We start from the raw sequence: 70,139 nt of genomic DNA, 5'->3' as shown, positions 1-70,139 counted from the left end.
TGGCTGACCATCAGCCCTGCCCTAAGAGGCCCCTGGGTCTCAGTGTCCCTTGGTAATTGCTGCAACACCTCTGAGAGAAAGCAGCCCTCGAGTCCCGCTCAAAGCCAGACAGTCCAGTTTCTCCCTATATGAGTCTGGGTCCCCAGAGTCTCGCCTGGAACTGGAGTTCAGAGCAGTTGGGAGCATGTGTCTCCCTGCAGATTGAGAAAGCCAGCTGTGTACTCAGTTGCCAGCGCTTTCTGCGAGTGCACCTCCGTACCTCTGCACTTTACTTCTGCACCTCCTCTGAATCTCAGTGTGCTTTTCTCTTCCCTTTTAGTTGTAGAATGTCCACTTAGCCAGCCTTCCTGTGTTTCTGAGTGATGTTTGTTTTGTTTTTTAGTTGTAGTTTTAAAGTGGTTGTGCGAGACAGCAATTTCAGGTGTTTACCTATGCCGCCATCTAGGTTTCTCCTCACCTAAGTGTTATTGATTGAATGTATATAAAATGATTTTTATATTGTTATTAATTCCCCCCACCCAGCCCCCCAAAAAATAGGAGTTTGTAAGAACAGTATAGAATTTAGCTTTGATTGCTTGATACAGGAAGCTGCCATGTGGTTTAATCCAGCATCTAGAAGGGTTCAGGAATCTGGAGAAGGAGATGCTGTAAATTAATTGAGAGTCCAGAGACAAAACATAATTTTGGAAGGCATTTTGGGGAGCCAGAGAAGACTTGGCTAAAGGAACCAAGTTCTCCTGTCTCTCTGGACCCCTTGCTTTTTATTGTCCTAAAGCAAGGTAGATATACATACCAAAGGGTAAGGTTTGGTATACAGAATCCATTGTCAGATTGGGGGTACCGCCTACATTCTGTTAAGGTGTTTGGCCAGCTGGAGGCAATAACATGTAGATGAAAATGTCCTCAGCTGTCTGGCAGCAAGCAATCATTCATGCATCCTTTTCAGGTTTGGGGAAATGCCTTTAGCCATTTCCAACAGGCAATAATATGTATTTTCCAGCCCTTGCTGTAGGCTCAAGGTCCACCAACCTTTTGATGAACTTCTTGCATTTATGACTTACTGGAATTAGCTTCCGGTACGAAGCCACTGAAGGGTTTTGAATGGAGAGGTGACATCATATGATGTCAACAGAACAAGGTTTTCAAAGAGTTAAAAACCACCAACCACCAATGGGGCTTTTTTCACATTAGATACAGTTATTTATTTATTTATTTATTTATTTATTTATACTTTATGGTCTAACACCACATTTCATTTCACTTGGACAATATCAAAGACCTGCAATCAGAGCAGCTAAATAGCCCCCAAGTGGGGCTACTATCCTGTCTGGGAATTTAAATCATGACAAAAGTGGACCTTCAGGCCGAAACTGGTTTGGCTCAGTGGATAGAGCGTTGGCCTACGGACTGAAAGGTCCCAGGTTCAATTCCGGTCAAGGGCATGTTTCTAACTCTCTATCCCTCTCTCTTCCTCTCTGTACAAAATAAAAACAAAACAAAACAAAAAACGACAACAAAAACTAACAAACAAAACTGGACCTTCAGCTCAGCCAGAGGAGGACAGTTTACTCAGTAATAGGTGCCAGCACAATCGGCTGTCTGTTCGTAAAAAAATAAAATTGGATCAGTACCTCATACCACAGGCAAAAGTGAATTACAGATGAATCAAAGGCTCAGCAAAAGTCTTAGAAGAAAACGCAGGAAACTGTACGTACAATCCAGGGATTGGGGGGAAATTTTAAGCCAAGAAGCCCCGAGGCCACCACAGTTCCTTTAGATCAGTGGCTCTCAATCTTTCCAATGCCGCGGCCCTTTCATACAGTTCCTCAGGCTGCGGTGACCCCCCAACCATAAAATTATTTTCGTTGCTACTTCATAACTGTAATTTTTATTGCTACTTCATTACTGTAATTTTGCTACTGTTAATGAATCGTAATGTGAATATCTGTGTTTTCTGGTGGTCTTAGGCTCTACAGCAGCGGTTCTCAACCTGTTGAGAACCACAAGTTGAGAACTGCTAACAGGGTCGCCTAAGACCATCGGAAAACACAGATATTTACATTATGATTCATAACAAAACTACAGCCACAAAAGTAATTTTATGGTTGGAGGTCACCACAACCTGAGGAACTGTCGGAGTCGCGGCATTAGAAAGGTTGAGAACCACTGCGTTAGGTGGATCCGTGTTAAAGCCGGGGGGACAATTACAGGAAGTTACCCTAAGCAGAGTGCGGGCTTCTCGGTATGTGCGAAGCTGGCAGGTGAACCGCGGGTCATGGCTGGGCGTGCGAACACTCCTTACAGATCCACAGCCAGGAGACACATGGCGACGAGGAGATAGGCCGGGGGTACAAAGAGAGTTCACAGAGAAGCAACAGCACATGCACCTACAGCAACTTCACTATGAAGCAGGGATGGCAAATTAAAGTCCCAGGGGGCTGACACTAAACCCACGAAAGTGAGAGAGAAAACCAAGCAGAAGGAACAGAACTTGATACTGGAACAGGAGCTCCGACGTTAAAGAGAGGGGAAGAGCCCTGACCCGTGTGGCTCAGTTGGCTGGAGTGTCATCCCACATACCAAGCGGTGGGGGGTTCAATTCCTGGCCAGGGCACATGCCCAGGGTGTGGGGTTCTGATCCCCAGGGTGTGTATGGGAGACAATCCACCAATGTTCCTCTCCCACATTGATGTTTCTTTCTCTCTCTCCCGAATAAATGAAAATATGGGTGAGGATTTTTTTTAAAAAGGGACTCCTGGGGAAAATGATGATCTGAGAAAGGCCCCGGGATAGCAGGCAGAGAGCAGTCAGGCCAAGCAGGAGCGCCTTCAGAGATTTTCTAAAGATTAAATTTGTAAACCACGTAATGCAACAGAACATCTTTTTTTTTTTTTTTTTAATATATTTTATTGATTTTTTACAGAGAGGAAGGGAGAGAGATAGAGAGCTTGAAACGTCGATGAGAGAAACATCGACCAGCTGCCTCTCGCACACTCCCCACCGGGGATGTGCCCGCAACCAATGTACATGCCCCTGACCGGAATCGAACCTGAGACCTTTCAGTCCGCAGACCAACTTCGGCTCAATAGAACATCTTGAAAAACAATATTTATATTTATTTTATTTTATTTGAAAAACAATTTAAACAGCTGTTGAGTTTGGGATTGAACATCCCTAGTAGGGGGTGTGCAGGAAGCAGCTGATTGATGTTTCTCTCTAATCGATGTTTCTAACTCTCTATCCCTCTCCCTTCCTCTCTGTAAAAAATCAATAAAATATATTTAAAAAATAAATAAATAAATAAAATCTGAGAACTGCCCTGGCCAGTTTCTCAGTGGTTAGAGCATCGACCTGTGGACTAAACGGTAATAAAAAGTTTGTTTCAGATCAAGGGCACATACTCATTTGCAGGCTGGGTCCAGTGTGTGCAGGAGGCAACCAATTGATTTGTCTCTCTCACATCAATGTTTCTCTCTGTCTCTCTCCCCTCCCTCCCTCTCTCTCTCTCTCTCAAATCATTAAAAGCATCTCCTTGGGTGAGATTGAACCTATATATACAAAAGCCTAAGCGACTGAACTGGATTGAATGGAATGACTGGTTGCTATGATGTACACTGACCACCAGGGTGCAGACGCGCAATGCAGGAGCTGCCCCCTGGTGGTCAGTGTGCTCTCACAGCGGGAGCACCACTCAGCTGAGACCCATCCTGTGGCCCACCAGCCGGCCAGCAACCACTTCCTCCCTCAGTAGTCCTGCAGGTCCAGTCTGCAGAGAATGGGCCAGGCACTGGCGGACCAGCGCCACCGGCCTTAGACTTCCCCTCCCTAGATCCCCGCAAGGAAGAAACAATTTAAAAGCAGCAGCCATGCCGAAACCGGTTTGGCTCAGTGGATAGAGCGTCGGCCTGCGGACTGAAAGGTCCTGGGTTCGATTCCGGTCAAGGGCATGGACCTTGGTTGCGGGCACATCCCCAGTAGGGGGTGTGCAAGAGGCAGCAGATCGATATTTCTCTCTCATCGATGTTTCTCTCCCTTCCTCTCTGTAAAAAATCAATAGAATATATTAAAAAAAAAAAAAAAAAAAAAAAAGCAGCAGTCAGGTGGCTCTGGACAACTGGTGTGAACACCAGCGGGACGGATCTGGATCCCCGGCCCGCAAGGGTGTCCCACCACCTGCCCGGAGGTCCTGCTCCCCCCTGACCCCTTTAGGGACCCCACCCATGCACGGATTCAGGGCCCAGGAAGGTGTGTGCACGGCAGCTGGCCATGACGTGTAGTGTAGAACGTGCTTCGCGGTGAGGGTCAGGGCCAGCTATGCTCGGAGCCTCCTAAAATGCAGCATTAGCCTGGCCGGTGTGGGTCAGCGGTTGAACATTGACCCGTCCCTGGTTCGATTCCTGGGCTGGGCACATGCCTGGGTTGCGGGCTCCATCCCCAGTACAGGAGGCAGCTGATCTCCTTGATGTTTCTATCTCTCCACCCCTCTCCCTTTCTCTCCCTGTAAAAGCGATAAAAACATTTGGAAAACACAACACGCAGCTTTGGCCCCACTCTGGACCTCCTGCCTCGGAACTCGGGGCTGGGGCCGGGACTCTGTGACCAGCCAGGGGATTCTCATTCGCGCTCAAGTGTGAGAAGCACCGAGCCGGCCCCCCTCTCCTTCCCCCGTCGGCTGGCTTTACGAAGAGCACAGCTGTCTTGTATTGTAGAATAATACCCCACGTTCGTTCTGCATTTGCCAGATTCTCTCCTCATGGTGTCACTTACCTGGTTTCTCCTCCTTCAGTGTTTAAAGAGCCCTCTATGCGGGTGATGTTAGTGAGCAGCCGGGTTAGGTGCCGCAGGGACCCACGTCTGGCCTCAGCCCGCGGAGCTAGACCTGGGCTCCAGGGTCCTCACGGGGGGCCTGGGGCGGACGGGGCCGGCACTGCGGTGGGTTAGGACAGGAACCCCTCTTTCCCCATGGCCGCCCCAGGAAGGAGCCCGCGCGGCACTCAGGTCACTGAAGGGAGGGCACTTCAGACTGTTGGTCTCAGGGGTGGAAGGGGAAGCAGAGAAACATGGGGCATCTTTTGAGACGGAAGGAGTGGGGGCTGGGGACCTCAGACGAAGAATGGCTGCAGGACGTCAGGCCCGAACCCCGCGGACAGCAGGACGGAGGTGCAGTCTGACCCTCGTGCTCCAGGGACCAGCCTCCCGCTGTTCTCTGCGATCCTAGGAGCCGGGATTGTTGTAAGGGTCATGTGTTTTAAAGAGCCAGAGCCAGATTGGCCTCCCAACTCTGTGAAGAACAGTGTGGCAACAGTTTTCAAGAACTATAAGCATGTTCCTGCCAATTGGCCTGCCTAGAAACTGTACTTCTGGGGATTTGTCCTAAGGAGCTACTCCAGCCCTGGCTGGTGTGTCTCAGGTGGTTGGAGCATCGTCCCTTATACCAAAAGGTCTTGGGTTCGATTCCCCTTCAGGGCACAAACCCAGGTTGAAGGCTTGATCCCAGCCCTGGTTGGGGCGTGTGTGGAAGGCAACCGATAGATGCTTCTCGCTTACATGGATGTTCTTCTCTCTCTCTCTTTTCCTTCCCTTCTCTAAAAACCAATGAAAATATCCTCAGGTAAGGATTAATTAAAAATTTAAAAAAAGAGCTACTCCAAAGAAAGGCAAGATTATGAAGAATTTTACTGCAGGGTCTTGTGTAATGGTGAAAAATTAGAAGTCACTCCGGTAACTAACAGTAAGACGGTGAAGTAAATTAGGGGGACATGTGCCCTGCCGGCGTGGCTCAGTGTTGAGCATTGACCCATGAACCAGGACATCATGGTTCGATTACTGCTCAGGGCACGTGCCTGGGTTGCAGGCTTGATCCCTAATAGGGGGCATGCAAGAGGCAGCTGATCAATGATTCTCTCTTATCATTGATGTTTCTATCTCTCTCCTCTACTTTCCTCTAATTAATAAACACACACACACACACACACACACACACACACACACACACATATTAGAGGCCCAGTGCATGAAATTCGTGCACCAGGGATCAGGCCTAAACCAGCAGTTGAACATCCCTCTCACAATCCTGGTTGATCACCTGCCTCCTAATTGATCACCTGCCTGTCTGCATGGCCACTCCCAACTGCCCCCGTCTGCTGGCCTAGTCCCTCCTCGCAGTCCTCCCCCCAACCCCCCCCCAACTGCATCTCCTCCCCACTGGCCTGGTTGCCTCTAACTGCCTTCCCCCCACCCCACCCCCGCTGGCCTGGTTGCCTCTTACTGCCAGCCTGGTCGCCCCACACAGCCTGCTTGTTCAGTCATTTGGTTGTCCCTCACTAACCCCCTGCTGGCCTGGTCATAGGCAGCCATTTTGTGAGAGCGTGAGGGTCAATTTGCATATCACATCTTTATTATATAGGATATATATATATATATATATATATATATTTAAATTAGGGGACGTGCACTCATAAGAACACTGTCAGGCCATTGAAATGATGATTGACTATGAGGCAGCCTCTACAGCCACGTAGAAAATGTTTACGAGACAACATTAAGTGGGGAAGGGGGGGGGGGAAGCAAGGTACAGAATGGCAAACGTGTGTCTGAGGTGGCAGAAAATTACTCCGAAGTACTTTAAGGCCAAAGGTCAATATATTATGAGGGCCCAGAATGTATAATGGAATCCAAATATAGGAAGCCAGGCCGCACGTGGGCAGGGATTTAGATCCAGAAAACTGGTGAGTACGCCACCCAGTTATGTTCACGACTGACTCTTGCCTTCCCTCTCTGCTTTTCTCTGGAGTCCTATGGCAGCAGAGACTCGTGGTTCCTTTTGTCTCGGGCACACAGCCTGGCTGCGGGGTGTGGTCATGTGACTGTTCTTGCCAGTGGAATGTGAATGGGGGCGTGTCCCACTCCGGGACTAAGAACGTTGAGAAAGTGGATTATGTTCTTCTCTCTGTACTTTCTGCCGGGCATCAGCTGGGACAGGTGAACAGGCCACGAGACCAGGGCCCCTGAGTAACCAGGCCAGCTTCAGGCGTGAGATAGTAATACACCTGTGATGTGAGGACATGGAGATTTGGGGTTTATCTGTTTATAGCAGCTGACACCAGTTTAACTAACACACTGATTTTTTCTGCTCCTCTAGGCTCATCCCTGAGCAGAGCTGTCCCACAGCTTCCAAGCTCACATATAAACCAGAGGCCGGATCGCCGGATTCGTGCAAGGGGCTCGGCCCTCGCAGCCCTGCTTCGTCCGGAAGGTCTTCCAGCTGTCCGGTCTAATTAGCATATGATGCTGTTATTATTATAGATTGTACACATATAAAATATATGTTAATTTGACATTTAAAAAATCCTCACCCAAGGAGATGCTTTTAATGATTTGAGAGAGAGAGAGAGAGGGAGGGAGGGGAGAGAGACAGAGAGAAACATTGATGTGAGAGAGACAAATCAATTGGTTGCCTCCTGCACACACTGGACCCAGCCTGCAAATGAGTATGTGCCCTTGACCTGAACCAAACTTTTTATTATCGTTTAGTCCAGGGGTCGATGCTCTAACCACTGAGAAACTGGCCAGGGTAGTCCTCAGATTTTTATTATTTATTTATTTTTTAAATATATTTTATTGATTTTTTACAGAGAGGAAGGGAGAGGGATAGAGAGTTAGAAACATCGATTAGAGAGAAACATCAATCAGCTACTTCCTGCACACCCCCTACTAAAGATGTGCCCTTGACCGTAATCAAACCCAGGACCTTTCAGTCCCCAGGCTGATGCTCTATCCACTGAGCCAAACCGGTTTCAGCAGTTCTCATATATTTTTTTTAAAAAAAATAAATATTTATTGTTCATATTATTACAAATGTTCCTCATCCCCCCCCCCCTCATTGTTCCCCTCCACCAGGTTCCCACCCCACCCTCTGCCCTTTCTCCACCCACCATTGTCCTCATCCATAGGTGCACGATTTATGTTCAGTCTCTTCCCACATCCCCCTCTCCCCTTTTCCCCAAGAATCGTCAGTCCACTCCCCTTCCATAACTCTGATTCTATTATATTCACCAGTTAATATTGTTCATCAGATTTTTTAATTCTCTTGGTTTTTAGATTTACTTGTTGATAGTTACGTATTTGTTGTTCATAGTTTTTATCTTTATTTACTTTCTCTTCCGAAAGAACCCCCTTCAGCAATTCATATAATTCTGGTTTGGCGGTGATGAAATCCTTTAGCTTTTTTTTTTTATTAGTGAAGCTCTTTATCTAGCTTTCGATTCAGAGTAATAGCTTTGCTGGATAGATTATTTTTGGCTGTAGGTTCTTGCTATTCATCACCTTGAATATTTCTTGCCATTCCCGTCTGGCCTGCATGGTTTCTGTTGAGAAATCAGCTGACAATCGTATGGGTGCTCCTTCATAGGTAACTACTTGCTTTTCTCTTGCTGCTTGTAAGATTCTTATTTGTCTTTTGCTCTTGGAATTTTAATTATGATGTGTCTTGGTGTGGTCCTCTTTGGATTCCTTTTGTTTGGGGTTCTGTGCGCTTCCTGGACTTGTAAGTCTAATTCTTTCACCAGGTGGGGGAAGTTTTCTGTCACTATTTCTTTCAGTATGTTTTCGATATCTTGCTCTTTATCATCTTCTGGGACCCCCATAATTCTGATGTTGGTTCGCTTGAAGTTGTCCCAGAGGTTTCTTACATTATCTTCAATTTTCTGGATTCTCTTGTCTTCTTGCTTCTGCGGAGGAGTGTCTTCTGGCTCTTTATGTTCCAAATCTTTGACTTGATTCTTGCGATCTTCCATTCTGTTTTTAGGACTCTGTATAATATTTTTTATTTGAGACAATGTATTCTTTATTTCTTGTTGATCCCTTATTAGTTCTTGTTGATCCCTTTTCATATCCTCATAGGTCTTATCGACCTTTTCTAGGAAATTCTTGAAAAACCTTATAAACTTGGTTTTGAATTCTATATCCAGTCTCTTCTTTTCCTCCATTTCTTTTGTTTGTGATCTATTTTCTTGTCTAGGCATTTTCACAGCTTTCCTGAGTTGGTAGGGTGGCTTTGTGTGCTAAGGTGTCCTATATGGTTCAGTGAGTCAGCCTCCCAGTTACCTGAGGTGGACAGTCTTGGTATAGCCCTTTGTGGGCTGTGTGTGCAGTCTTGTTGTTAAGCCTTGCTTGTTGTTGGTATCACTGGGAAGCGTTGATCACTAAGCCAATTGGCTATGAGGATCAGAATTGTCTCAGCTAGGAGGGTTTCTGTATTCTGCTTAAATGGGGCGGAGTCTGGGGGTGGCACAGACAAGTTTTGTTGAATCCCACACAATTGGTTGTAGACAAGCTTTAGATTCCTGTCTGCCCCTCCCTAGGAGAGTCCTATTGGCAGTGAACAAGAAAGCTAGCCACTGGAAGGGCTTCTGTGTCCTGCTTGGATGGGGCAGAGTCTCGGGGTGGTGCAGACAAGCTTTATTCAGCCCCTCCCTACGAGGGTCTGGTTTCTGAGTCCCGCAGTAATGGCCGCTGGCTTCTCACACCTCCGAGAGATCTCTGCCCACTGCCTGACAGTCTGGCCTCTCCCTGTCTGGGGCCGTCTATCAGAGCAATAGGGTGGTTCTGTTTTCCTCCGGAACAAGAAAGCCAGCCGCGCATTAGCTGTCCGCCCTCTCCGCGCGCAGGGAGTAAGCCAGTAGCGAACTCGGCCCGCCCTCTCTGCATTCCGCAAGCAAGTCTGCAGGGAACTCTGCGGCCGCCTTTTCGCGCGCACAGTTCTCCGCACCTTCACAGTTCCTGAGGTTCAGCGTACCTTCTCTCTCCTTCCCAGATGGTAGAGCCTCCTCTCAGCCAGCTGTCTGGTGCTTCAGGGTGATATTTCCCCTGTTTTCCAGTTCTAAATTCAAATTTGTTGTGGTAGGCTGCATTTGGGTGTCTACCTATGCCGCCATCTTGGTTTCTCCCTCAGTTCTCATATTTTTAATTTAAGCAGATACTGACTGGCGTCTCAGTCTCAACTCTAAATCTCTGAAAGAGAGGCTCTAACAGCCTGATGTGGGACAGCCTGGAAACACACCTAGCGTGGTCAGCTCTGCAGGAACAGGGCAGTGGGTCCCTCCCCCTGGCATCAACGTCTCTCTCTCTCCCCTCCCCTTCTCTAAGTTAATGAAATATTTTTTAAACATAAAAGAAAAAAGAATGCACTTGGCATAAAGCACAAATGGGCAACTCAGCTAGTCTGAGTGCCCCGCCTCCTGGGGGGTTCAATGTGGTTGTTTTTAATTTTAAAGATATTTTTATTGATTTCAGAGAGGAAGGGAAAGGAAGTGATAGAAACATCAATGATGAGAAAATAGTCGATCAGCTGCCTTCTGCACACCCCCTATTGGGGACTAAGCCCTCAACCCGTGCATGTGCCTTTAACCATAATCAAACCCAGGACCTTTCTGTCTGCAGGCTGACACTATCCATTGAGCCAAACCAGCTAGGGCTCAAATTTTTTTGGTATTTTTATTTTTTAACATGTTTTTTATTGGTTTTAAAGAGAGGAAGGGAGAGGGATAGAGAGTAGAAACATTGATGAAAGATGTCAATCGGCCCCTTCTGGGCATAAAGCCTGAAACCTGGGCATGTGCCCCGACCCGGAATTGAACCGGGGACCTCTTGGTTCATTGGCCGATGCTCAGCCACTGAACTACACTGGCTGGGCAAATGCATTTGTGAGAACATATCAACTCATGTAACTGCAAACCTGCTTAGATCTAATTTCAGTCATGGATAGTTGTGCTCAAATAATGTGATCAATATCCATCTTTCCTCAGCTCTTGGTCCTGGATCATTCACTCTGTAGGTTTCATGCTTGGCTGGAGTCTCCCCCAGAGGTGGCACAGATGGCTACCAGTAGGTCCTGGCTTACATCCCACAAGCTTAGCAGCTCTCCTGAAAAGAGAACACTTCCTTCCCAAACAGGTGTGGGAGCCGCCTAACCTTGGTCGTATGTCCACAGAGGAGCCAGTTTCCATGGCTCAGGCAGGGGTCCTCAAACTTTTTAAAGTGGGGGCCAGATCACGGTCCCTCAGAGAGCTGGAGGACCGGACTATATGAACTACTAATTCCTACTGTAACACCTTGGCTGCGCTCACTGCCCAAAAAACCTGGCGGTCAGGATCAGACTCCTCTGGGGGCTGCATGTGGCCCATGGGCCGTAGTTTGAAGACCCCTGGCTCAGAGGATGCAGGAGGCTGGCTGACCAGACCTGGGTCATGTGGTCACCCTTGTAGCCAAGAAGCAGAGCCAGCCCCACTTGAACCACGTGGATCAGAAACATGGAAGGGCCTGACTGAGCATCAACCTATGAACCAGGAGGTCACTGTTTGATTCCCCGTCAGGGCATGCCCGGGTTGTGGGCTCCATCCCCCGAGTGGTGTGGGAATCAGGCAGCCAATCAATGATTCTCTCTCATCATTGATGTGTGTGTGTGTGTGTGTGTGTGTATGTGTGTGTGTGTGTGTGTATATATATATATATATATATATATATATATATATATATAATTTTTAATTGATTTTTTTCTCAGAGAGGAAGGGAGAAGGATAGAGAGTTAGAAACATCAATGAGAGAGAAACATCGATCAGCTGCCTCCTGCACACTCCTTGCTGGGGATGTGCCCGCAACCAAGGTGCATGTCCTTGACTGGAATCGAACCTGGGACTCTTCAGTACACAGGCTGACGCTCTATCCACTGAGCCAAACCGGTTAGGGCAATAAAAGAATATTTTTTTTTAAAAAAAAATCATGGAAGGGAAACGTGGGTTGCTGTCACCCAGAGAGAGAGAGAGTTGGGGCTGAGCAGGCGAAGACAGATGGATGGCCTTATCTACATCTTATATCATTCTTGGCATCCTATGGTCCTTATCACAAGTGTAATTAAATAGCCCCAACCCTCCACTTTAGCAGCCACCCTCTGCTTTCCTCTAACACTGAGACAGAACGCCTGGAGGGCGCCCCCTGCAGTTCCTGAGGACCCCAGGCCCCTCCCTGAACTCCGGGTTCCCACTCGGGGCTCACTGTCTCCAGTCAGGCTGTGCCCAGACTTTTTCTTCTTCTTTTCCTTCTTCTTCGCGGGACTGAGGCAAATGGACAAATGAAGACTGTACCCATGTAAGGTATACAGACTGATATTTTGACATGCATGTGTATTGTGAAATGATCAGCACAACCAAGCTAATAAATATATCCATCTTTTTTGGGTGAGAATTCTTAAGACATACTCTGAGAAATTTCAAGTATGTGAATGGTACAGCCTCACTCGCCCTGGAGGCCACCCTCTCTGTCCCCAATGGAGCCCCTGCCTCCCCCACTGCCCCAAGGCTCAGTAACCAGGCCTGGGTGACAAACATTGTCATCCCCTCCGCTGCCAGTAAACACCTCTCAGTTACTCGCCTCACGCCCACATTTCCACCCGGAACCAGGCACTCGCTGGGCGGCTGGGGCTTTGCACGAGAGAGAGAGAGAGAGAGAGAGAGAGAGAGAGAGAGAGAGAGAGAGAGAGATGCCGTTTGGGGACTCTCTCTCTCAGCGATGTGTGAGTAGCAAGCATCGCCCCGTGTGACAGGCACACTGGGACCTTTGAGGCTTGGCTGCCGCCGGTGAGGAGCTGGGAAACTTGCTCATGTTTCTTGCGGGGAAAAGTAACCAAGAGCACAAGCCCTTTCCTTCTGAAGTTCCGTGTTATCGGCACCTTTCTGATGGACCGAGAGGGACACTGACTGCTCTCAGCGGGAAGCGTTCCTGGTCCAGGGGAGGTGACCCAGGCAAGATGGAAGGACTGAGGGGCTACGGGGTTGGTCTGGTTCTGACAGTGTGAGGTGAGGCTGGCAGCCCTTCAGACCAAGCCCCTTCCGCCTGGGAAGAGGATGGCTGTACCAGCCCAGAGGAGCGGTTTTTCGTTGAAACACTGGTGGCCGCAAGAACTTTTAAGACACGCAGTACCTGACTGCTTAGTCAGGGGCATTCCCCTCTTTTCCCTTAGAATGTCAAAATATCAAATGACGACAGCCAACACAATTGCCATCGGTGTGAACGAGTCAAAGTTACACCTATTTTTTTTGGTCAGATCAGCAAAATCCTAGTAATTCGTTTCTGTGCGCCATGAGATGAAAAAGGTTGAAATCGAGGCCCCAGGGCATGCCTGAGGTCAGCAGTGATGCTGAGCAGCGAGCAGAAGCCACAGCAGCAGAAGACTGAGGCCCTCTAGTGGTAAGGGCTGGCCTTCTCCCACTCATTGGGCGTTAAGAAAGGTGGTATTTGTACATCAAGCAAGGGAAGCAGTGATATTGTTAGCATTTGTAGGTTTCCCCTCCACTAAGAGTCCAGGTACTCTGTTTAAATATATATATATATATATATATATATATATATATATATATATATATATATATATATATATTTATATTTGCTGAAACCGGTTTGGCTCAGTGGATAGAGCATCGGCCTGTGGACTGAAAGGTCCCAGGTTTGATTCCAGTCAAAAGCATGTATATTGGTTTCGGGCACATCCCCAGTGGGGGGTGTGCAGGAAGCAGTTGGTCGATGTCTCTCTCTCTCTCATCGATGTTTCTAGCTCTCTATCCCTCTCCCTTCCTCTCTGTAAAAAAATCAATAAAACATTAAAAAAATAAATATATTTTAAAATAAAAACATTTTTGATTGATTTTAGAGAGACCAGCATTGATTTGTTGTTCCACGTATGCATTCATTGGTTGATTCTCTCTTTTTTTAATCCTCACCTGAGGATATTTTTTTCTATTGATTTTTTGAGAGTCTGGAAGGAGGGGCGGGGGGAGAGAGAAACATTGAAGTGAGAGACACATCAATGGATGCCATCCGCAGGTGTCCCAACTGGGGCTGGGATTGACCTGCAACCCAGTATGTGCCCTTGACCTGACCCAAAATCAGACTCTTGACCTTTCCGGGCTGATGCTCTGTCCACTGGCCAGGGCGACTGGCTGATGTATGTGCCCTGACCAGCGGATGGAGACCATAACCTTGGTGGGCGCAGCAGGATGACGCTCTAACTAACTGAGCTACTGGGTAAAGTGATTATTGCCGCCAGGCATCCACCCTTATCGCCCACCATCGGCAGATGTTTAGAAATAACGGGATTTAGATCAAATTCTTGGGTGGGAACCCTTCGCCTTCTGATCTGGCCTGAGTGGATTTTTCTTTCTCTGTCTCCCCTCGCCCCCACTCTCTTACCCCCAACTCCTATCTCAGAGATAATTAGGTGACCTGCTTCCCCCCCACGTGAAACAGGTTTTATTTGAGGCTTAAAAGGCACGTGTTTCTGTCACATGGGGGGAGGGGTTGGCGTTAGGGTTCTGGTTTCTAAGATCCTGCCTCAGACCCAGCTTCTACCACAGTGTCTTGGGTAATGAATTAGAAAGGCAGCAAATACGGCCTGGGGAGGACATCACTGCTGATGCCGGGAGGCTGTGAGGAGTGGGGAGAGCTTACTCAAACGGGGGCACGTTAATAGGGCCCCAGAGGAGGAGCACGTGTGGGGGAATCGGTGTGAGTGCCTGGTGTTGGCAGTGATGCTCGCCTCTCTTCCCACAGCAGGACTCCCCCTGAATGGAGGCAGCAGGTGGACATGGCCACGTTGGCTGCAGCAGGGGGGTGCTCCCCTGCTCTCTCTCTGGATTTCCAGTTCAGTGACCCCTTTCCCTGAGGAATCCAAGGGTCAGGTCACGGGCACAGCTACGTGTGGGAAAAAGCCAGCAGGTTTGTGTCCCGTCAGAGAGGCCTGCACAGGCAGGTGCTCAGGGTGAGGGGCCCCGTACACGGCGAACCATTCAGGATGCTCAGCCTGCAGAGCTGTTCTTGTCCTGAAGCCAAAAGCCCGGGGGGCAGGGGGGAGAGATCTCTGAAATGGACCTGCTTGAGGCTGCGTCTGGGCCTTCAACCCCACAGCCCGTTCCACCCCACAGCCCTCAGGGCTGGCAGCAGCTGGCCCCTCTCCTCAGCACTTAGCCCCTGGGTGTTGCCAGCCAGCCCAGGGCATGGCGGGGGCGTGGAGAGCAGCCGGTGGCTGTGGAGAGGGCAAGTGCAGTCCAGGGTGCCCAGGGCGGCCGCCGGGCGGGGCCGGCCCCCATGTAACCCACTTAATGTCTGTTTCCCGCTTTAGAAAATAAGTTGCAGGGGACAGCTCATTTGTCTCGTTTACTGATGACCCCTGGCCCCTAACAGCATCGGCATTCACTCATCTGACGGAGGTTAGGAGGCCAGTCACATGCCAAGGAGGGAGAAGCAATTTGCCAAATACTATTTTTTTTTAATGTTTTATTTTATTTTATTTTTAGAGAGAGAGGGAGAGGGAGAAAGAGAAATATCAATGCCAGAGAGTGAGACATGGACCAGCTGCCCCCTGCACCCCTCCAGCATCCCCTGCCTGCCTCACTGGGGATGGAGCCTGAAACCCGAGCATGTGCCCTGACCAGGAATCGAACCTGCAACGTCTCAGTGCCCAGGATGACGCCCAAACAACTGAGCCACAGCCAGGGCAGCACTGACTGTTCCAAAGGAACTTCATCCTGGTGAGGGGGGCGGGGCAGACACCGCGCACTGAGTGCTCAGCGCACAGGGCAGCGCCCGTACCCTGCCTGCCGGGAAGTTCGCCTGTGAGCGGGGCCTGGAGCGAGGGGTCCGGGAGATCTGGGCGAGTCCAAGGCAGGGCCCAGGCCTGAGAGCGCGATGTGGTGGGAGGCAGCCGGAGAGGCGTAGGGGTGGGGCTGGGACCTTGGAGGACTGGAGGGTTTCCGACAGTGACCGGCGAATCTGTGGAAAGACCCACGCTGACAGCTGAGCCTGGAGAGCTCCCCCCGGACCTCCCGCCCCTCCCCCAGGCCCGGGGCTGCTAACCTCATGCTCAGCCCTGCCTGGGCCTCCCCCAGGCCTGAGATCACAGGAGGCCTGGAGTAGCCGCCCCCACTGCAGACACTTGTGTACCCCACAGCCCTGTATCTGAGACAAGACAGCCACCCAGTGGTCATTTTTCTAAGTTTTTTATTTTATAGCAATTGTCATGATTAGAGAATAACACATTTAAAAACCTCCTCAGGGCCAAAGGATGCCGGAGTATTTACAAACACATGGGGGGGGGTCGATATATGTGGGGCTGGGGGGTCCACCCAGCCCTGAGCCTGGCTCCACGCCACAGTGCGGCTCAGGGGCGTCGGGCCGCGAGGCTCTACTTGGGGCCTGGCAGGAGCCGCGCTGGCTAACGTGTGGCCCTGCTCCCGCCCAGGGCTCCCCACCCTGCAGGCCAGCTCAGAGGGGCCTCTGGGAAGCACCAAAGGACGGGGCCTGCCCAGGGCGGGACGGAGACACACCTCACAGGGGAATAGCAAGGGGAGGATTTTTTTTAAGTTTTTTTTTTTTTCTTTTTCTAAGTCTTCATGTCTATGGTGTTACTTTTTGCTATTTATTTTTTGTTTCTTCGACAGTGACATAAACTGAGGTAAACATCTGTGACCAACACCGCTCCTAAGGGGCACAGGGTGCCCAGCAGCCCGCAGCGGCCGGCCGGGGCAGCAGCGGCCGGCCATGCCCTGAAGATGCTGCTACACAACTACGGTCCCTTCCGGCTCTAACAGCCTAGCTACACAGACAGGGTCTCAACGGAGAGGGAGGACACGCGGGGGACAGCTACTGGAATCTCCTTCCTGGTTATTGCAGGAGACAGGATGTCGAACGGCCTAAGGCAAAAGGAGAGGTGCCGGAGGGCGGGCTCCGGGCCGGGGCAGTGAGGGCCTGGCCCTTGAGAAAGGAGGGGTTTGCTACTTACCCGGGTGCGAGGCCCCACGCCTGCTCCAGAGGCGGGTCTGAGAGGGCGCACCCCGAGAGGGGGCCAGGCCCTGGGCAACCTGTTTGTAAACTGGACCCAGGCAGGGCGGGGACCTATAGCCCTTTGTGCGGTGGGAGTAAGGGAGGGTGAAGGGGCTCCAGGCCAGAGGGCGGCTGGGCTCCTCTGGTCAGTCTGGCCCAGCACAGAGCCCCCTCAATGGCCAGAAGGGGCCTGGCAGGCGGGGCGCAGGATGGGGAACGGCCTGCCGGGGAGGAGCAGCCTCACCGTCTGAGGTTATTGCGGGTCCTGGGCCTCTGAGGAGGGCAGGGCGCGAGGGAGCCCTGGGTGAGGCCGGGCTCCTCCCCTTTGTTCTGCTGCCTGGGGGCCGGGCCAACCTGCAGGTGCCTCCCGGAAGTTCCCTGAGGGGGTGGTGAAAGCAGGCCTGGATGCCCTCGGCAGCTGCCGGCGGGGCCCTGGGGCAGGGAGGAGTTACTGAGGCTTCTGGACGCACTCGACACACAAGGCTACACACACACACACACATATGCATGCACATGCATGCACTCTGCGCTCACACTGCACACACCACACCCATCTCACACTCACACACACACACACCCAGCCAGGCACACGTGGGCACTCTCGCTCACACTGCACACACCCATCACATACACACACACACGTGCGCACTCTCACTCACAATGCACACACCACACCCATCTCACACTCACACACACGCACACGCGTGCACTCTGCGCTCACACTGCACACACCACACCCATCTCACACTCACACACACACACACACACACACACAGGCACACACGGGCACTCTCGCTCACACTGCACACACCACACCCATCTCACACACACACACACACACACGCACACGTGTGCACTCTCACACACTGCACACACCTGTCACACACAGACACACACACACACAGGCACATGCACGCACTCTCGCTCACACTGCACACACCTGTCACACACACTCACGCCCTCCCGTTTCCTCGGACCCCGTCCTCAAGCCCCAGGACCAGAATGTGCGAGGAGGGCACGAGGCTGCTGTATTTAAGCCCAGCAGAGACCCCGGGAAATTTCTGCACCAATCAGCTCACCGGAGCCAGGGCGCTCTGGGCGGGGCAGCCGGGCCTGGGCGGGCCTGAGGCTCCCTGGGCCTGGGGAAGGTGGCGGGCGGGGGAGCTGGATCCGGACTGGGGCTCTACACTCACTCCCCTGCCCCGGGAGCCCGCCTGTCCTCTGGGGAGGAGGCTGAGGCTGCAGGACCACCACCTCCAGTGGCTGTGTGGCCCAAGGCAAGCTGCCCTCGCCTGCCATCCGTGCCATCCGGAGAAGGCGGGAGGAGTCACTGGATTCCCAGGCCTGTGCCTGCGCACAGCTGCACCACCCAGACATCTGCTACGTTTGCAAGAGGCTGGCCTTTCCCCCCAGGAACCCGGCAGGATGCAGCTGAGCAGCCCTGCTCCCAGCTCACTGTCCTCCCCCCAGCTGGCCCAGGGTCCTCAGCCTCTTCTCTGCCCCACAGTCCCGGCCTTCTGTGCCCAGGAGTGGAGGGGGCAGGAGGGCAGGACTGGGGTGGGGCTGAGGGATCATCTGCCAGGGGGTGCGAAGGGCCAGGGGCAACTGGTCGAGGTTCTGGGGTTCAGGGAGGTGCTGGGGGTCCACCCGCAAGCTCCCTTGCTCCGGGTGTCCCCACAGGCCAGGCCAGAGGCCTTCAGTGTCCGTCTCCCCAGCCCTCAGACGGATGGACGGGCCCGGGCCGCCGTCCTGCCTAGACTACTGCTACGCGCTGCGCTCCGCCCCGCGGGCCAGGCGGTGCTGCCCGCCGGCCGCCACCACGGCCACCGCGGCCACCGCCCGGCAGGCCCAGGGCGGCCCCGGAGCCCCGCCGGCTGCGCGCACCGGACCAGCACGGCCGAGGGCGGCGGCGGCGGCGGCGGCGGCTCAGACGCAGATCTCGATGGCCGTGGCCAGCACCACCTGCCCTTTGCTCTTGTCCGGGCGGCCGTCGGTCCTGCCGGGCGGGCCCGGGGGCGCCAGCCCGGCCTCGGGCACGGGCACGGGCACGGGCACGGGCCCCACGGCGGGGGGCGAGGGCCGGGGGCCGCTGCCGCCCTCGGTGAGCACCGTGCGCTTGAGCGGCCCGGGCGCCTCGAGGCGCAGCGGCCCGGGGGGCGCGCGGTCGCCCGGGGCCTTGCGGGCGCGGTGCGAGGGCCGGCGCCGCAGCTCGGCCGTGAGCTGGTGCTGCAGGAAGCGGAAGACCTCCTTGGCCGGGCCGCGCCGCTCGGGCTCCAGCGCCAGCAGCCGCTGGAACATGCGCAGCGCCGGCTCGGTGAAGCGGCGCCACTGCGACGGCAGCCCGGGCAGGCGGCCGCGCTGCCAGCGCACGAACTCCTCGAAGAAGGCGTCGGCCGCCGAGGCCGCCTCCCACGGGAAGTTGCCGGTGAGCACGCAGAAGATGAGCACGCCGAAGGCCCACACGTCCACGCCCGCGTCCACGGCCAGCCCGTCGGCGCGGCCCGCCTGGCACACCTCGGGCGCCGTGTAGGGGATGGTGCCGCTGACCCGCTTCACGCGGCAGCCCACGCGGCGCGTCATGCCGAAGTCCGCCAGCTTCACGCGGCGGCACTCGCGGTCGAACAGCAGCACGTTCTCAGGCTTGATGTCGCGGTGCACCAGCTGCCGGCCGTGCATGAAGTCCAGCGCCAGGCCCAGCTGCTGCACGCAGCGCTTCACCGTGTCCTCAGGGAGCCCCACCTGCGGGGCGGGGGTGGGGGTGGGGACGACACACATGCGCTCAGGGCCGCCTGTCCCCCCCCCCGAACTCGGCCCTTCTCCTTCCATCTCAGCCCACACCCCTCCCCTCCGCCAGCGCCCAGCCGCCTGCTGCCACTCTTCTCCCACCCCCAGCCCGGGCCTGGCCCTCCCGTGGCCCCGCCCCCTCTCCCACCAGCACCAGCCGCCCTCCCGCGCCCACCAGGGCTTCTCTAGTCCCGGTCTGGCCCTTTCCCCAGTAACTGCAGGGACAGACGGTCCTGAGCACCTGCCACGGCCCACCTGCTGGGTGAAGCACCCTATCCTGTGCTGTCTCACCAACTCCACAGGGGCTCCGATTACGCCCATTTCTCTTTAGGGACCCCGAGGCTGGGAGACCTAGTCACTTATCAGTAGGGGGCGGAGCAGATTCAAACCGGCACCGCCAGCAGCAAAGCCGGCCCGGAACCCTCCTGCTTCCCCACGCGCAGCTTCTCTGGGAAGCCTGTGGCCCTGCGGCCTCCCTGATGGTGCCTCCACCCGGCCCTTCGCAGCGGAGAGGGTGCTCCCCGCCCTCAGCTGCCCCCACGCACCTGCGGAGGGATGATGTCGAAGAGGTCCCCCGCGGGCGCGTACTCCTGGGCGAAGACATAGCAGTCCTCCGTCTCAAACACGACGTCAAAGACCTTGATGATGAAGGGGCTGGAGGAGAGGCTGTTGGTGATGCTCACCTCCCGCAGGAAGTTCTTCAGCTTGGTCTTGCTCTTGTTCACAAATTTCAGCGCCATTTTCGTGCCTGGCAGGGCAACCGTGGTGAGGGCCCCGCTCCTCCCTCCTGCCCTTGACACAACCCATGCCTGCCGGCACAGCCTGTCCCAGGGGCAGACCCAGCCTGCAGCTGCCCCTCCTCTCATCGTCCTCCTGACACACCAGACATATTGAGCACGTGTGTCTCCCCCAAGAACACAACTTCCGGAGAGCAGGGACTGTGCTTTGTTTACTGCTATGTCTCCAGGGCCTACAGGAGTCTGATGCACAGTACGTGCTCAGCAAATGTCTGCTTAATGGATGAGTGAATGAGAAGGAATTAAACACGGGGAGATGAGGGCCTGCAAGGCACATACTAGTGTCCCTGACTCTGCTGGGGCAGGCACCCGTGTCTCCCAGAGCATTTGCCTTGCCTTCAGCAATTCCCATTCACAACTGACTCCTCACAGTGATCCTATGAGCTGCCCACTAATGCTACCCTGTTTTACAGAGGATGAAACCTAGGCACAGAGAGGTTAAGTCACTTGCCTAAGGTCACACAGCAAGTGGCAAAGCTCAGGTGACCTCATGTCCAGTGATCTTCCTGTTGCCTTCAGTCGGCATAGAGCCCCCTGCCCCAGGTGTGTGCAAATGTGGGAGCTCATGCAGGGTGCCCTGTTCTGGGGGACCCACAGTCTGTCCATCTCCCTGGGGTCAGCTATCATAAGCTGGTGATTCTCCCAGCACCACCACCAGCCCTGACCCTGACTCCTCCTGAGCTCGAGGCCCGGGGTGCATGCCCTGGGCTGACCTAGAGGCACCTGGGATGCTCCCAAAGCATCCATGTCTGGACATTCTGCCTCTAGACTCCTCCTCTGTCCCATCTGCCCGGTCCCCTTGTCCTGGGCCACTCAGGCTGCATCCTCCTCACCTGGACCACAGCCTCTCCACCCTGATGGCCTCCTGGCCCCGCAGAGAGCACCCGAGAGCCCAGCTAAGTCCCACCCAAGCCACGAGCCAGCCACCTTCCAGACACTCACCCGTCCCCTTGTAGGCCACCAGGTCGACCTTCCCGTAGGTGCCTTTGCCCAGCTCCCGCACAAGCTCGTAGTGCTTGGTGACGTCGCTAGCGGCCAGGGTGCGGAGGGTCAGGGCCTGCATGTCTTCAGTGAGGAGGGGCACGCCTGTCCCCAGCCCAAGGGCCGTCCCTGGCCCGCAGCAGGGCAGGGAGCGGGGCGGCTCGGGCTCTGGGCAGCCCACGCTCATCTTCTCCCTGTTGTGGGGCGAGGGGGGGCGGCATGGAGTGTGACATCAGGCCAGGGCCCATCCTCCACCTCCCCTTCCCCTCCCCAGCACTAGAATCCCTGGAGGCCAGACGCCAGGCCCAGGATGGCCACAGGGGGCAACCAGCACCTTTGCTGCATTACCTTCCCCAAGCTTCCGGACCAGCTGAGCTCCCCCACCCCCAGAGACAGGCACTGCCACCGCCCCCGCCCCCCCGAGGGCACTGCCAGCCCGTTTGTCTCTTGCTGTCATCCAGACAGTGTCAGGGCTGATCCTGACACAAAGACATGCCACAGCTCTTCCTGAGAGCAGCTAGAGGTGACCTCCAAAAATGGGTTGCTATTCAGCTGACCCAGAAAACCCCACAAAACCATGCAATTCAAGAGGTTCAGATCTTCATGTCACTTTGCAGAAGCAATGTGTGCCACTCGTCATTACAGTGATGGAGCGGGGGTGTGCCCGGGCCACGCAGTGGGGCTAGACATGGGGCCGGTGGCCAGAACGGAGTGCTGAGTTTTTGCCGCATGTGCTTAACAATGCAGCGAGCAATGCAGAGCGCGAGGGTTTAGAAGTAGATTGTCTGGTCGCCGAGCACATCCGGGGGAACAACACCCCAAGATGAGGGCAGACCATCCAGAGCTCACGGCGGGTTAACCCTCAGGAGCTCTCCCTGCCGCACGGAGGGGGCCCTGCTGAGAAAGGGCAGGTTCCTACACCCGAGGAGGAGTGCGCAGGAGAGAAGGATGGCCCAGAAGAAACGGAAGGAACAAAAGCTTATGGTCAGCAATTAATTCAGCATCAAGTAAATGGTGAAAAAAAGAGAGAGGGAAAGAGAAAGAGAGGGGGGGGGGCATGCAGGGACGGCATTCACATAAGTGGTCCCATTCACAGTGCTGATCAGCACCTGTCCTCGGCCAGCGTCACCGAGCCCAGGGGACACTGCACTGGACAGACGGTAAGAATCCTGCCTCGGCCTTCCCTTCGGGAGATGGTCATACGTGTGGTGAGCACATGGAGTATGTATTATGAGAAAGGGGGATATGGGCTGTAGACAAAAATAAGGCAGGAGTGGGGAAGGCAAGTCTGAGGGCAGAGGTCATGCTATCAGATACTTCAGCCGCAGTCTCAGAACTCTGACAGATGGTGCAGATACGGCCCCACCCCCACCACAGCTTACAGTCCCTCCAGCGCCACGATGACACTCAGCCAGCTGAGGTACACAGAGCCACCCACTGCTGGAGTCCCAGGACCCTGCCTGGGCCCAGACAGGAGGACAGAGCGCCCGTCCCACAGACCCCTCCCCGCCCCCTCCGACTGACCCCTTCAGTGTCCACAGAGCTGGACACGCCCACCCCAGAGGTACAGGTTGTGTCCAGATGGTGTTGGGGCCGAGAGCTGCCGTGGGGAGTCCAGGCCTGGGTGACAGTGGGTGCCCTCTGGGCCTGCATGTCTTGTCTGATGGGGGAGGACAGGCTGGGGGCGGTACGTGCAGCAGCAGGAGCGGCCTCTTTGGAGCCTCCTCTGCTCCCCGCACGCCCCTCGACCTCCACCCCAGGTGTGCCACCCAACACCCTCACAGCCACCCTCTGCAAGACCCCCCGGGGTTGAGGGAAAGCACAGACTTGGAGCCAGAGGGCCGGCTTTGAACCCCAGCAGGCTTCGAACCCTTGCTAGCTGGTTGGCCTTGGGCGAGTTACTGCATGGCTCTGTGCCTCAGCTTCCCATCTCTGAGAGGAAGAGTCCCTTCTCCTCTGGCTGTGGTGAGGACCAGTGAGCTGGCAGACTGGAGCCTGTGCTTGCTGTCTGTCTGGCCCGGAGTGCGTGCTCTGTGTCAGGGGGCGGGCTCTCAGTATAATCCACTTGCTCTCTGGCTGCGCTCCACCAGAGGCTGGGAGCCGGGTGAGTTCTCCGTGAGCCGGCATCTTCTCCCTGGCTCAGCCGCTCTCCTAGACCCAAACCCTCCTCTGCGTTCCCCTTCCCTCTGCACGACCCAGCCTCCCACTTCGCACGGAGGAGGAACGTCAGGAGGGAACTTCCTGGCCTCCCACCCAGCCCCATCTGCAGTGCCCCATCTGCAGTGCTCCCAGCTGGCGGGGAGCTGGGGGCCCCCTTCCCTCCTCAGCTTGGCTCTCACCCCTTCCTCCTCAGCATCCTGCCCCCTGTTCAGCCTCCTCTCCTCCATTCATGAATAAGCCTGTTCCAATAGAAGCTTCCCTGCCTACTGCTTTTCCTCTCCTACTTCTTTCAGCCTCAACATATGCCAGGAGCCCATCTGAAATGCCACATGAGTGCCCTCCGTGTCTCTAGCCCATGTCAGACCCGCAGAGGGAGGGGTGGTGGCAGGCCTCCAGAGACCCAACCCTGTCCCCTCCCTCCGCCCCACTCAGTGTGCTGAACCCGACTCTGCCATGCACCGTCACCAAGTCTGCAGTCCCAGCTCCTGGCTGGCTGGATGGCACGGGCCCCTCTGGCTGCAGTCACAGATGGTGCTGGGGCAGAGCTGCAGGGGGGAGCTGGGCTAGAGTGGGCGCTGTCTCCCACCAGTCTTCCCTGGTTTCAGGGCTGGAAGGGTCAGCTATCGCTCTGTCAAACATCCACCCCGCCTGGGGGAGGATCCCGGGACAGCGAGTCGCTGGCTGGTGCAGGGGGAACAGTGAGGCTGCCTGCCAGCCGAGCCTCCTGTGGAGTGTGGGCTCTCCCCAGGGGTGCGGTGAGCACACACCCTCTGCTGTCCACCAGGAAACACACTGGCTGCTCCGCTGACCCACTTCTCCTGAAGTGTGTGGACCCTCCAGGGTGCTGAGGTGGGAGGGCCCGTGTGCAGGCACATGCGCACACGTGTGCAACGCTCCCACTTTGGGCTGTGCCCACATCCCTGGGGAGCTGGGCGAGCAGCTGCAAGGTGCTAGGAGCCCTTTGCTCCCTCCTGCAGGGCCTGCTGGTGCCTGGCTCCTCCCTGCTGCTCTGGGCACCAGGCTGGGTCAGGGGCACAGCCAGAGTGGATTTTGCCCCATTAATTGCCCCCTCACCCCAGGTTCAGTTCATGTCCTGCACCGCCTCTCTCCAGCTTGAATGTCCCTCTGCAGCCTCTTCCACATTCCTGCTCCCTGCCTTCACCTCCCTTCCTCCTCCACACCCCCGCCCCAGCTCTTGAGTCTCAGTATGCTCAGGTCCCACTCTTCCAAGAAGCCTTCCCTCCTGCCCATTCCTGTCCCTTGGGGTCTCAGGATTCAGACAGAGTGTGTCTCTCTCAGGACTTTGAGTATTTGGGGTGTCGCAGCTGTTCCTTGTCTGTCCCCATCAACAGGCCACGAGCGCCCGAGGGGCTGGGGCTACTTCAGGTAAAACTCTTTCTATGTACTTGGTTCCTGGGGCCCAGTTTTGGGGGTCGCTTCCTTGCCCACCTCCCTTCCCTTCAGGCCTGCTCCCTGCTCCCTGCCAGGTGTCAGCAGGAGACAAGGAACTAATCCACACACGGTCCCTGCTGCCACGTCACCCCCCCAGGTACTCCCTGCCGCTGACCCACTTACTGCCCACGTGACTGAAGAGGCGCGGTGGGGGGAGACGGAGGCTGCACGGGCCTTGGGGCGCAGCAGCCTTGGCCTTGATCCTAACGCGCACCACTTTTTAGCTGGGTGACCTTGAGCAAGTCACATTGCTTCTCTGGGCCTGATGATGAAGAAAAGAATAATGACGACAGCAGCAGCAGCAGCTAACATTTAAATTGTACCTAGAAAGGGGCACCAGGCCCCTTCCTAAGGATGCCCTCACTCCTCCCTGCTCCACGAGGTGGGTATTATTATTATTACCCCCTCTCACGGGTGCAGAGGGTGAGGCACAGAGACTACCCTGACCAAGGTCAGACAGCTAGTGCTGAGGTGGCTCCCAGGTCAGGAAGTTGGATCACCTCTGGTCCCTCCGTGTCCAGTGAGGAGAGTGAGGGCGGGAAGAGGGCCGAGCCCCGGCCAAGGGTGCGCCCACACTCAGCTCCTGAGGACAGCGGACTGGGTGCAGGCACTGGTCCAGGTGCTCACAGGTACCACCCCCTTAGTCCCCACAGCAGTCTAGGCAGAAGGGACCAGCTCCTTTCTTCAGGAGGCACTGAGGCTGGAGGCATTGGTCTGGCATCAGTGGGACCTTCCCCCAAGTTTTACCTCCACCATTGCCACTGCCTCTGCTCTAAGGAGCAGCTGCGAGCTGCCTGGCCAGGCAGTGGGGCTCCTGGCGCACCTATGCAGGTGGCACTGCATCTGCCCACTCACAAGCTGACTGCTGCCCCGGGGCCCACATGACTCGCACCTCCATGCGTGTCCCCACCGGCCCCCAGGGAAGCCCTGGGCTCCCATCTGTGCTGCTGCAGGCAGGAAGGTGCCAGCCCCTCTTCCTGGCAGCAGTCTGGGCTCTGACCACAAAAGCTCTGGCCCCATGGGCTGGGCCTTCCTCCACCTGCGGGGAGGGCTGCAGAGTGGGGCCAGGGTTTCCCAAACCAGAGGCAAGATGGAACCACAACCGGTTCCTGTGGGCAGGTGGCTCGAGTGGGGTGCCCCATGAAAACTACAGCCCATGCATAACCCCATTCAGGCCTACTTTCAATCCCCTGCCCCCTGTACACACACAGTGCAGCTTGGTAAAACGTCACTGAGCTGAAACCGGTTTGGTTCATTGGACAGAGCGTCGGCCTGCAGACTGAAAGGTCCCAGGTTTGATTCCAGTCAGGGGCATGTACTTTGGTTGGGGGCACATCCTCAGTAGGGGGTGTGCAAGAGGCAGCTGGTCGATGATTCTCTCTCATCGATGTTTCTAACCCTCTATCCCTCTTTCTTCCTCTCTGTAAAAAAATCAATAAAATATATATTAAAAAAAAAAAGAAAAGTCATTGAGTCCTCATAAGTACCCTGAGAAAGAGAGCAACATACTTCCCATTTTCTAAAAAGTTTGAGGATCCCTGGCCAGTTTGGCTCAGTGGATAGAGCGTCAGCCTGCAGATCGAAGGGTCCCCAGTTCGATTCTGGTCAAGGGCACGTACTTTGGTTGCAGGCTCCTCCCCGTCCCGGGCCCTGGTCAGGGCACGTGCAGGAGGCAACCAATCGGTGTGTTTCCCTCACATCATGTTTCTCCCTGACTTTCCCTCTCCCTAAATCAATGGGAAAATATCCTTGGGTGAGGATTAAAAACACACACAAACAAAAACCCACCAGCTTGAGTATAACTTACATATCACAAAATTCCTCTGAAGTGTACAATTTAACGATTTTAGTAAATGTAAAGAGCTGTACAGCCAGGCCACATCGAGCAATGCTTTCTATTTTATGGAGGAAGAGGGCCTGAGAGGTTAACTTATTATGGTTCCACAAAGATAGCCAACTGCCCACCAAAGCTGTGTTGTCTCCTGTAATACAGAGCTGTGCTGGCGGGCAGCTGTGGGCATTATACCTCTTACCCCCCTGGTGTCCAGGTGTGGTCACTGGACCTGATTTCCTCGATGAGATGAGAATAGAAACGTGTGTGTCCAAGACCCTGAAAGGCGGTGGATCTACAAGACAGGAAGAGCCTGGTCTCTGGGTGTGGGAGGATTACCCGCTCGGCACCTTATATGAGCCAGAAGTAAACTTCTATTGTGTTAGGCTGCTGAGATAGGGGGGCTTATTTGTTATAGAAGCTAGCATTATACTAATTAATTCAAGGCTAAGGGAGCAAGTGAGCAAAAAAGTAGGACTTGGCCCTAACCAGTTTGACTCAGTGGATAGAGCATCAGCCTGTGGACTGAAGGGTCCCAGGTTTGATTCCGGTCAAGGGCAGGTATCTTGGTTGCAGGCACATCCCTTGTAGGGTGTGTGCAGGAGGCAGCTGATTGATGTTTCTCTCTCATGTATGTTTCTAACTCTCTGTCCCTCCCCCTTCCTTTCTGTAAAAAATAGAGTAGGACTTGAACCTCAGTGTGCCTGACTGCCTGGAGCGGGGCCAGAGAAGGTAATCTGGATGGTGACAGCACTGGCAACCAGATGTTAAGAATCCAGTACAGGAGTAGGTAGAAGGCGGGCAGCCTGTAAAGAGAAGGGGGTCTGTCCTTATCTTGAGAGAAAAACAATACTGGCTAATATTTTAAAAAATATCTTTATTGATTTCAGAGAGGAAAGGAGAGGGAGAGAAAAACACTGAGAGAATCATTGATTGGCTGCCTCCTGCACGTCCCCTCCTAGGGATCGAGCCAGCAACCTGGGCATGTGCCCTGACCAGGAATCGAACCATGACCTCCTGCCAACACTCAACCACTGAGCCACACCGGCCAGGCCTGCCTGATATTTATTGAGCATCTGCCATTTGCCAGGTGCTGTGCTAACACTATGGATTAAATTACTAACAATCACAAGGAGATAGGAACTAGCTACTGTTATCCCCATTTTACAGGAAAGAATACTGAGGCACAGGTGGGCTACATAACTTGCCAACAGCTAGCCATTAGCACAGCTGGGATTTGAACTCAGGCCATCAGGCTTCAGGTCCCATGCACTCTGTCCTTCGAGGCTCCCGAAGGCAGACCCAGGCAGACAGCAATTCAAAATGAGACAGGGATGAAGTTGCAACAGGGAGGAAGTGGGGTAGCGGGAGGCAGACCCTGGGTGTGCTTCTGTCTGGGAATCAGTCGGACTAAGTGATATCAGTCAGGCCTTTCTTACTCTCACTCTGGGATTCTAAGATTCTCAGTCCCCCGGCTGTCTCTCAGCACAGGCAACCCCCAGGGTATCCTTAACCAAGCCCTCACCTGGAAAGATGCCATTGCGTGGATGGCTGTGTTTGGGTGGGTCAGCTCTCTGGGTCGATATTATTATTAAAATAAGTCCCTGTGAAAAAGCAGCTACCAGAGGGAATTTCAGGTGCTGAGTGGGACAGGGATCCCCTCCGCCCGCCCTCACCTGCTTCACTTGTGCTCCCCGTAAGGCAGGGGCTGCAGCTTCATTCCTCAGCCTGCATGTCTGAATCAGCTCCCCGCACCCCCACAACCTCCCCTCGCCTGCCTCCAGGCCTCCCCGCCAACCCCCTCCTATACATGCGATCAGATGAATCTTCTGAAGAGCAGACTGGACCCGATTCTTGCCTAGCTCACGCACTTCAGTGGTTTCTTTTTTAAATTTATTGTTGACAGTATTACAGATGCCCCTGATTTCCACCCCCCGCCCCCGCCCCACCGCCCCCGCCCCGTCAGTGGTTTTTTGAATGGGCCTGTGATGATTTTCCTGCTCAGCACTTTCTTCAGGGAAAGGGTTCCTCGGCCCCCGGTTCAGTACGGTTGTCTCCACCCAGACCTGGCCGACCAGCGGATCCATCCCACCCACCAGGTCACAGCGGCTCTAAGCACCGGGGTCAGGCATGCCTACAGCCAGTTACACTCCTCATTGTTTGTTTCTTGAATCAAAACATGTCCCTTTCCCATAAGCAGGTGAGTTTATGTAACCTGCACCGTGGGGATTGCAGAGGAGCCTGTCTCCTCGAGCCCAGGCACTGCTCCGGTGCCTGCACGAGGCCAGCAGGCCAGGGCGATGGCAGATCCTGGGGGTAAGCGTGCCAATCAGGAAGGCAGACAAAATGAGGCCTTCGGTAACCTGCGGCCGGGAAGGCCACGGGTGCTCCAGAGTTTCCAGAGGGCACGGGCGGGAGGGACTCGGGTGGCTTCCTGGAGGAGGTGCCACGGGAATGAGCCTTGAAGGGGGTAACGATTCAGCAAGAAACCCAAGAGCTCCCTGAAAGCAAGCCCCATGCCTTAATCATCTTGCTATTTCTAACTCTCAGTCAGGGCGTGACAAACGCTGGGTGAATAATTCTTTAAGTGTTTGGGAAGTTGTAACTTTTTATATCTTGGCTTTCCTGCATGCGATCCTACAGGAACAAAGCTATTTTCCAAGGGGCCCGCATGAGGTATCATTAGCCCCATTTTACAGATGCGGAGGTTGACGGCCAGAACAGAACAGTGGTTTGCTGAAAACCACATAGAAAGCCAGTGGCAAGGCTGGGCCAGAAGCCAGGTGTCTGCAGGACAAGGTGCTGCCTCCCTCTAGCCCCAGCCCCGAGCACAGCAGACATGGCGGAAAGTGATAACAACAGCTGGCACTTAGGGAATGCCTGTCATGTGACAACTGCTTCACGTAAATGATATCACCTAATCCTTGCAACATCCCAACACGGGGGCTATTAACCATCCTAATTTATATATGAGGAAACTGAGGCACAAGATCAAGATTATCCAGTAACAGCCAGGATTCAAATCCAGGCATCACCACTCCAGGATTCAAAAGCTTAATCATGCCCTGACCGGTTTGACTCAATGGATAGAGCATCGGCCTGCGGACTGGAAGATCCTGGGTTCGATTCTGGTCAGGGGCATGTGCCTTGATTGCAGGCATATCCCCAGTGGGAGGTGTGCAGGAGGCAGGGGATCGGTGTTTCTCTCTCATTGATGTTTCTAACTCTCTATTCCTCTCTGTAAAAAAAAAAAAATCAATAAAATATATATTTTTAAAAAGCTTAATCACTATGCTTTACTGTCTCCAAAATAATAGAGTAAAATTATCATCTATTTTCTCAACATGCCAATGCTTTACATTGCTGCTGCTGCTGCCATTCAATCTTCTTAGTAACCCCATTTTACAGATAAGGATGCTGAAGCCCAGAGGGGTTAAGCAACTTGCTCAGCCAGTGAGGGTCAGAGCCAGGGACTGAACCTTGAACTCCCTCTGCTTTATCTCCTTCTCTGCTCTTGGTCTCTGGTGTGCAGCCCAGGCCTCCCGCTAGTCCCATTGTCTTCAGCACCAGAGGCGTGGACAGCACCAGGCAGGCCCAGCACCAAGTGCAGAGGGGGGGTTGAGGGGGGAGACCTGAGGAGGCTGGGCAGCCAGGATGGAGAACTGCGGCAGAACGGTAACCCAGGCCCCCCAGGGCTGGAAAGGCTGGACACAATCCAAGTGTCAATCAGCAGATGTGGTTAAATAAATGGCAATACATCATACATACCTTTCCAGTGGCCCTGGAACATGCTTGAGCCAGAAGGGACTTTGGAAATCATGTGACCCAGCTCACAAATTTCCCAGGTGAGGAGACCAAGATGAAGCACTGGGACTGTCCCAAGACTGAGCAATAGAAACTGGGAACAACTTCTTCCCACTGCCCTTCCTACAGGCTTGGTGTCTGGCTCTGGCCTCGGCCTTCCCTCCCCGCCAGCGCAGTCTGTCCCTTCCCGGGGGCACGTCCTTGGTGGTGATTAATAGCCTGTGACGCTCTCCACTGCAGCCCCAGCTCACCACTCCCAGCCTCCGTGGGTGTGGGAGGAGGCATGGGTGGGCCCTGCTGCCTGTGTGATGTGGGCAGCCCAACACTCAGGGGGAGCAACAGGAGTGGAGGGTGGGGGGCAGGACGGTCACCTGCCACTGGCTGCTGGGCCAGGGCCCTTGGCGGGGTGTCCACCAGTGAACAGGTAGTGGCCACTGGAGAGACGGCTGGGAGAGCAGAGGCTCCCTGAAGAGAAGAGCCCTTCCGTAGCCACAGCCCTCACCTCTCCCTCCTTCCCTGAGCCTCTATCAGGGATGGAACAGGGATGGTCTAGCATAGGAGCCCCGAGCCCAGATTCAGGCATTCCTGGGTAGACCCAGGTCACCACTGTTTCTTTCCATGAAGCTTGAGGTAAGTCACGTACTCTCTCTGTGCCTCCATTTTCTTATCACTAAAATAGGGATGATAATGGTATAGATCTAAGTATTAGTAACAGCCAACACTTATGAAACACTCAGAGTCTAAGCACTTTCTATATTTTGACTCACTTAAACTTCACAACTGTCTTATTCCCACTAGAGCATATACCGTACAGCTCAGGAGACTGAGACTCAGAGGCGGGAAGATTAGTGCCGTGTTCAGCGTCACACGGCCCGACGTGGCCTAGAGATGATGCCTGGCCCCAGCAGCTCCGTGAGGGTTTGCTGAGCACCTACACGTGCCTGGCACTGCTCCTGGGTCTGCGATACAGTCACGAGCCAAGCACACGGCCCTGCTCTCCAGGAGCTTAGACTGTAGCCGAGGCAGACAGTAACAAAGGAAGTGGGATACATGCCAGACAGCGGGATCTCAAAGGGGGAAAAAGGAGAAGCGAGGAACGCCCAGCGTAGGGGATGAAATTGTACGTGGGGTCAGGAAAGGCCTACTGAGAGGGCTGTGCGTGTGGCTATGGCGGTGGGAGAGCCTTCCTGGCAGAGGCGTGGGGTGGGGCGGGGACCGTGCCTGGTGTGCTCGGGAGCAGTGAGGAGGCCGGCATGGGGGCAGGGGGCGGGTAAGGGGTAGGGACAGGAGGTGAGGGGTAGGGGCAGGAGGAGAGGGTAGAGGTGAAAAGGAAATGGCAATGCACCGGGCCTCGGAGGTCAGAGCCAGGGCCTGCCTTTCACTCTGAGCGAGAAGCACGCCAGACCCTGGACCCGAGCAAGCCCTTCCTGAGGCCGTCTGTGTGCCAGGCCCTGAGAGGGGACAGCATGCCCCCTCAGCACTCCTCCGCTGGCCCTGGGGGGAGGCTGAGGGGGGAGGCGAGGGGAGCCTGGGCCTCTGAGTCCCGGTGCAGATTCCTCCATCTGCGGCTCCCACGGCGGCGGCCCCCGAGCAGAGGAGTGGGGGCAGGAAAGCTGGTAACAGATATGTCGGGGACGCAGCTGGAGCCCAGGGTAGGTCCTGCTGGGTCTTTCTGACAGGTCTTGTCCTGTATTCTGTGAGTGAATGAGGGGAAAGTGGGCAGAATCCTCCCTAAGTTCTAGATATGAAACTCTGAGTAAAGACTTTCACCCCTGACCCTCTATTTTTTTTTTTTTTTTTACTATAAAAGTGGGGCTGCCCTGGCCAGTGTGGCTGTTGGTTGGAGTGTCATTCCATACACTAAAAGGTGGCAGGTTCAATTCCTAATCAGGCTGTGGGTTCGATCCCCAGTTGGGCAAGTACAGGGAACAACTGATTGATGTTTCTCTCTCTCTCAAATCAATAAAATAAAAAAGTGGCATTAACATCCCCTTTCTACTCAGGGCTTTTGAGAACTAATATTAAGAGCAAACCCTTAGTGGATACTCAGTGCCGTGCATAGCACTTTACGCACATTCATTCAGTTAATCCTCACTGTGGCCCTACAAGGCAGGTAGGTACAGTACCATCCAACTTTTTTGTAAATGAGAGATCTGAGGCTCAGAGAGAGTAAGCAGCTTGCACAAGGTCACACAGCAGGATCTAAGATGCTACTTTTTACCACTAAACCATGTTAAACGTGGGCCCCCTGCTTCTCCAGGAGACACAGGGTCGGAGCTGGCAGGCATGGAGGATCTCCCTGCTCTGGCAGGAATGCCCTGGGGCAGGGATTTCCGCAGCCTTGCTGAGTCCTGACCAGGAGGAGGAGGTGACCCTGTTCTGTGTAGCCCACACCCCAGGCCCCCAGGCCCATCCCAATACCCAGAGGCATTCAGGACATTCTCTGCCTCTCCCAGGACTGGTGAAAGCCCAGGGAGGAGCTGGCGTGGGGGCCAGCCCAGCCCATTTGCATATCCCAGCAGGGCGTGGCAGAAGTAATAACAAGTAAATTGCAGGCACCACTACCTGTGCTTTACCTGTAAGGGGTTCTTTAATCCTCCCCACAACCCTAGGAAAGGGGAGCAGTTTTTATCCCATTCCACATCAGGAGAAACTGAGGCACAGAAGACAACTGCCTTGTCCAAGGCCATGTAGTCAATGACAGAGGTGCAGCCAGTTTCGCACAAACCTCAGGGCTCACAGAGCTGGGCTCAAATCCCCGCTCGGAGTTAATGCCGTTTTCAGCACTAAATGAGAAAGCGATGGCCAGTGCTGGGCACGGAGTACCTGACATTGAAAAAATGCCCCCTGCTTCTTCCAACCCTAACATTACTAGGCTCCGGAGTGGGGGCTGACCTGAGTCTGGACCTGTTCCATCCCCAGACTGTGGCCAGGCTATGGTGGGGACCGGGAAAGGTGGGTGGATAGGAGAGGGGCGTGGCTTTAACTGGCCCCTCCAGGCCCAACTGCCACAGCTTCCTGAGTAGGGGAGGGAAGGGTAGTTTGGGGAAAACCCTGAGTCTATTGGGGATGCTGATCCAGGCTCTGGCCTGAGGCCCAGCTGCCTGGGGCAGAACGCCTGGGGACAAGCCAGGCAGGCAGAGCGCTTGGACGGCAGAGCTGGGAGACGAGGGCCAGGCCACCCTTCGGCAGAGCTACGGGCCAAGGCACTGGGAGGGCCTCCACAGACCCTCAGGCTTGAACCCCAGCCCCTGCACCTGGACTCCTCCCGGCTCTGAAGCACCACACAGCACCGCCTCCCAAACACCGGCTTCCCCTCTTATGGGGCTATTTAAACCAAGCCCAGCGGTTAAATGACTTGCCTAAGGCCACACAGCAGCCAAGTGGGATTCAAACCCAGGCAAGGTCCAAGCCTGTGCTCTCCACTGCGGTGTTCTGCTGTCCCTCCAACGGAGGGCCCCTGCAGACCCTCATCCAGGAAGGCGGCACGCTCCCTTCCAGGGCCATGCCGGGTGCCTGGAGCCCAGCGCTGGCCTCTGGCCCCTGCCCCAGCTACGTGGCCTCGCCCACTGGTTTCATTCATGTTTAGGGAATGTTGATATTTTTGAGTGCCTTCCGAATCTAGCCCCCCCATCTCTCCTGCCTGACTCACACTAGAGCAGCTTGGTCTCAAGCCCTAGAAAGTCCGAACAAAGGGGAAGCTTATGGCTTCCAATTCCTCTCTGACGCCTGGGTAAACTGAGCCCAGAGTGAGGTCCTCCCCCGAGAATCTTCAGCGAGACCTGGACCTAGGACCTTGGCTCCTGGGAAAGTGAGAGTTAAACCGAGTTGTTGGCGGCTGAACCCTTCTAGCCTAGGGGAGGGGCACAAGATGGGAGAAGAGGAGAAAGTGGGGCTCTGGTGGGAGGAACTCGGGCTCACTCCATCGCAGCCTGAGGACCCGGGGGTGCTGCTCTGTGCATGCTCTAACGTGGCCACGGGGCAGGTAGGGAATACCCGCGTGTGCAAGACACATGCAAGCGAAGGTCACCCACAGAGCAAACACTTTCTGGCCTCCACCCCAAGCCTGCAGAGCCAGCCGCCAGCTCTGCTACTGAATGAACGGGCAGGTGGGGCTGGGGCAGGCTGGAGGGGGTGCTCTGTCTAAAGGTCAGCACTGTCACTCGTTGGCTCTTGCCTCAGCGCACCACATCACCTGTTTTTTCAATAGGGTCCAAAAATCGATATTTGTATGTTAAATTGTGTTTTTTTGTTTGTTTTGTTTTTTTAGCATTGGCAACAAATGCAAATACGAGGAAAAACACTGTTTGGATCATCAAAGTGTGTCTAGAAGCTGTATTTTACATGCGTTGTATATTATGCAGGGTCTGGGGCTAGACAAAACCGATGCAATGGGGACGAGACAGATCTGGTCCCATGTTCTGGAGACAAACTCTCACAGCACAAGGGGACATTCTACTGTCTCCACGCCACCATGCAGCTCTCCCCTCTGGGAGCCCAGGCCCGATGAAAAGGGGAGGTAGAGGCAGAGAGCGGCTCCTGAGCCCTCCAATAGGGGAGCTTTTCAGGTTGGGGGATAGGGCCTGGTGACGGAGGGAGCGGGAGGGGACAGGGAGACGAGCCAGAGGTGAAGTAGAGGGTGATGGGAGATAGGTGACCCCTGGAGGCGGTTTAGGGCCACATTGCACAGACAGAGCTTTGGCTGCGATTCAGACTCAACAGGGAGCCACTGCAAGTTAGTGAGAAGGGGAGTCTTACTCCCCGTGGCCCTCTGACCTCTGACCTCGTCACAGTGACCCCAATCTCTGCTTTCTGTCTCTCCCTCCACGCCCCTGCCTGTGGGTCATACGGCGAGCTCTGGGCTCCCGGGAACCCATGGTGGGAATCGTTTCGGAGACGGAGAGGACACACCTGGATGCTTCTGGAGGCCCACATGCGCTCTACACCCGCCCTCCAGCTGCGGAGCCAGTGGCTCACTCTGCCCTCTCGGGGAGATGTCACACGCTCACCCGAGATCGCCCAGTCTTCAGGGCAGTGGGCTCCCCACAGCCTGTGCTGAGGGGCATGGCCCAACTGTCCTTGAATTTGCAGGAGGGGCTGCCAGAAGCACCTCTCCCCCTCTCCCCTGCTGACCACATCCGCCGCCGTGGGCCCACGCCAGCAGCAGATGGGGTGGGGGTACTTGGTATCAGAAAGGGGAAGGCGGAATTGGCCACGCAGCCTCAGGGACCCCACGTCTGCCGCGGGATGGGGATCGAGTGCTTCAGGTGTGGCCTGGCAAACTGAGAGCGTCCCGGGGGTCTGACGATCAGGAAAGAGGATCGGGACGAAGTGAGGAAGAGAACTGACTCCAGTGCCGGGTACATCACGGACACCAGATACAGTTTGTTCCATGAACAAATGAACAAAGAAACTCCTGGTGGGGCTACCTGCACCCAGAGTCCTGCCTTCAGAGGAGACTGGTGGGAACCCCAGCAGCCCAGTGTCTCTGCTTCAGAATGTCAGCATTTCAGGGTTCAGCACCCCGGCCTCTCCCTGTCCCGTGGGCTGCAGGGCAGGTGGCGGTACTGCCTTGTACACATCCTGGAAAGCTACCGTGATAACCTAGAACGCCCTTTGGTGCCGGACATGCTGACCAATCGGTTGGCCCTGGGTGTTTGGAGGTCAGGAGAAGGGAAGGCTGTCCCTGGGGCAGAGGGGACAGGAAAGAGCCTGACCTGAAAGGGCTTCTTCACCCAGACTCCCTCCCTCCCGCCTCCATCCCCAGAAACCTCACTGTGGGTTTGCCCCCTCCCTGTCCTGCAGGAGCACAGGTGGCGGGTGACGACCCCCCACAGTGGCCTGGGGGTGGGGCAGCGGAGTCACAGAGAAAATAAGGCGTCCGCACCCATTCCCTCAAACACACCCATCCCTGCCTCTCAGACAAAGACACACACCCAGAGCCCCAGCCGTCACCCTGGAGCCACACACTGCGGGTCCCCTGACCTGTCAACACCCCAAATCTCCCGGGAGTGACTTCACTTGGGAACTCAGCCAAGGGGGTGGGGGGATAAAATACTCCAAAGACTGGGGACCCAACAGCTCCAGGCTCTCAGGTGTTTTTGGGGGGTGGGGATGGGGGGTGGGAACTCTATCCTCTTTCCCCTCTCCGTGGCGCAAGGTGCTCTGCCAGCACCCCTCCCGTGGGGCCGGGGGGGGGGGGGGCTGGGCCCCGAACCCCAAGGCTAGGGCGAGGGGTGGGGGAAGGGAGGAGGGGGCGCGGCTCCTCCAAGCGAGACACAAAGAGACGTCCTTCAGCCTCGGCTCCATGGCGACGCCGGGGCGGGGGCCGTGCGCGCGGCAGCACCTCCCCACCTGCAGGGCCGGGCCGCGGGGCGCTCACCTGCCGCCCCGCCCCTGCGCCCGCTTACCTGGGCGGGGGCCGCGGGGACGCCGCGGCGGGCGGCCTGGGCGCCGTCTCGATGTCCGTCCGCCCGGCCCGGGGGCTCAGGGCGCCGCCGCCGCCGGCTGGGGTGCGAGGGGCGCCGCGGGGGGCTCCGCCGCCCGGGTCCTGGGGCTGAGTGTGAGTGTGTGTGTGTGAGTGTGAGTGTGCAGGGCTGTCCGCAGGCCTCTTGCTGGTGAGGAGTAGCTCTTCGGTCCTCAGGTCCCCAGATCTGGGGTTTGCGTGCCGGAATGGGGGTCTAGGGCTCCCTGATGCGGGGCGCGCGGAGCCGGGTCTCCGTGCCTTGAGGTGTGGAGTTGTACTGACCAGGGTCTTGGGAGGGGGAGCCTCACCCCCGGACAGGGGGTCGCTGCGTTCTAGGTCTTGGGGGCGCCCGGGTCGAAGGGGGGAGTCTTCGCGGCCCCGCAGGGACGTCGCTGTCTTCCGAGCACGGAGGCAGTCCTCGCCGTCCCCGGGGGGGAGTCGTTCGGTGTTGGATCCGGAGGCCTCCCCCCCGCTTTCCTGGGGTTCTCTGGGTCTGGAGGTAGCGGGGGATCCCCGCGTCCCGGCCACCCGCCCGCGAGGGCCGGAGGAGGCCCCTCAGCCGCTGGGGGGCTCCGCCGCCGCCGCTACGGGCAGCCCGGCCCCGCGGCCCCGGACGCCGGCCCGGCCCGGGCTCTGCCTGCGGCTCCGGCTCGCGCTCCGCCTGGCGCCCCGGCCCCGGCCCCGGCCCCGGCGCCCGCCCGGGCTGCGCTCCATCGCGGCATCGCGGCTCCGCCCTCCGCCCCGCGCGCACCTGCCGGCCCGGCCCGCGCTCCGCCCTCCGCGCCGCGCGTCGCCGCCCCTTTGTCCGCCCGCTCGGCGCGCGCCCCTGCGCACGCGCACTCGCCCGGCGCGCGCTCCCTCCCGCCGCGCCGGTCCCGCCGCGCGCCGCGGGGCGCAGGTTCCCCCCGCGCGGCGCCCCCGCCCCGCTCTCCGGCTCCGCTGGGTCCTAGCGCCGAGGTCTCCTCTTCGTCCTCCCAGCCCGTCCTTTCTAGGTCAGAGCCCAAGAGGGGGCGAGAACGAGGTTAGACAGGACTCGGGGGAGTCTGAGAGGGTCACCTGGTCCAGCCTCCTGGCCCTGCGGGACCAGATTGTCCCAGACTGTGCCAGTCTGTCCTTGCGGGGTGGAGCCTGTGTCTATTTCAAGGAGGGAAACATCAAAGCTCTGCAATAGGATGTGCATTCATTTGTATCCGTTCTTCTGCCTTCCGTGCAACCAGGCAGCCACCTAGGCATCCATTCATGCATGCAGCCATCCATCTACTAGTATGCTTCTATCCATCCTATTTGAGCAAGACCTCGAGAACTAACAACCTACCCAGAGAAGGGGTCATAAACTGGGGCTTTGGGGGTCATGGCCAGCCCAGACCGCCTTCTCCACCGGCTGTAAAGGCAGTGACCTTTTGGGATGCGCAGTGCTCACCAGGCAGAAGGAAGGAGAGTGATTCCAGGCAGAGGGAGCACCATGTGCAAAGGCGTCCCCCAGGTGTGAGGGAACATTGTTTGGCGGGTGAGGTGGACGAGGACGGAGAGACAAGATAGGGACCGCTATTCTGTCTCTTTTTAGCCTTGTCTACCCAGCCCCAGCAACACTGCTTCCCTCAGGAGAAGTTCCCCCAAACCCCATAGCTTCTCTATTTCTTCCAAGACTTTGTTCAGGGCTGTTATTTTAGATTGTTTTTTGTTTGTTTTCACCCAGCATACTCTTCCCAACCTCCCTGACTTTTTCTAGAAGTTTTAGAGTCAGGGGTTGCAAACTCAGGTACCTTAGTGACTGGGGCCAGGGGTCAGGTGATAGGGAAGGGACTGGTGGACATGAAGCAAACTGAAGCATTGTGGGCCCTTCACGGACAGACAATTTTTTTCAACAGAAGCAGGGAATCCATATTCTAATGAAACATCTTCTAAATCTCCCCAAATTCAGAAATACGGAAAGGACCGAATGAAACCTTCTTTTGCGCCAAATCTGGCTCATGGGCCATCAGCATGAAACCCCTGCTAGCGAGAACATTGTCTTAGTTCCTCACTCGCCTCCCTCCTGCCTCTGCCTCGACTTTTCTTCTTTCTCTAGAATCCAACTCCTACGTGCCATCAGCTCTGTAAAATACAAAGTGAGTCTAGGGCAGTGGTTCTCAACCTTTCTAATGCTGAGACCCTTTAATACAGTGACCCCCAACCATAAAGTTATCTACAGCAGCGGTTCTCAACCTGTGGGTCTTGACAGGTTGAGAACCGCTAGCAGGGTCGCCTAAGACCATCGGAAAACACAGATATTTACATTACGATTCAACGGTAGCAAAATTACAGTTATGAAGCAGCAACGAAAACAATTTTATGGTTGGGGATCACCACAACATGAGGAACTGCATTAAAGGGTCGAGGCATTAGAAAGGTTGAGAACCACCGTCTAGGGTAAATGTCCTGGCATTCAACCCCTTAGCCTAGGGCAGGGGTCCTCAAACTTTTTAAAGTGGGGGCCAGATCACGGTCCCTCAGAGAGCTGGAGGGCCGGACTATATGAACTACTAATTCCTACTGTAACACCTCGGCTGCGCTCACTGCCCAAAAAACCTGGCAGGCTGGATCAGACTCCTCTGCGGGCCGCATGTGGCCCGCGGGCCGTAGTTTGAAGACCCCTGGCCTAGGGGACCCCTACTGAAGCTGCCTTTCTTCTATTCAGCCTTGACCTTGGCCAGGGTGCCTAAAACATCTCTTTCGCATACCTCTGTGCCTTATACACTTTGCTTCGTGTCTAGAATATTTTATCACCCCAAACAGGGATCCTCCAAGATACCTCCCCTACATCTCCCTTTCCTCTCCCACCCCTCCCTGTCCCATCAGTGTTCTCAAGTTTCGAATTTCACCCTAATTTTGTTCTAATCCTCTTCATGTAAGGCCTTTCTGCCTCAAACTAATGGAGAAGTGTGAGTCATTGGGCCAGCAGTAGAGAGAGACTAGAGAAAGAGAAAGAGGGAAGGAATTCCTCCCCCTTCTTTCTTTTCTTCTTTTTTATTTTTATTTATTTTATTTTTTATTTTTTAATATATTTTATTGATTTTGTACAGAGAGGAAGGGAGAGAGATAGAGAGTTAGAAACATCGATGAGAGAGAGTCATTGATCAGCTGCCTCTTGCACACCCCCTACTGGGGATATGCCCACAACCAAGGTACATGCCCTTGACCAGAATCGAACCCGGGACCCTTCAGTCCCCAAGCCGACGCTCTATCCATTGAGCCAAACCGGTCTCGGCTTCTTCTTCTTTTTTAAAAAAGAAGAAGGCATGGCTCAGTGGTTGATCATCGAACTATGAACCAGGAGGTCACGGTTCAAATCCTGATCAGGGCATAAGTCAGAGTTGTGGGCTCAGCCCCCTGTGTGGAGTGTGCAGGAGGCAGCCGATCAATGGTTCTCTTTTATCATTGATGTTTCTATCTCTCTCATTCTCCCTTCCTCTCTGAAATCAATAAAAAAAAAATTATATTGATTTTTTTTTTTTTTAAAGAGAGAGGAAGGGAGAGATGGAAACATTGATGAGAGAGAAACATCAGTTGGCTGCCTCCTGCATGCCCCCTACTGGGGATCGAACCCACATCCTGGGCATGTGCCCTGACTGGGAATTGAATGGTGACCTCCTGGTTCCTAGGTCAATGCTCAACCACTGAGTCATGCTGGCCTGGCTCCATTGACTTTTAGAGAGGTGGAAGGAAGGGGAGAGACTCTTAGAGATGGTGGAACTGAGAGAGAGAGAGAGAGAGAGAGAGAGAGAGAGAGAGATCATGACAGAGAGAGGTGGTCCTGGCTTGTTGGCCTGCATTAAGAAGGACTTGTTGTGTAGGAAGGACCCCTCCCCCATGGCCACCATCATGCCAGGATGTTGCTGCTGGTGACCAGCCCCTACAGTGTCATCAGGGACCTGGTGGCAAGGTGACAGAGCAGCTCGGAGCTGTGTGGGTGGAGAGAGCTGAAGATGATGACATTTTGGGCAAAGGTTACAGAAGACACTGCTAACGGGAGCTCCGCTAGGAGCAGGAGCTTCTCAGGCCCCAGGGAGCCAGGGCTGGTCACTGCTGAGAAGGGAAACCAGGAGTCCCTCCAGAACCCGCCACGAGGGTCAGCTGCGGGGGCACGCAGCTGGGGCGCGGGAGCTCTGCGTCTCTCAGTGGCTTTGTGGAGAGTCCATTCTGAACTGAGAAACACAGTGTTCCAGCAAGAGTTCCGAGGAGTCCCACCGCTTCTGCGGAAATGCCAGTGTGACCGGGCCAGCGGGATGCCACTGATGCTGGCGAGTGCCCGCGCCCGCAGAGCGGAGCGGGAGGGAAGCCTGCCCTTTGTGACAGGCCGAGCTGCTGAGTCGGACTCGGACTCGCTGCTTTGAAGGGAATTCTGTTTCTTGCAGCGAAACGCCTGCCAGCAGACAGGAGGAGAACATCTCCTCAATAACGGGGTGCTGCCCTCGGGAGCGGAATGCAGGAAATGGGCCGGGGCGGGGCCGATAATGGGAATCCATCCTCCTCTGCAATTTCTTTCTTTCTTTTTTTAAATTAAAAACATCGGACACAATTATGGTAAAATGTTTACATTGATTCTAGCTGTGGATCTGCACAGGTTTGCACTTTTCAGCATTTTCTTTCCAATAATTAAAGCCTATTCAGTGGAAGTGTTTTTATTTTTATTTATTTAAAAAAAATATTTTTATTGAGAGGAAGGTAAAGGGAGAGAGAAATAGAAGAGATGAGAGAGAATCACTGCTCAGCTGCCTCCTGCACACCCCCCACTGGGGATTGAGGCCGCAACTGGGCACGCACCCTAACTGGGAATTGAACCGTGACCTCCTGGTTCATAGGTTGATGCTCAACCACTGAGTCACGCCGGCTGGGACAGCAGTGTTTTTAAGTGGGATCTTGCAGGAAGAACCCCAATAACGTTTCCATTGTGTGATTCTGCTTTCTGAAACCAGGTCCAAGAACTGTCTGAAATGACCTCATTTCTGACTCGGAGAAGCGTGGGAGCGGGGAGTACATTTGACTGCCTGGTCCCCTGGCACCCGTGCCCGTTGCTCTGGTGGCTCTGAATGCCGGTGCCCGAGGGCCTGGCTGTGGCTGTTCCTCTTGGGAGGTGTGGGGTGAGGACTGGAGGGGCCTCGTTAGTTCCGGGGAGCGGGAGCACCGTCCGGGACCCTCAGAACCCAGGCAGGGCTGCTCAGCGTGGGCCAGGCCCAGCGCCCTTTGGGGAAGGGTCTCCAAGCATCCCGGGTCATAGGCTTTGGTCCTCCCCTGGGGCTGGTTTGAAGATGTCCTAGTTTGGATTTCCCAGAAACAGACCCTGCTTAAGCCAACTCGAGAGCAAACAGTTGACTTGGCAGGTGGTCCTGGGGAGGCATGGGGAGGAAATGGGAAGGCAGGGACCAGGGTGCACCATCAGGCAGGTTACCACTGCAAGCAACCGGCGGCGAACCCCTGGGGGCTCTCAGAGACCGTGTAGAACATGCATGGACACGCATAGCACATGTGTTACAGCCCAGGTCCTGTGGGCCCTCAGTGGGAGCTGCTGGGGGAAGGCAGTGCTGTGGCTGTGGGCAGAGCAGCCCTGGGGCTGGGGAGGTGAGGGGTGGGAGGTGGAGAGAAGAGGATGCTGCCCAGTTGGAGTGGGGAGGGGCCCGGGGAGCTATGGGCGGGAACAGACCACCAATCTGCTACAAACCACCAGCCCTTAGAGCGGGGCCCTGGGCCTGGCTGGATGCCCCCCTATTCCAAGGGGAGTAAAACTCTGCTCTTCAGCGTCAGATGTCCCCATCTTTGAGCAACAGAACCCCACGTTCCTTCGGGGACCCACACTCCTTGACATAACACCCTCCTGCAGCCCCCTGGCCACCTGACGGCCTCTGAGGTGGAGCTGTGCCCCCCGCCAAGCCGATGGGGTGGGACTCCCTTCCCATCGCCCTGGCGGAGGGTGGGTGTCGGCCTGGAGCTGCTCCCCGGGGAGACCCCCTGGAGGAGGGAGCCAGCACCGCAGACAGCGGAGCCAGGAGATGGAGGAGGCAGAGCCTCCTGCCATCATCGGAGCCCCTGGGCCCAGCCAGGCCTGAAGGCGGGCTTTCAGGCTGCAGTCCCAGGGCCCGGCTCGTGCTATGTCAGCGGGACTCGGGTCTCTGTCAATCGCAGCCCCAAGCTCTGTGCACCCAGTGTACATGTGGATTTCCGAAGGGCTCAGAGATGCAGGTGTAGATGGAAGAGTCTCCTCTCTGTCCCCATCATCACTGCTGCCTCAGCATCCCAGTCTGTGCCAGGGGCTTCTCTGAGGGGGCTCAGCCTGCCCAGGAGTCCCTGAATCCTGGAGACCAGCTCCTGCCCCCTAAGGGTGGCACACGAGGAGATGGGGGGCTCACAGCTGAGCGTGCGGAGTGGGTGCCTGGGCGGCCACAGGGGGCCTCTTTCCCGCTAAGCTTGGGGAGTCTCGGGCTCCCGGCCGGCCGAGGCATCCATGCAGTCCTTCACTCACACTTGTCAGTGGGCACCTGCCACGTGAGGACTTTAGGATGAAAGGGTGGGCTGCGTGGACCATCCTCGCCTTCCGGAGTTTCCACTCTTGTTGGGGAGACACTACACTGATCACCCCAAACATGTGCAATGGTGAGGTGAAGAGGCAAAGGGCCATCCCAGTGTGCAGGGCCCATGATGCCTCTCCCCACTCCCGTGTTGATTGGCCATCTCCCCCGGAGCCTGCCCGGCCGCGCAGATGCTCTTCCTCCTCAGGATCGTGTCCTCAACTCCAGCTCCAGGAAGCCTCCCCTGGTGCCGGCCTGCAGCCCGCCTGCCACCAGCACAGCCCACCTGCTCTGCTTTGTTTTAGTTCCCGGGCAGGTCAAGGGCAGCTGAGCTCCTCCCACAAAAGCTTTTCTTTCCTCCCTCCCTCCCTCCCTCCCTCCCTTCCTTCCTTCCTTCCTTCCTTTCTTTCTTTCTTTTTTTAAAAATTTGTATTGATTTCAAAGAGGAGAGGAGAGGAGAGGGGAGGGGAGGGGAGGGGAGGGGAGGGGAGGGGAGGGGAGGGGAGGGGAGGGGAGGAGAGGGGAGGGGAGGGGAGGAGAGGAGAGGGGAGGAGAGGAGAGGAGAGGAGAGGGAGAGAGCTAGAAACACCAATGATGAGCGAGAATCGTTGATCAGCTGCCACTGGGGATTGAGCCCACAGCCTGGCCATGTGCCCTGGCCGGGAATTGAACCATGACCTCCTGGTTCATAAGTTGATGCTGAACCACTGAACCACACCGGAGAGGCCCAAAAGCTTTTCATGCCATCTCCCTGCTCAGGATTGCGTCTCCAGACATTTATTAGGCATCCAGAGTAAGCCAGGCACTCCCACAAGGCGAGGCCTTCCCCAGGGGAGAAACTGAGGCACCGAGTCTAGAGGTCCTGGAGAGGGACCGGGACACCCTGGTGTGCGCCCTTCTTGCTAGTCATCCCTCCACCCTTGCTCAGGCCGGGGGACCTCCCAGTCAGCAGCCCAGGCAGGTCCCAGGCCTTGTCCATTCCTGGCACCCCAGAGCCTGCCTGGGGTCCCCCTGACGCCCAGGAGCAGCCCCCTCTGGCTTTGCCGCCATCCTCCAGCCCCTTACCCTCAGGGCCTCTGTGCATCCCCACCCACTTCTGTGGCAGCACAGATCTGTGCCAGGCTGGGCTCCGAGCATTTTACCATGTCAACTCATTTTTTTTTCTTAATTTTTAATCTTTATTGTTGAAAGTATTACATACGTTCCCTCCCCCCCGCGCCCCCCCCCCCCCCCCCCCGATTGACCCCATCTAGTCTGTCCCCTACCAACTCATTTAAACCTCACAATAACACTGAGGTGGTATGTACAGTCATTATGTATCTAAGACAGAATGAAGCGCTCGCTGAGGTTCATACACTAGCTGGGACTCGAACCCAGGCAGGCTCCAGAATCCAAGCCCCTAACCCCCTGTGCCATTCAGGCCGTCCGTCCACGCCAGCCTCACCTCCTCCGCACCTCCAATTTCCTATACATTCCATCCCTCTCCCCACCCACCTCCCTGCTCACACTCCAGCCTCCGGGCTGCCGAGGGGCGCTGTCCGGTGCCCTGGGCCTCAGGGAGGGACACAGGTGCAGGCCCCATCCACGCCTGTGCCCTGCCTGCGGGAGGCGAGGCGGGGCTGGGCCAGGGGCCTGGAGGAGGCAGCAGGGTAGGAGCTGGAGGGGGCTGGGTGGAGCCGGCCTGTAAGCCCTAATTAAGTCAGTTAATTAGGTGGGGAGGAGAAGCCTGTGGGAGTTAACGAGCTTGGCTAATTAAGTGGATCCTGGAGAATTGTTCAAATTCTAGGCTGGGAGAGAGGGGGGCTTAGGCGGGGTGGAGGGAGGGGACGAGACGGGTGTCATTGAGGTCTGCAGACACCACTGGGGTCGCAGGCCACTGAGGCCACTCCCAGGACCCGCGGGGACCACCACGGGCTGCAGCCACCTAGGTCTGGTCTGGAGTTACCTCCTCGGGGCCATGTACCTGCTGACAGCTGGGCCTGAAGCCCCCATCAGGCCTGGTCTCCGGTCGCCCATCCCTCAAGGCTTAAAGCTAGACCATCTTTGGATATTTCGGGGGGCAGGCATCGGGCCCTGACCCAGGACCCTTCAGAGGACCCATGACCACCACCTACACATCTACCCATGATTCCTTTGGCAGAGCATGCGCACACCGGCTGTCACTGCCAGAGGGGGACGTGTAGGGCACGGACCCAGCTGACAGATGAGACCCTCCAGGGAGGAAGGGGCTTGCCCTGCTCACACGCAGACCCCGGAAACGGGCCCGGGGCCGGGGAAAGCTCCTTCCCGGCCCGGGCCAGTCACTGGGAGAGGGAGACTGCACTGACCCGGAGCGGAGGGCTTTCTCTCACATGGCCCGTTTCTCTCTAACTGCTGGGCCCTGGATCACAGCCGCAGTTCCCAGGGATGGAGCACGCAGCATGGGAGGGGGGAGCACCTGACACCGGGGCGGTACACACAGAAGGGAGGGGGAGGGTCCCTTCAGAAAGCAGGAGAACGCTTTCCTTTCTGCCCAGGTCTCTCTCAGGCTGTCCTGGTGTCTCTTTACATTTAAAAATATGTCTTTTGCTGAAACCGGTTTGGCTCAGTGGATAGAGCGTCAGCCTGCGGACTCAAGGGTCCCAGGTTCGATTCCGGTCAAGGGCATGTACCTTGGTTGCGGGCACATCCCCAGTAGGGGGTGTGCAGGAGGCAGCTGGTCGATGTCTCTCTCTCATCGATGTTTCTAGCTCTCTATCCCTCTCCTTTCCTCTCTGTAAAAAACCAATAAAATATATATTTTTAAAAATATGTATTTTTATTGATTTCAGAGAAGAAGGGAGAGGTAGAAACATCAATAATGAGAATCACTGATCGGCTGCCTCCTGCACCCCCCACTGGGGATCGAGCCCGCAACCCAGGCATGTCCCCTTGACCAGAATTGAACCCGGGATCCTTTAGTCCACAGGCTGATGCTCTATCCACTAAGCCAAATCGGCTAGGGCTCTTCAAAATTTTAAAAATTGATTTTAGAGAGAGGAAGAGAGAGAGAGATATCGATTGGCTGCCTCCTGCATGCACCCCAACCAGGGATTGAACCCACAACCTGGGTATGTGCCCAACAGGAATTCACTCTTTGGTGTACCAACCGATGCTCCGAACCACTGAGCCACCCGGCCAGGGCTGTCATGGGTTTCTTATCTGCTCTTTAATGTCCTGCTCCCTCGGGCACGGGGATACATGTGGGACCAGGGCAGGTCCTCCCGGCACCCCAGGCCACCTATTACACACCTGACACTGAATCTCAGCCACACACAGGACAGAGCGGTGACTGGGTGGGGGAGGGAGTGGGCGCCGAGAGCCACCCGGGACAGGGGCGGGCGGCACGCTCCTCTGCCTGTCAGACTTCACTTACAAACCCAAAGATGAAACGATCGGAGCTGCAGGATGCCAACCACAGAGCACGAGCCCCAAGTCCTCGGCCCGTGGGACTGCACCGCCCCCGTGTGACACGCAGGCTGACTCAGCCCCAGCAGGGCAGCTCCGCATGCTTGGCACTGTTACTGCCGCCATCGTACATGTTCACACATGCCTTCATTCATTCATTCATTCATTCATTCCTTCCTTCCTTCATTCATTCATTACCAGATATTTGTTGCGTGTCTCCTGTGTGCTGGGCACTGTTTCCGATAAATAGAAGAATCCCACCCTCATGCATTCTCGTGAGGGGAGAAAACAACGAACAGGGAATGGGCTTAAACGATTAATGCTTCAAGGGATGTGTGAGGGGGATGAAGCCCGGAGGGGACAGAGCGCACAGGGAGGTCCGCGCAGAGGCTGCCTCTGAGCGGGCGGGGCCTGTGCTGGGGGGCGGGGCCTGTGCTGGGGGGCGGGGCCTGTGCTGTGGGGCGGGGCCTGTGCTGGGGGGCGGGGCCTGTGCTGTGGGGAGGGGCCTGTGCTGTGGGGCGGGGCCTGTGCTGTGGGGCGGGGCCTGTGCTGGGGGGCGGGGCCTGTGCTGGGGGCGGGGCCTGTGCTGGGGGGCGGGGCCTGTGCTGGGGGGCGGGGCAGGTGCAGTAAGCCAGCCTGAGGGAGCAGCAGTGCAAAGCTTCTCTCCCCGCACCCCCCCAGGCCAGAGGGCCCTTGGGACTCGCTTCACAGTCCCCAGGTGGCTGAATCCTATGGGCCTCCGAGTGAAACTGCAGCCCAGCTGGGGGCGTGGCTGGCCTGGAAGGCACTGGCTGCAGAGGGGCGGGCAGAGTTCCGGCGAGGAGAGTGGGTGCTGGAGCACCTCTCCCCCCCCTCCCCGCACACATTGTCCCGTTTGGGGCTCGTGGGAGAGCCCAGGCCCAAGTCTTGGCCTTTGCAGCGGGAGCGCGGGAGGAGATGGAGGGAGGGGGAGAGTCTCTCAGGGCCAGCCTGAGCCTGGGCTTTGGCCTGAGCGAGGTGGGAGGGTGTGTGAGGCCCCAGCAGGCTTCCTCGGCTGCTGTGGGAAGACAGAGGGGGGGGGAAGAGTGGAAGGGAGAGGGTTCTGCACCCCGCCAGGCGGGAGAAGACAGCTGGTCGCAGGAGGAGCAGGGTCTGCTGACGGACTGGACAGTGGGGAGGGGTGTGTGTGTGTGTGTGTGTGTGTACATGCACGTGCTCAGTTTGCCCTGGGCAGCTGGACCATGAAGTTTTATGAACAGCTGGGGACCCTGAGCAGCTCTCTGGTCTCCAGGATTCCTTGTCCCTGAGGGTCTGCTGTCATTTCTGGGGTACCCCACCCCTCCATCTCTGCACTTCTGCCTGCCGGCGGCCAGTGCTGTAAGGCTGCGGCGCGGACATGTTTGCAGGAACCCTCTTAGGCACGGTTCCTGCGGTTCTCCCTGCACGGGTGGCCACTGAGGTCCTCGCAGGGGCCGGAAACTGGAGAGCCCGCCCACCTGCATGGCTGCCTTCCCTCCCTGCGGTCCACTGCTCTCATGTGGGAACATGGTGTCGGACGCTCAGAGCATCCAATTTTCCAAGAGAAGTTAGAAATCCGGATCTTAGGATGTCACCTCCTGATTTTTTAAATACCGGCAAATCATTTTTAAAAAGTCCGAGCTGGCTAAAGCCTCATGAGAGCAAGGACAGAACAGAGGCTGCTGGGTGGGCAGAGGCCCACAACCTCGCGGGGGTGGGGATGGGGGCAGGTGGAGGCCTCTGCCCACCTGAGGGTGAAGACACCACTGGTCGGGCAGGAGGGGCGAGGGGCAGTTAGGAGGACGGCTGCGAAGAAGCGCCCCTGCTAAGCCACGTGGGCCCCAGGTGGTGACGTTGCTCCGGGGGGCACATGGTGACTAGGCCAGGGCAGGTGCTGGTCCGGGAGCCGGGAGGGTGAGACCAAGGCCAGGATGAGCCACCGGTGAGGTTTACAAGACAAGAGCTACAGCAAGCCTGAGCAGGAAGCCCAGGCACGGAGGCCACCCGCCCCCCTCCCGCCCTCCTGCCCCAGCCTCCGCTGTCCCCTAACCAAGAAAGTTGGCCTCCATTTCTGGCTCTGATCTGGCCTGGGCAGGGCTGGGCTGAGGGGCTGCAGGAGAAGCAGAGAGAGAGATGGAGGCGGCGGCAAAGCCTCCTCCAGCGCCAGGACGCTCAGCCATCCCCCGTGCGGCCTGTGCCTCATCCATCCTCCCACCAGCCTCAGCAAGGGCGGAGCTGCCCTGGGCCCCTTTGACCTCTGGTGAAACTGGGCCACGGAACGGTCGGGTAACCTGGCCAGGTCACAGGGCTCTGGAGTTAAACGCAGGATGTGTGGCTGCAAAATCTGAACTTGGAACACAGAAGCTGTCAGTCAGAAAAAGAGGCCTGAACCACACCACCGGCTGCCTGCTGGGGCCGGTCCCGCATGTGTGCGCGCAGCGCTCCCTCTAGTGGCCGCTCCGCCGCAGTGCAGGACGGACTATGGGCCCGCTAGGCTCTGGGTTCGTTCTTTGTTATTTTTTAGCCCTGGGTTCTGTCTTCTGTCTCTGTCTCTGTTTTTCTGTCTCTGTCACCCTGTTCACTCCCTGACTCAATAGGGGAAGACCACAACCTCCCCATCAGCTCATCTCCAACCTGGACATGCGCCCCTTCCCAGCTGCTCCTCAAGACCACTCTCTGCTCAGCCTCCCTCTCCCATGCCAGCCCCTGGACCTTCTCGTTGCTCCCCCGTCCGTCTCTTTCTCTCGGCCAGAGCACGGTTCTCTGTCTTCAGCCGTGTTTCTCAAACGCTGCTCCGTGTTATAAATGCAGCTTAAAGAATCCTGATGCCCAGGCCACACACAGAGCAGATAGATCGGTCTCATCCCACTGTCCTTAGCTATTTAGGGGACGGATCTCGGCGGGGATGGAGCTGGCCTCAGGCAGCCTACAGCAGGCCTCTCGGCTCCCTGACCCTGCTCCCAGCTCACACCCAGATGGAATTACCTCCCCCACCCTGAGGTCTCTATTTTTGTCCCCCTCTATATCCCTGTTCATCCTCTCCTTTTTCCTTGTTTAAATATATCTTCATTGATTTCAGAGAAGAAGGGAAAGGGAGAAAGAGAAAGACCAATGGTGAGAGAGAATCATTGATCGGCTGCCTCCTGCACATCCCTTACTGGGGATTGAGCCTGTTATACAGGCATGTGTCCTTGACTGGAATCGAACCTGGGACCCTTCAGTCCCCAGGCCGATGCTCTATCCACTGAGCCAAACCGGCCAGGGTCCTGTTCCTCCTCTGCATCACTTGCTCTGGTGCCCACATGCAACGGCTCTTTGACCTCACGGATGGCCAACGCCCATTCCACCGCCCCCATCGCTTTCTTGCTGCTCACCAGCGCCTTCTGCCACTACCGTCCACCTCAAGCCGCTCAGGCCCTGCCCACCATCACCCCAGCCGCTCCCTGGAAACCCCCTCCTGCCTGGCAAACCACCCCACCCTGCTTGCTGCTTACACTGAGCCAGCCAACACTGCTTGGAGCGTCCCACCCGCCTGGACTGTCCACTCACTGCCCCGCAGCCCTCCATGCCAGCAGTTGCTCTCCCACTCCCTGGCCGCGCCCCTCACTTTAATTTGCTGTGAATCTCCTAGGGGTAGCGGGGAGGCCCCTAACCAGCCTGCAGCTGGTGCCTGTGCTGCGGTTCGCGCACCCCACTCTGCGTGGCCAGGGGTTGGGTGTCCCTCTCCCTCCTTCCCTCTCCCCTCACCCCGGGGCTCCCCCTTGCGGAGGGAGCCTGGGTCGGTGCAGTCCCATGGCCTCGGGCATAAAGCACAGACCCACCGAGCTCCTCCCTCCGGGCCCCTCCCGAGGCCACCCCTCCCCTGCGTTTGCAGGGACCTTGTTCCTTCAGGACACCCCTCGCTCCCCACACACCGTCCTCCTCCTCTCCCAGGACCACACCCGCCGCACCGGGCCAGGCTGCAGGCTGGGCACTTCCGCTGCCACCTTAGGGGACCCCGGCCCCTCGCAGAGCAAAGCTCCCGGAGGGAGTTGCCTCTGCCTCTGCTCTGCCGCCTCCCGGACTGTCACCTCCTTCTGTAAATGTGGTTTTAATATTTATCCGAGTCAAACGTGCCCAGGGCTTAGGATGGAGAAGCACAGCAGCCTCACCCCCATCTCCCGCCGCTCCAAGACAGTCATGCTAACTCTCAGTGACGTGCGCCTCTGTGTCCCCCACCGCATGTTTACATCGCTCCGTTCCGCTTAGGCCTCACCTACCCATGTCCCACTTCGGAAGATGAGGGTAGACCCCTTACACTTCCCCCTTCTTCTTCTTTTTTTTTTTTTTAAAAAAATATATTTTTATTGATTTCAGAGAAGAAGGGAGAGGGAGAGAGAGAGAAACATCGATGATGAGAATCATTGATTGGCTGCTTCCTACATGCCCTTACTGGGGATCAAGCCCACAACCCAGGCATGTGCCCTTGACCAGAATCGAACCTGAGACCCTTCAATCCGCAGGCTGACGCTCTATCCACTGAGCCAAACTGGCTAGGTTCCCCTTCTTATTTCCCACCCTCCCATTACAGTTGCATCATCCTAACACTGGTAAGGCTGGCAGTGCTTACACCGTGTGGAAGCATTATCCACAGCCTTAAGTGAAATACAATGGTTTCTTTTCTTGTCTCCCTTTCCATAATGGACTCTATTTTCAGAGCGTTTTTAGGTTTCCAGAACAACTGAGCAGAAAGGGCATCTCAGTCCGTCCCCCGGTTTCCTGCGAAGAACAGGCTGCCTCAGCGTGGCGGGGACCCTTGTTCCAACCGGCAAACCAACACGGAGGCACCGGCATGAACTGAAGCCCGTAGTGACACAGCGCTCACTCTGAGCGTCAAAGTTACGGGTTTTGACAGATGCAAAGTGTCACGGACCTGCCGTTACAGGGTCATACAGAAGAGTTTCACAGCCCCCCAAGCCCCTGTGCTCCTCCTCTCCTTCCCTCTCTCCCTCCCTTCCTATAAGCCTCCGGCCACCAGGGACCTGACTGTCTCTGCAGTTTTGGCTTTTTCAGAATTTACGTTGTTGGAATCGCACAGCCTCTTCAAATTTGCTTCTTTCACTCAGCAATACCCATGTAAGGTTCCGTCATGTCTTTTTGTGGCTTAGCAGCTCATTTCTTTTCTTTGTTTTTGTTCGTTTGTTATAAATACATGTGTTTGGTGAGTGAGGGTGACAGAGGGTGGAGACGCACGGTACAAGCTGGTATAGGCTCCGGGCCGAACAACACCGGGACTGAGAGTCTGGCCAGCAGGGCGGCCGGCAGCACCCCGGGCCACTGAGCCAAACTCTCAGGGACTGAGAGTTTGGCTCAGTGGATAGAGCGTTGGTCTGCGAACTGAGGGGTCCCACGTTCGATTCCCGGGGCCTGTCCCACTTGGCTGCCAGGGTGCCGGCCGGGGTCCTGTCCAGGGCAGCCTGGCCCGAGGCCCTGGGCGGGGTGGGCAGCTGCATCTGGGCTCAGCTCACATCACTGAGGGCCTGGGGGGCAAACTCAGGCAGGACGGAGGCTGCCGGGGGCAGCCAGAGCGGCAGTGTCTGAGCTGCCTCTGTCCCCCCTTGCTTCTGCCTGGGCTCCTGCGCCCGCACCTGCGCTTGGTGGTGGGTTTCTGCTGCTCAGCGTGCAGCCGGCCTGGCCAGGGGCAGAGCGGCCTGCAGAGGGGCTGCTGTCCGCGATGGGGCCCAGGTGCAGCCACTGCACCCCCTCCCCCGGCCACAGAGGACCCTGTCCTCCTGAGCTGGTGATAGGGCTCCTTGAAGAGGCTCTCGGCAGGGCCCATGGGGTCCGAGGAGTCGGTGATGAGGGGGGAGTCGGTGATGAGGGGGGAGTCGGTGATGAGGGGGGAGTCGGTGATGATAACATTGAAGGCCTTCATTCTGTTTCCCGAACTCAGAACCTTCGCCCACGTGCAGGGCCCGCTTTGAGCTGGAGTAGCCATGGCCATGCCGGGAGGGAACTTTTTAGGGACTTGAGTGACAGCCTCCTCAATCTGGCGCTGGGCCCACATGCTGCAGGGCGGCAGGCTGGCTGTCATCTCCGGGTGGGGGGACGGGCACTGGGTGACCCGGTCCAACGCCTGCCTGCGGCCTTAACTCCTACTGCAAAGGCAAGTACCTCCTGGTACGAGTGCAGGGACAGGGCCGCGGCCGGAAGAGGTGGAGCCGTGGGGACCCAGCTCCTGAGGGGCGCGCTGGTGGGGGCAGGGGTGGGCTGTAAGCCCACAGGACCAGCTCCGCCTGTCACCCACGCCCCAACCGCGCTCATTTATTTTTATTACTATTATATGGATGTACCATAGGTTTTTTAAAATATATATTTATTGATTTTTTTTTTTACAGAGAGGAAGGGATAGAGTTAGAAACATCATCGATCAGCTGCCTCCTGCACACCCCCTACTGGTTATGTGCCTGCAACCAAGGCACAGGCCCTTAACAGGAATCGAACCTGGTACCCTTGGGACCCTTCTATCCACTGAGCCAAACCAGTCATGGCTTTTTTTTTTTTTTTTTTTTAATTCATTCACCTATTAAAGGACATATTGGCTGCCCCAAGTTTTTGGCAGTTATGAATAAAATTGCTATAAATAATTATGGCAGGTTTTTGTGTAGACATGTTTTCAACTCATTTGGGTCAATACCAAGGAATGCTGTTTCTGGATTGTATGGGAAGACAGGCTCAGCTCCGTGAGACGCTGTCTTCCGCAGCTGACTGTACCATGTGCAACCTACCCGCTGGGACGGACACTTCCTGCTGCTCCACAGCCTCACCAGCATCCTCACCAGCGTCCGGGCTGCCAGGGGTGTTAGTCTCCTAACAGGTGTACAGTGGTGTCTCATTGTTGTGTGAATTTGCTCTCCTCTAATGACATATGATGTTGAGCATTTTAAAATGCTCATTCGAGCCCTGGCTGGTTTGGCTCAGTGGATAGAGCGTTGGTCTGCGGACTGAGGGGGTCCCACGTTCGATTCCAGTCAAGGGCATGTGCCTTGGTTTCAGGCACATCCCCAGTGGGGAGTGTGTAGGAGGCAGCTGATTGATGCTCCTCTCTCATCGATGTTTCTAACTCCCTCTCACTTCTTCTCTGTAAAAAATCAATAAGATACATTTAAAAAAAATAAAATGCTCGTTCGACATTTGTATATCATCTGGTGAGATGTCTGTTCAGATCTTTTGTCCATTTTTTAACTGGGTTGTTCATTTGCTTATTGTTGAATTTTAAGAGGTGGTTTGTTTTTTTTTTCTGTGTGTGTGTGTGTGTGTGTGTGTGTGTGTATTTTGGATAACAGTCTTTTATCAGGTAAACAGTTTTTATCAGATCAGATGTTTTTTGTAAATATTTTCCTCCCATTCTATCATGGCTTGCCTTCTCATTCTCTCTCTCTCTCTCTCTCTCTCTCTCTCTGTTTTTTTTTTTTCTCCCCCCCCCCCCCTTATTGATATTTAGAAAGAATGGAAGGAGAGAGATAGAGAGAGACACCAGTGTGAGAGAGACACATCAATTGGTTGCCTCCCTCATGCCCCCCACCAAGGCCAGGAGCCTGCAACCGAGGTACGTGCCCTTGACCAGAATCTAACACGGGAACCTTCAGTCCACAGGAAGAGGCTCTATCCACTGAGCCAAACCGGCTAGGGTGTCTTCACATTCTCTTAAGCATGTCCTTTGCAGAGCTGGAGTCTTAAATTTAAATTTGTTGCCTTTTTCTAAACAAATGTTTTTGGCTGAAACCAGTTTGGCTCAGTGGATAGAGCGTCGGCTTGGGGACTGAAGGGTCCTGGGTTCGATTCCGGTCAAGGGCATGTACCTTGGTTGCCGGCATATCCCCAGTGGGGGGTGTGCAAGAGGCAGCTGATCGATGACTCTCTCTCATCGATGTTTCTAACTATCTCTCTCCCTTCCTCTCTGTACAAAATCAATAAAATATATTAAAAAAATAAAATAAAATAAACAAATGTTTTTGTTTTCTTGGGTTTAATAACCTTGTAAAGGGGAGAGCTTGTTTTTCTATGTGTTTATGGCTCATTCAACCCACATTCTCTCCAAGTTGTATATAAATCTTTCAAAAGTTCAAATACATTAGGTATTCTATCAATTTCATCTTGAAGAAGTCTTTTCTAGAACCTTCTGAACTGCCGGCCCTCCAGGCCTGGTGCTCAGAGGTGCTGCTCTGGGGTCCCTTCACCATCACCGTCACTTCTCTCTGGTGTTGGCTCCCCATTTCCTGTTTGTTTGTTTTTAGTGAAGCCATTCTCCAGTAGCTTTCATAAGGAAGAGGTAAAATTTTTGAGCCCACGTAAACCTGAGACCTTTTTCCTACCCTTGAATGATTCATGGGTTAGCTGAAATGAATTGTCTTTTATACTGTGTAATACAGCTCCAGGATATTCTGGTTTCTAAGACTGTGGTTGAGAAGTCTGATGAAATTTTGATTCTTGATCCTTTCATGGATATTCTTCTTGTTCTGACGTTCACTGGGGACTGGCCCCCATGTGGGTCTACTGACAGGTAGTGGCCCTTTCAGTCTGAAAATCCAGGTTCGTTCTGATAAATGCTTGAAATGCTTCATTGTCTATTTGCTTTCCATGGTTTTCTCCATTCTCCTTCTGGAACTCCTTTGCTGCGGTGTTAGATTTCTGTACTGGTCTCCTAACTTTCTTACTCTTTCTTTCCTTCTCCCACACCGTGCCAGCCATGAAGCCCCACATGGTTCTCCTTTCAAGACAGAACTTTGTCCCTCAGATGTGAGGAGTGAGGTTGACAGAAGGCTTTTGAGATCCACTATAACCTGGCAATCAAGACCCAGGTCTTCTTGTGCAGTGCCAGCCAATGACTGAGCACTGTGGGGGCACTAGGGCCTGGCCATTCCTGCCCAATGTGGGGCTCCTCTAATGGACAGTCTTTGCTTTGGGGACCCCACCGGGTTGGCCAAGACTTGGTTGATGTTCATCAAAGTCAGGCTCTCCCTACCCAGGTCTGTTTCCCTCCTTTGCTTGTTCCACAGGTGAAGGATGGTCTGAAGACTCTCCCTGCCAATCCTGTTTCCTCCTCTTTTATTTCCACAGGCATCGCCCTCCCACCCCATGACTCCCAGTGTCATCTCAGCTTCTGTTTACTAGAAGATCCAAACTGACACGTCTTTACTTTTTGCTCCACTTTATGGAAAATTTCCTCAACTTTATTCTCTAACTCAGGGTAAGCAAATTTTTTCTTTCTTCACTTCAGACTTTTTAATGTTTCATACAGCAATTATGGTGCATTCAGGAACTCAACCTCCCAAACCCCACCAGGAGGGCCCTCACCCTGCCCTCCCATCCCATTTGAAGGCCCCAGGGTTTAGACTGGAGGAAGGGGAGGTGACCACTCATCTGGGACTGATCCCAGAGACTGTCCCTGCCCTGCAGGGTTTAGGGGTTAACACCGGGCATCACCCACCCCCTCCCACATGCCCATCCCTGCCTGTGCACACAGACACACGTGGCTCCTCACTGAGTTGGTCAGTTCCTGGCAGGACCCCTACTCAACAGCACTGAGTGGGATGGGGGCAAGAGGGTGCACATTTTTTCTTTAAAGGGCCAAATGATAAATATTTTAGTCCTTGCAAGCCATGTGGTCTCTGTCACAACCACTCAACTCTACCAGTGTGAAAGCAGCCATAGTCAGGTCATAAACGAACGGGTGGAGAGAACCAGGATGGCAGCATAGGTAAATGCTGGTACTGTCTGCCTCCCACAACCACATCAAAATTACAACTAAAATACAGAACAATCATTATTACCATTACTCAGAACCGCCTAATATCTGGCTGAATGGAAATCCTACAACTAAACAAGTAAAGAAAGTACATTGAGACTGGTAGGAAAGGTGGAACGTGAAACGGGCTGGGCCTATACCAACATATGGCATATTTTTAAATTGGGAAGGATATCCCCACTGCAGAGGCCTCCCATGAGAACCAAAGGGCCCCAGCCCCACACCATACTCCCCGCCAAGTGTTCTAGATCTGGGAAGAGACGTTCCATAACCTCAGGCTGTAAAAACCAGGAGGGGTTGTGGCTGAGCGACACAGAGGCTGCTGGAGACCCAGGCAGTCCCTCTGAAAAGGGCTGGTGCCCAGATTTACTTGGACTCAGTCCCATTGTGCTGGGACAATGGCTCAGGGAGGTGGGGGTGGTTCCCAAGGACATACGGGGAGGAACTAGATTGTCTGGCATCAGAGCAAGAACTCAGGGGCAGCTATCTCCCAGACAGGAGAAAGCTCACAGCGGTTATGGTTACTATGCTGACACCTTCCCCATTGCAGAGTCGGCTGGCAGCTATATCTGAGTCTTCATCAGCATGGTTCATTCTGTTCATTCCACCTTGGTGATTCCCTGAGACCCCAGCCCACCCAATTTGCAGCCCCACCAAAGTTGTTTGCAATGGCTTTTCCATATGTATGGCCTGTCGCGACTCTGGCTTCAGACATTTTAAAAACCTCTCAAACAAGCAGCAGTTGGGATCAGTGTGCCCTATATCTATCAATAAAAATAAGAGGCTCAAGACCCAGCACTAGCACCAACCTGCCTTGCTTCACAGCTTCACCTGGCCTGGCCACTTCCAAGCCTAATACAAGAGCAGCCATCTACAGATTGCTCTGTCACTGCTGCTGGGTGATCCCAGGCAATGGTTATCTTTGCACCACCCAGGAGGCTCCAGAGCCAGTGCACCGGTGAACAGCTTCAGACCATACCAGATTACAACTCTACACATCCACAAGTGACACACTAAAGGACAGATTCAGCGAGCACCAAATCCCCACCAAAGCAAGTCCCGCTCCATAGGGGTGTCTCTGCACAGCAGCTCCCCTCACTGTAGTCACAGCTGGTCCTCACAGCCAATTGGCCTGGAGGTCAATTCCTCTAAGTTACACCAACAGCAATCAAGGCTCAAATACAACAAAACTGTGCACACAGCCCACACGGGGGTGCCTTAGAAGGATATCTCCACTGCAGAGGCCTCCTCACGTGCCCACCTCAGGAGACGGGGTAGCAGGGGTCTGAACCACTGGGCCCTATAGGGCACCTACTAGACCGCTCTACCAATTCCAGGAGGCATACAGCTCTACCTAATATATAGAAAGAAATACAGGGAAACAGCCAAAATGTGGAGACAAAGAAACATGTCACAAATGAAAGGAACAGAGGAAAGCAAACTACTGGATATAGAGCTCAAAACGATGGTTATAAGGCTGCTTAAGGATCTTAATGAGAGCTTCAAGGAACCTAGTGAAACTTTCAAGAATCTTATAATAGTAAGGATTTAAAGGACATGAAAAAGGTCCAGTCAGAAAGGATACACTAATTGAAATGAAGAATAATTTACAGGGAATAAACAATATAGTAGAGAATTCTGAGAATCAAATTAATGACTTGGAACACGAGGAAGCAAAAAATACCCAACACACACACACAAAACAACAAACAAACAAACAAACAAACAAAACCTAATCAGAAGAGTAAAAAGAATTTAAAAAAATGAAGGTAGTGTAAGGAGCCTCTGGGACAATTTCAAGCATACCAACAGTTGCATTATGGGGGTGCCAGAAGGAGAAGATAGAGAGAGAGCAAGCTATTCAAAATTTTTTGAAGAAATAATGTCAGAAGACTTCCCCTACCCGGTGAAAGAAAGATACTTACAAGTTCAGGAAGCACAGAGAGTTCAAAACAAAAGAAATCCAAAGAGGCCCACACCAAGACACATCATAATTAAAATTCCAAAGGTTAAAGATAAAGTTAAATGCAGCCAGAGAAAAGCAGTTATTTACTGATAAGGAGCATCCATAGGACTGTCAGCTGATTTCTCAATAGAAGCTTTGCAGGTCAGAGAAAGTGGCAAGAAATATTCAAAGTGATGCATTGCAAAGACATACAACCAAGATTACTCTACCCAGGAAACCTATTATTTAGAATAGAAGGTCAGATAAAGAGCTTCACAGACAAGAAAAAGCTAAAGGAGTTAATCACCACCAAACCAATATTACATGCCATCAGTCACACATCCCCTGAGGGCTCCTGGACTGTGGGAGGGCAAAGGCTGAGGGATTCCCCGAGTGCATGAATTTTGTGCACTGAGCCTCTAGTAACTGATAATAAAACAGAACAACTGTAACAATGAGAGTTATGTGAATGTCGTCTCTCTTTCTCTCCAGTAATTTTTATATTTTTCTGTCCACACGGATTTCTGACTCTGTGACTGTACCTTACTGGCAGGAAATGGCCACTTGCCCCTGGGGTCAGGGGAGTCGTTGCTGGAGCCTTCCGTACGTGTCCTCCACCCACAGAGGTGCTGCCTTCTTCCCACCTAGGCATTTACCTCGCACTGCGGCTGCAACTTTTGCAGTTTGAGGTGCGACAGCAAAACTAGCACGAATGCCACCGTTTCACAAATAGAAAACTAGTTGTTACTGTGGATCTTAGCGACCTCAGCATACGATTCTTTCCTTTCCTTATTAAGTCAAGAACTTTCACCTTTTCACTTAAAGGAAGCACTTTATGGACCTAGCTGGCTTTGCTTAGTGGGTAGAGCATCGGCTTGCGGACTGAAGGGTCCCAGGTTCGATTCCAGGCAAGGGCACATGGCTGGGTTGCAGGCTCGATCCCCAGTGGGGGGTACGCAGGAGGCAGCCCATCAATGATTCTCTCTCATCATTGATATTTCTATCTCTCTCTCCCTTTCCCTTCCTCTCTGAAATCAATAATATATATAAATGAAGCACTTGATGGTTTCTCTGAGGCAGATCTGAATGGCCAGCGTCACCACTCCTGCGCTTTGGGCCGTGAGGAAGTAAAATAAGGGCGACTTGAACACAAAAGCACAGCGATGGGCGAGGGAGCCTGATGGCGCTGGATTTCGTCTCACTACTCAGCATGGAGTGTGATTTAAAACTTACGAGTCGTTTTTTCCTGGGATTTTTCTTTTATTTGTTTTCTTTAAATTTTTATTTATTTGTTATTTTTTAAATTGATGAGAGAGAGAGAGAGAGAGAGAAAGAGAGAGAGAGAGAGAGAGAGAGAATCATTGATGTAAAGAAACATTGATCGCTTGTCTCTCCCATGGGCCCCTAACCAGGACTGCACCCAAAACCTGGGTATGTTGTGTCCTGACCGGGAATTGAACCCGCCACTGTTGGTGCACGGGATGACACTCAGTCAGCTGAGCCGCACTGGGCAGGGCTGGGATTTTTCTTTTCATACTTTCCAACCGCAGTTGACCTCAGGTCACTCCACGTTCAGAAAGTGAAACTGCGGATTACCCACTGCACGGCCTGAAATGACCTCTCGCTTCCTTCCGATGGGGCCCCAGGACACAGAACTGAAATGTGCGTTTCAACCCACCGTCTTTAACCAGAAGTCTCCGCTCAGCCCTGCTTCTGTCTGCACTCCCCCCGCCCCCGGAAACGGTCTTATCCCAGGCAACGTGGACTTCTCCTCAGTCACTAAACCCAGCCTGCTTTCCCGCTGCTCACACCTTTGAAGTCAGTTGTCCATCCCTCTCTCTTCCCAGGGCACCTTCTCCTGGCTCCCATGGCCGCCCACACCTGGCTTTCCTCCCACGTGGCCAGCTGCTCCTCCTCTTCCACCCTCATTGGCTTCTCCTTCCCGTGACCTCTAAGTCGCGGCGCTCCTCAGGGCTGGACCCTGGGCCTCTCCCCGCCCCTCTCTCTGTGTAACATCATGGCCTCCAACGCCACCTCTGTTGTCGCAGGTGGTCTATCACCAGCCCAGAGACCCCCTTGACGTTCCAGACTCTCAGTGTCAGGTCCTCACTTGCCATCTCCTCTTGGACCTCTCACGTGCTCCTCAAGATGGAAGCTTCCGTAGCAGGATTCCTGAGTTTCTCACCATGCATGCCTCTTCCCTCCCGGAGCCTCTCATCATCCATCCCAGAAACCCCAGGTTTGTTCCCCACCCCCTTCCTTCTTCCTCAAGCCACCAGCAAGTTCCGCCTCCTAATATATCTAGAAGGCATCTACTTCCTCAAGGGCCGCCTCTGTCTAGGCCACCGCCACGCCCCCTCCACCATCACCGTGACCTCCATGTTGTGCTCACTCTGACCCAGCCGCCACGGAGTCTCCCCAGAGCCGCTGAGTGATGGCTTAACATGTCAATCAGGTTGTATATCGCTTCCTGTGCTTAATGAAAAGCCTCGAAAGGCTCCCCAGTCCCATCCAGAGAAAATCCATTTCACCGTGGTCCACAGAACCTGTGGGACCTCCTCCTACCGGTCCCTCCCCGTCAGCTGTGTCCTTCTCCCCACCATTCACTCTGCCCTGGCCACACTGCCTGACATTCCCGCACACTCACCAAACTCCAGCCTGCCTCGGGGCCTTTGCACTCTCTGCTCCTGCTGGATGCTTCTGCCTCCATTCTGCCCAGCTCCTTCTCATTCTTTCTTAAAATATGTTTTTATTGATTTCAGAGAGGAAGGGAGAGGGAGAAACATTAATGATGAGAGAGAATCATTGATTGGTTGCCTCCTGCAGGCCCCCTACTGGGGATCCAGCCCGCAACCTGGACATGTGCCCTTAACTGGAATCGAACCCAGGGCCCTTCCGTCCGTAGGCCAAGGCTCTATCCATTGAGCCAAACCGACCAGGGCCCTTCTCATTCTTTAGGTAGGAATAGCGATGTCCCCACCATCCTTCTGGCTATGTTTCTAACGGTGGGCTTTGCACACTGGCGACCATATCCATGTACTTGCTTGCTTGTGTTTGTTTGACTCCCCCGGTAACATAAGCCCCAGGAGAGCAGGGACGGCATTTTCACCGCCCGCTTTCTAGCGGCTCACGGAGCGCTCAGTGAGACTGTGGAATGCGTGAGCGAATGGACACACTGGACACCTGTCACATAGCAGGTGCTCTCACGCATACCACGTGCTTTTTGTGGTGTTTCACACCAGAGCCCGTGGACTTGTCGCCGCTGGACCTGGTTTCCCAGTTTCGCTTGCAATTAGCTGTCCTGGCTAACGAGTGTGGGCGGAAGTGAAGGGGGCTCAGAAAGATTTCACTCGTGACCCCCGTTCTCTTTCTCTCCATCTGCCAGTGGCTGCAGAGGGTGGTGACAGAGCCAGCAGGTGGGCGGAGCCTGAGTCCCCAAAAGACTGAGGGGGTAGAGTCTCCCCCTCCCCCACCTCTAGACTTTGCATAAGCAGGAGAGAGGCTCTGCTGAGTCAAGCCATTGTGATTTCCAGGCTTATTTGTCACAACCTTAATGACTACATCCAAGCACCTGTGTAGGCGGGTGAGCAGCGCTGTGGGTGACGCTTTTGCTGACATGTTTTCATCACAGGCAGATGCGCTCTCTGAGGGCCGCTCCTCACGGCTCCGGGGAGCCCAGGACGCGGTGCTCACTCTCCATCGCAGCGCACGCGTGGCGTGCCGTGTCCCAGGCGCCGTGTCCTCACCAGGCCCTCCAGGGAGGCGCCTGCCATGCTCATCCCTGGGCCTCAGCAGCCAGTCCCAGGAGGCCGCAGGGAAAGGCTGTTGAATCCACAAATGACTGACCTGGTCACCTACACCCCCCATCGCCCCTCTGTCCCTGGAAGTGACGAGAAAGCTCAGCTGTCTGACTTTACAGAGGCCCCGAGAGAAGACACGCTTTCCCCAGGGCCACGGGGAAGAGGATGCAGTGGCATCAGCACGCCCCACGGCGGCAACATGGCCGCCCTACTGGGAGGGAATCCTGGCCTGGGAGGAGCGGGGTCGGGGGGCAGGCTGAAGCCCCCAAGGTGACCCACCGACCCCTCTGCCACTGGCCCTCCTCCGGGCGGACAGAGCACTCCGGGGCCCCCTCCCCCCACCCCAGCAGCACGCAGGCCCCTGCAGCTCCGTGCTCACATCACTCAGTATTTTTAGCTTCACCACCTGGCACCTGTGGTCAGTGCCTCTGCCCAGCCTGGCAGTGTCCTCTCCCCAGAACTTAAAGGGCTAGTATCTACCAGCAGGGTAGCAGACTGCAAACATAGGCCACCATACTGCCAGCGCAGGAGGCAGAGGGGCCTCCCCTGAGAAGGGGATCCCCAAAGCTGGAGGTGGGAGATGGGGGAGGAGGAGGGACGAGGGCAGGAACTCATGGCTGCCTGACCCTAAGGCCTGTGTCTCTCGTTCCCGGGCCTTCCGAATGCTGCTTTGCTCAAGCTGCTCAGCTGGGGACTGAGTAAAATCACACACCCGTCTCCTCTGAGGCCTGAGCCTGCAAAACCGCCAGGACAGTGTGTATTTTGTAACAATCAACTCTGATGATTGTGATGTCCTGTCTCCCCGTGTCATATTCATTCATTCATTCATTCATTCATTCATTCATTCAACAAGCATTGTGAACCCTACAATAAATACAGCAACTCTTTAGGGCTTCGTTGCTTTGGAGTTCAAGAAGCACGTCCACATCTACGACCTGGCGTTCTGAGTCTCCTGACGTGGTCTGGGCTGTAAGACAGGCCGGTAGGGCTCCTGGGTGGCCAGCCTTCCCTGGCCCCGAGCACAGGGCACCCACGCCTACCCAGGCGCCCGGCACTCTCACACCGACCTGCTTGCTTGTCCGTCTCTCCCAGCAGGCTGTGACCTCTGAGGGCTGGGCCCCAGCCCCACAGCAAGGCTGGCCTCTGAGGGTGCTCAGTCCCTGATGACTGTGGCAGAAGCACCCCCTCATGTCACAGATGAGGGGACAAAGGCCCCCAGAGGGAAACTCACAGGCCAGGGGTGAACAGAGAGGTTCCGGGAGGAAGTAGCCCAGCCAGCAGGGGCCCCCAACCCTCTCCCCCCCCCCCCCGCCCAGCTCTGCTGCGAAGGGCTGGAGGGCCACCTGGGTTGGCCCCGAGCCTGCCCTTCTCCCCACCAGGGCCGTGCTGACTGAGGCGGTGACGGACGGACGTGTGGGCGGGCTGGGTCACTGCAGAGGTGACCTTTGTCATCCCTTTAGATTTTGCTGTCCATCCTGGGAGCCTGAGGTCACAGGTTGGGCAATGCATTTGGCCAGAGCCTGGGTTTCCCTGCAGACGGGGTGGGGAGAGCTGGCCATAGGGATGATGGTCCCTAGGGCACAAACCCTCTTCCTCATGGCTACACGGAAGTCACACGGGCTCCCACAAACATGTACATACACTCACAAGCACACACTCACCCCGAATACCCAGTCACATAAACCTTCACTCCCCCCCCACCACACGAATATACCCCGACAGATATTTCCACTCACTAATTAATTTAACAAAGGCTCAACCCATCCTGGCCGGTTTGGTTCAGTGGATAGAGCATCAGCCTGTGGATTGAAGGCTCCTAGGTTCGATTCCAGTCAAGGTTGTGGACTCCATCCCCAGTGGAGGGCGTGCAGGAGGCAGCTAATCAATGAGTCTCATCACTGATGTTTCAATCTCTCTCTCTCTCACTCTCCCTTCCTCTCTGAAATAAATATATCTATAAAAGATCCAACCCCATTAGGTGTCAGTTCAGTGCAGGGAGTAAAGGTGACTCTTGGCTCCGGGTGGAGCTGGGTTCCTGAAGGACCTCCCAGCGGAGGGAGCAGTGCAGCGGGCCCAGGCTGGGCTGGCTGGGCGGGGAAGAGAAGTCTGGGCAGAGTTTCCCAGGGTGAGTGCAGGGAGCAGAGCGAGATGGGTGGGTGGGTCAGCTAGATCCCACAGGCTCCGAGTGCCCGACCGAGTGTCCATTCCATCCTGTGGGAGCCGGGGAGGGCTCTGAGTGGGAGCACCATGACCCAGGGGAGAGGGCAGAAGGGTCCCTGTGGACCAGGACGGGGAGACAGAGCAGAGGCAGGTGGGAGACCTGAGAGTCTGGTGCAGGGAGGTGGAGCCGGAGGGTAAGCAGTGGACACAGAAACTCCAGAGCAGGCCCGCCAGGCCCCAGGGGCCCCACGTCTGGGCCCTGTGCGCCAGCCCTGCCCACCCCCTGCCCGCCGGGGCACTGACCTCTGCAGCGGCACCTCTTCCAGCAGCTCCTCCTCCTCCTCCCTGTGGAAGCAGATGAAGCAGAAGGCGGGCGCCTCCTCCGGCCCGCAGCCCAGGGGCCAGGGGGGCGGCAGCTCCAGGACCGGGCAGGGGTGGCGGGCGGCCGGCTCGGCGGCATCCTCCGCGGCCTGGGCGGGGGTCCCCGAGCCCGAGCGCTCCAGGGTCAGCAGCCTGCTGGCCTCGGGGCCCCGCGCCCGCCCGCCCGCCACCTGTGCCTTCGCGCTCAGGTTGCCCGTCGCCTTGGCGGGCGGAGGAGCCCGTGGCTCGGTGTGACCGGGACTCTGTCCGGACCCACGGCCTTCCAGGCGCGGTGCGGGGCCGTGGGCGGCGTCCGGGCGCCGCACTCGGGGTGGCTCACTGAGGGGCGAAGGGCCGGCGGGGCCCCGGGCTGCCCCTCAGCCGCCCACTCTGCTGCTGCCCGTCAGAGGCGGGACTCGGGGGAGAGGCTCAGTTGTCCCGACCGTCTGTCCATATGTCCGTCCGGGCGTCTGCTCCTCCCTGTCCAGCCAGCGCGGCAGGAGAGGCGGTTCCCCTAAGAAAGTTTGTTCTCCTGGAGTGGGTGGCACGGGTGGCCTCCAGGAGGGAGGGTCAGGGCCCGAAGCGGAAGGTGGGTGAGGGTCAGGGGAGGCTGGTTCCGTGCCCACACTGTCCCCAAGGCGAGCTGGGGCCCGGGGGTCCCCACTGGGCTCTGCCTCTGCCTAGACCGGCACTCCTCAGTCCCTGCTCCCTGCGCCCTGCTCCCTGGACTGGGATGGGAGCCGCTCTGGCAGACCGCTAGGCTGTGGGTATTAATAGCTCCACATTCTTGCTGAGAAGCGGGGAGGTTAACTCCTTCCCTGCCAGAGCTGCTGGGGCTGGCGAGCTGGGGGAGCAGGTGGCCACAGCACAGGGAGCAGAGGGATGGGCGTGGCCCCGGTTCTGCCCCCCGCTGAGCCTGGCCTGCCTCTCCGAGGACCCTCCAAAGCCACCTCCGGCATCCCCAGCGTGCCGGGGCCACCTGAACCCGCCACTGGTTCTTCCGAGAGCTGGTGAGGCGGGTGGCTCAGGGCCGCACCTCTGGGATGGGCAGCGCTCTGAGCTCCTGAGAGCATCCCGGACTCCGCCACCCACACATCTTCCCCTCAGCTCCCGGGTTCCCCTCCCCGCCTCTCAACAGTCAGCATCACGGACGCTGGGTCCAGTTACGTGGCTGGCGTCCCACGGGGCCTGCCCTGATGTACTGCGCACGGCTCCCGGGGCGCCGGAGATGCGCTGCACACAGCCATCTGCTCTCCTGGGGAGCTCAGAGAGGGTGGGTGGGGGGAATCCCGGAGCAATGTGTTTGCCTGAAAATGTTTGCTGAGCACCTGCTCTGTGCCAGGCCCCCCCGCAGTCCAAAGGGCAGACCCCATTCCTGCCTCAGTGGGCGGGGCTCGTGGCAGGAGGCCAAGGGGACCGCAGGCATCTACATGGGCCCTGTGTGCATTAGGAACCAGTGCTCCCCCCTCCCTCCAGGCAGGTGCAGCACCCCCCTCCCCGCTCCAGCCCCAGCCAGCTTGTCGTGTGGATCGCAAGCCGGGTTTCAGTGCCACTCACCCCCTCTTCAATGTACAACCCGCACAGCCAGGGGGTGGGAGGTAGTCACGCCTGGAGCTGGTCCTCCCCGGCTCTGAGGAGGAAGGACGGACTGTGGGCGGAGGGTGGCAGTGGGTACGTGGGTCCGAGGAGGGGTGAGGAGTGGGTGGGGTCCGATGAGCTGTGTGGGATGAGCACGGGGACCCAGGCAGATGGTGAGTGGGGGCCTGTTCCCAAGCCCCGCACCTTTAGAACTGTGACAGCGTAGGGAGGAGGGTGCCTTCTAATTGGCCCACCCAGAGGGTTCCTTACTGGAATTAGTCTCTCCAACGGGGGTGACTTTTTCTGACGTGCACCAAGGAGTCCCCTAGGCTGGGCTGGGGTGATGACCCGGGGCCCTGGGGTCCAGGGTGAGCTCTGCTTCAGACCTGCGTGCTCTGGGCCCGATCTAGAGACGGGGAGGCCAGCGAATCCAGCCCCTACGAGCCCAGGAAGGGCCCTCCGAGGCCACGCGGGACATGCAGCCGAGCGGAGCCGAGCTGAGCAGAGCTGCGCTCCCAGCTCCTGTCCGTGCTCCATCTCCATGATCCAGGCAGCCAGGGCCACGGGCCTCAGACCCTCTGAGGAGGAGGACAGGGGGCGAGAAGAGGAGTAGACATGAAGGGACCAGGGAGAGGGAGGGCAGGCCAGGCTGGGGCTCCCTGAGGTGGGAGGAGAGGGGTCAGGCTGCCCCAGGCCTCAAGTCACCCCTTGTCTTTCCCCAGGGCCCGGGTTGTCATTTGCGAATGTTAATAATAATGTTAATTATTCACGAGGCTGATGTTGTGCCGGGTTTAATGCACTCTGATGGCCTTCTCTAGCTAATGGGGAAAATCAATGGGTTTTAATTCTCAGTGGCTGTGAAGCTCTGTCTGTCTCCTGTTTGAGTGGCTGGGCCTGGTTCGGGCTGAGCGTGGGGCTGGAGGCTCAGACCCAGCTCCCAGGGGCCTGAGGGTCACCTTCCCCTCTCCCACCCCTGACTCTGACCCCAGCCTGGGAGGGAGGGTAGGAGTCAGCGAGCAGCTCCAAACTCTGCCTCAAGCATCTTGGAGGGTCTAAGTCCTTAAATCTCAGCCGTTCACCTCCTGTTCCCTCCCCCCAAAGAGACAGTGGCCCCCGCTGGCCCCCGCTGACCCCCGCTGGCCCCTGCATCCCACCTACAGCCAGAGGTGAGCCAGCAAAAGCAGCCCCACCAGGGAGGGCTGAGGCAGGCAGCTCCCGGCTCTGCTGGTCTGGGGCCGGAGGAGGCTGCCCTGCTCACCACTTGCCCAGCCCATCCCGGCCGTCCTCCGGGCTCAGGCCTGGCACACAGACCCGGCGTGGGCAGGGGGAGCCGCTGCCCAGGCCTCCCGCCTTTCCTGAAGAGCCTTTCACATAGACTAGTGTTATTTCTCTGAGAAGTTATACATTCAGTCACAGAGTCAGACGGTTTCTCTGTCAGGACTGAGGACAGAACACTCCTGGGGCACTAGGAGTGCGTCCCAGCCCAGACTGCCCCCTCCCGGGTTAGCATCCTTGTGGATCCTGCAATTACCTGTGAACACAACAACTGCATCGTGCGCGCGCGCGCGCGCGTGTGTGTGTGTGTGTGTGTGTGTGTGTGTGAGTGAGAGAGAGGGAGGGAGGAGAGAGAAAAGCATTAATCAGACAGGCATAAGCGTGGAGGCTACCCCGCGGTCTTCATAATGCTGTTCTCGGGATTCTTAATGCTTCCAGAACACAATGAGCCTCCAAGAAAGGAAGCAGCCTGAGATGCCGTGACCTTGAGAGACCCTGCTTGTTTCCCTAAGAGGGAATACATGGAACAACCCATCTAATTTGGACCAAAAGGACAGAGGCTCCAACATGTAGATTATGTGATTTGTTTAAATCTGCAAGGAGAGCTTTTTTCAGTTTTGTCTGGAAGGTTTGAGAGTGCATCATTACTAAAGGTGAAATGAAAGAGAGAGAGAGAGAGAGAGAGAGAGAGAGAGAGAGAGAGGGAGGGAACTACTTTGGGAGGATGAAGACAGGATGACTGTGTGAGGGAGAGGGGGGCAAGGGTAGAAGAGAACGAAATTTTCTGTCCTTTTTTTTTTCTGGGATGAGAGAGAAACATTGATCAGTTGCCTCCCATATGAGCCTGACCAGGGATCAAACCTACAACCTAAATATGTGCCCTGATCAGGAATCAAACCTTTTGGTATACGGGATGATGCTCCAACCAGCTAAGCCACCCAGCTTTTTTTTTTTTTAATTCTCATTTGAGGATATTTTCCCATTGATTTTCAGAGAGAGTGGTTCCCTCCTGCATGTGCTCTGACTAGGGCCCGGACTGGGGAGGAGCCTGCGATTGTGGTACATGCCCTTGACTGGAATCGAACCCGGGACTCTTCACTCTAACTGCTGAGCCAAACTAGCCAAGGCAGCCACCCAGCTTAAAAATTTTAACTTAATTTTTTCCCATCATCACTTATCTAAATTTTATTTTTTATATTATAAGATAAGATAAAACTTGTATTAGCAGATTATTTAGAATCTTGCTGTTTAACTAATGACCATGGATCAGCAGCATCAGCATCACCTGGAGATTATTAGAAACTAGAGGCCTGGTGCACAAAATTTGTGCATGGGGGGGGGGGGGGAGGTGTTCCTCAGCCCAGCCTGCACCCTCTCCAATCTGGGACCCCTTCGGGGATGTCTGACTGCTGGTTTAGGCCCAATCCAGGACTGCTGACTCCTAACCACTCGCCTGCCTGCCTGACTGATTGCCCCTAACCACTTTTGCCTGCCAGCCTGATCACCTCCTAACTGCTCCCCTGCCAGCCTGATTGATGCCTAACTGCTCCCCTGCTGGCCTGATCACTCCTAACTGCCTTCCTCTGCCCGCCTGGTTGCTTCCACTGCCTTCCTCTGTGGGGCTGAGGGGACTGGGGGACTCTGGCTGGATGAGGCAGGGCTGAGGGGACAGGGTGCTGCTATCATGTGAGGGTGTGACGGTTAATTAACACATTCCCTCTTTATTGGCTGTGGGCGCTGCCATCTTGTGAGGGCATAATGGTCAATTAGCATATTCCCTCTTAGTTAGATTGGATGAAGAATCCTGGGCCCCACCCTAGACCTGCTGAGTCAGAACCTGTATGTAAACAAGATCCCAAGTTATTCATGGCTCCTTGAAGTTTGAAAACTCTGACAAAGAATGGCAAACAGAAGGAAAGCTAAAGGCTCAATTCACTGCCTTCTAGAAGAGTCCTGGGGTACAGAGTGGTGGGCTAGTAGACTGCCAATTTTCTTATATAAGCCCTGTACCTTTTATTTTCTTTTATATTTTTATTGATTTCAGAGAGGAAGGGAGAGGGAGAGACGAATAGAAACATCAGTGATAAAGGAGAATCATTGATCAGCTGCCTCCTCCACACCCCCT

General features: G+C 55.6%; 1 protein-coding gene across 2 annotated transcripts; it reads right to left on the bottom strand.

The window, feature by feature from the left end:
* Nucleotides 1-17,754: 17,754 nt before the first annotated feature.
* On the bottom strand, nt 17,755-65,889 carry SBK1 (SH3 domain binding kinase 1). 2 transcript variants are annotated; one of them, XM_084882961.1, is made up of 4 exons: nt 65,105-65,889; nt 21,393-21,625; nt 20,199-20,401; nt 17,755-19,608 (listed from the first exon to the last, which is right to left on the bottom strand). In XM_084882961.1, the coding sequence occupies exons 2-4, from the start codon at nt 21,616-21,618 to the stop codon at nt 18,796-18,798; spliced, it is 1,242 nt and encodes a 413-aa protein (XP_084739087.1). In that variant the 5' UTR covers nt 21,619-21,625; nt 65,105-65,889; the 3' UTR covers nt 17,755-18,795. The 2 variants fall into 2 exon arrangements, with proteins under 2 accessions (XP_084739087.1, XP_084739086.1); XM_084882960.1 differs by lacking the exon at nt 65,105-65,889 and adding an exon at nt 37,089-37,956.
* Between the last annotated feature and the right edge of the window lie 4,250 nt (nt 65,890-70,139).

Source organism: Pipistrellus hanaki (assembly GCF_964339955.1).
Source record: "Pipistrellus hanaki genome assembly, chromosome: 4".
In the NCBI taxonomy this organism is placed as follows: domain Eukaryota; kingdom Metazoa; phylum Chordata; class Mammalia; order Chiroptera; family Vespertilionidae; genus Pipistrellus; species Pipistrellus hanaki.
This window is presented reverse-complemented; position numbering and strand designations above follow the sequence as displayed.

What these genes read in the sequence shown, in the direction of transcription:
- SBK1 (XM_084882961.1), bottom strand. Translation starts at nt 21,618, where the DNA reads ATGAGCGTGGGCTGCCCAGAGCCCGAGCCGCCCCGCTCCCTGCCCTGC. An exon ending in GGTGGCCTACAAGGGGACGG is followed by an intron (nt 20,402 to 21,392) that starts GTGAGTGTCTGG and finishes TTGCCCTGCCAG; the next exon opens with GCACGAAAATGGCGCTGAAA. An exon ending in TCGACATCATCCCTCCGCAG is followed by an intron (nt 19,609 to 20,198) that starts GTGCGTGGGGGC and finishes CCCGCCCCGCAG; the next exon opens with GTGGGGCTCCCTGAGGACAC.